Genomic DNA, 72,089 nt, shown 5'->3' with positions numbered 1-72,089 from the left:
TGTGCACATATATATGCACACATGTATACATACATACACATATACGTACATATATACAAACACATATCTACACATGCACAATACATATATACATATACACACATACATATATTTATAATTATTATTAACTGAGGGTAATTAAATAGGCTTATTTCTCTTGCTGGGATTAGAATGGGAAAACATAATTACTACTAAACTTTGACTTTCTTTCCTATGGTTTTTCACTTCAGTCATTTCCCTAGGACTTTTTGAGGTGTTTATGGGCTGAGGATTAACCAATAACTGTTTCCTCAACTCTGCAATACAGAGGTTACATTAGATGATCTCAAAGATGCTTTCTAGTTCTAAATCCCATTATCCTATGACTTCATGTCACAACACATCAAATCAAAATGCTTAAAGGTAATTTTAATATCAATATACTTACTCAAGTCATTTTCCTCTTATACTCCTTTACATGACAAATTGATTTTGATAAATCAAGTCCTGATTTGTAGCTTTTGCAGATTTTGGAAGTGTGAATACTCACACTAAGAATTTTTTTAAAAATTAGAGCAAGAATCAGCTTGGTTTAGGAAAACTGGATGAACTTGGAGTTAGGGGAGTTAGTTGCCCAACCACCCACTGCCTGTGTGACTTTGAACCATTTATTTAACCTCTCTGGGTTTCTGGTTCCTTATTTGTAAAAAGAGGAAGTTGGATTTGTAAGGTCCCTTCTAGCTTGAAGTCTGGGGATCCCATTCAAAATGTGGGAGCTATTGGTAATCAAGATTGACTCCTATTGAGAAATGATAGAGAAATCCTCATTCCTTTTATCTAGGATCAGTGATGGGCTGGTAAATGTTTTGTTATTCAATTGTGTCTGACTCTTCATGACCTTATTTGGGGTTTTCTTGGCAAAGGTACAGGAGTAGTTTGCCATTTATTTCTCCAGCTCACTTAACAGATGAGGAAAGTGAGGTAAACAGGGGTAAGTGACTTGCCCAGCATCACAGTTAATGTTTAACAACTGGCTACAGGTGGAGTGGGAATGGGGGAAAAGTACTACTTGTAAATTTAATTTGCATTATTAGCATTTTCTCCATCACTTTCTTTAAGTCTAGATAATAAACAAAACAATAAATCAAGTCCTGATTTGTAGCTTTTGCTGATTTTGGAAGTGTGAATACTCACACTAAGAATTTAACAACAGGCTCTCCTGAACCAGTACAAGCTGGCTTCAGCATATCACTGCATGATATAAACCTCTTTTAAGTGTTTTTAAAAGAATTTTACTACTATGCAATAGCAAAATATTAGATAATAATAGTAAATAGAATGGTAAAATAGTAAATAGAAAAATATTGGTGGGGAAAAGAGAGGTAATCTTGGGGTGGCTAGGTGGCGCAGTGAATAGAACATTGGCCCTGGAGCCAGGAGGACCTGAGTTCAAATTTGGCCTCAGACACTTAACACTTATTAGCCATGTGACCTTGGGCAAGTCACTTAACCCCAATTGCCCTCCCTTCCCCCCTCCAAAAAAAAAACCAAAGAAAAAAACAAAGAAGAGAGGTAGTCTCTAAGGAAAAGTGTTTTCATTGATGTAGGGAGCTCTCAAAGACTAAATGCCCTCCAGAATGCAGATTAGCAACTCTTCTTCAATGTAGGGTTTTAGAGAGTTGCCTCAGACACTTACTGGTTAAGTGATTTGCCCAAAGTCACACAGCCAGTATGAGTTAGAGACAAGACTTGAAGTCTTCATAACTCCAAAGTTGGCTCTTTGTCCCTTGCATTATCGGGGTAAGGAGCTGGGGAGAGAAATGAAGGTTATATTAATGAGCAAAAAAGAGATAACTAAGATTAGATTTCTTAGTTGTTAATCCTAGGCTTTCAAGGCAAACCTATAGAATGATAACAAAGAAAGGAGAGAATAAGGGACAGGAAAAGGAGGAGAAAGACAAGAAGGAGAAGGAGGAGGGAATAAGGAAGAAAAGAAAGTGAAAAAAGGATAATTAAAACGAAACTGTTGACCCCATTTTATAGATGAAGAAAATGAAGCTCAGAGAAAGGATTCCCTTTTGTTTATGGAAAGGGAACTGAGACCTTTGCTATGGTGGGGACTGGGAGGAATGTATAAGTGGCAAGAATGCAGGGCAAAAATCACTCAACCCTTCACTCCTACAATATTTCTTAAGGAAGCTTAAGTCCCATCTTCTACAAGAAGGCCTTTCCCAGTCCTCCTTCAGTGTCAATCCCCTGAAATAATCTCCAATATATTCTTTTGTACATAGTCATTTGTATGTTGTGTCTTTAAGTTGGACTGGTGAGTTCCTTGAGGCCACTTGTATTCCCACTACTTAGCACAATGCCTGGCATACAGCAGGTATTTAATAAATGTTTTTTGACTTAAAGGATTTCCCCAAACTTTTAGTGCTTACTTCTCAAAATTACTTTGAGTTTATTTTGTATATATTTTGCCCATAACTATATGGTGTTTCTGGTCCAGCAGTCAGGAAGATGAGTCTTCTGAGTTCAAATCCAGCCTCAGACACTTACTAGTCCTGTGATCTTGGCCAAGTGTAATGTCAAGCAAAGCAGTACTTTGCTGCTTGTTTCAGCTATTCAAGTGCAGTTAAGCCTAACCTTTGATTGTCAATGGGGTTAGAAACAGTATACATTTGTGTTGCCCTTAACAGGCCTAACCATGGAGCCCATGGTGGGAGGAGCTTGCCAAAAGAGCAGAACAGGAAGGGCGGAACAGGAAGGAGCAGAGCACATAAAAGCTTGAGCACAAGCTAGGACCAAACAGAACTGAGAGGGAGAATGTTTGTGACATCCAGCACTCTGTTTGTCTTTTTTGTCTGTGTTGATGTTACTTTGTCAGAACGAAGCATTCTGTCTGTTGAAAGAGGACTTTATCAGAAGCCCTGAAAGAGGACTTTACTGTTGTTTACAGAAGTTCTGGAAGAGGGCTTCACTGCTGTTTACAATAGTCCTGGGACTTTACTGTTGATTTGTATTTGATTTCTCAGACAGAAGCTTTGTCTGTTGATTAGTGTTACTCTGTCAGAGAGAAAGTGAATTGAGATGATAGTGCCAGCAATGTGTGTAAATATTGTAGTAGCTCTGTTAAGCCTAATGTGTGTAAATATTGCTGTAGCTCTGTTAAGCTTTGTCTTCCTAGAAACAGAAAACTGCAAAGGGCTTGGAGTGGAACAGTCCCCATGGGCCAAGATATAGAAGAGGAGCTTCTGTGAGAACTGCCTGTGTGTGAATCCAGGTAAGAGCTGGGAGTGTGGAAGAGAAGCCAGGGGATTTGGAAGTCAACCTCAAGTTAAAATGAAAGAAGACTTGACTTGGGTACTCAGTGTTGACTGATGATATTGTAACTTACTATGGGTGTGTGGTGTTTGTACTTTCTGCTACCCCTTAAGGATGACTGGCTTAAGGAAGATTATGAGCCAACTTGGAGTCAAGATGAAAGAAGGCTTGACTTGGGTACTCTATATTGACTGAGGAGATTGTGACTTACTGAATGATATTTTTTTTCTAATTTTTCATTTTTGTTGTTTTGCTTAGCTAATTCTTGGTTCCTCATAGAGTTATTTGTTTCCATTTGTTTAATTCTGGTTTTTAGCAAATCATTTTCCTTGGTTAATTTTTGAAGCTCCTTTTCCATATCATACACTTTTCTTTTTAAAGAGATGTTTTCCTCATTATAATGTTTTTCAAATTCTGCTATTATCATTTTGAGAGAATTATTCATTTTGTCTTCTATCTCTCATTTTGCTTTCAAAGTTCCTTTTGATCTCATCTAGGAGAGCCTTCTGTGCTTGGGATCCATTCCCTGTTGAAGTCTCAGCTGTGGGTGTGGAGTCTACATTGTCTCCCTCTGAGGTTGGTTCCTCCCTCTAAGGATAGTAGGACTCTAGAGTCTTTGTCTTTGTAGTCTGCTTTCTACCCATTTTGAGGCAGGGTCCTAACCACGCCCTTCCTCTAGGATCCCAAGCCTTTACTGTAGAGGGTTTTGCCCTGGACAATAGTTACTATATTTTCAGGGTCAGAGGGGGGGGTTTGGAGCAAGTGGGGTTCACTCTGTCATCTTTGTCTTTGGAGGTCCTGAAAGGGGCTTTTTTTTTAAAAAAAGATTTCTGGGCTATGAAGTGGTAGCCCCAGGAGTGTTTGCTGTCCAGTATAGGGGCCCCTGTATTTGCTTCTTACCTTGCTCTTTCCAGTCCCAGCCCTTTGGTGATAGGCCTGGTAGTGGACCTTGTGGTTGGTGGGAAGACTTGCCCTCCGAGTTGATCAGGCCCCTTCCTGGCCTGCATCTGCCACGCCACGCTGCGCCTCCTGAATGATATTTTTTAAGACTATGTGACCACCTTAGTCATGAGTTGTTATGTTATATTGTTGTGAATGTGGCCACCTTAGTAATAAGTTGCTATGTTTTATTGTTATGAATGTTGTACTTTAGTTTCTTGAATGTTTTGCTTTATTTATTGCTGAATAAATAGAGTTCACTATACTATGCAATTAGATCCTCAAAGTTATTCACAGTAGCAGTCCTCAGGAGAGCTGCTAGTGATTGACTTTATACCAAGTCACTTAACCCTGTTTGCCTCAGTTTCTTCATCTGTAAAATGAACTGGAGAAAGAAATGGCAAACCACTGCAGTATCTTTGCCAAGAAAACCTTAAATGGGTCATGAAGAGTCAGACATGACTGAAATGGCTGAACAACAATATATGCACATGTTCTCTGCCTCTGATAGATTGTTTATTTCATGTTTATCTCTACTTCTCAAGCAATTAGCACAATGCCAGTCACATAAAAGGTACTTAATAGATGCCCTTTGGTTGATTGAAAAAAGTGTATATATATATATATATACTTAGACTATACTAACAGAAATTCAATTACAGAAAAAGGAAAATTCTATTCCTTATGTATTCGTTTGACATGTGAACAGTCATATTCAGCTGTGGATAAACATTGACAAATTGGAGTGAATGAGTCCAAAGAAAGGCGACTAAGATAATAAGGGGCCAGAATCTCTGCCACTTGAGGATTGGTTGAAGGAATAAAGGATATTTTGATAGATGCAGCTAGATTGTACAATGGTGTAGGGGTAGGGAACTTGAGGCCTTGAGGTCACATGTAGTGGCCCTCTAGGTCCTCAGGTACGGCCCTTTGAATAAATCCAAACTTCACAGAACAAATCCCCTTAATAAAAGAATTTGTTCTGTAAAACAGACTGTCTAAAAGGCTGCACCCAAGGACCTAGGGGGCACATGTAGCCTTAAGGCCCCAGTCTCTCCACCCTTGGTAAGGGTAATGGGCCTGGAGTCAGGAAGACTTGAGTTAAAATTAGGCTCTGACACTTAATAGCTTTGTAACCTTGGGTTACACTTAACCTCATTCTGCCTTAGTTTCTTCATCTGTAAAATGGAAGTAGCACCTATCACCCAGAATTATTGTGAGAATAAAATGGAATAGTTGTAAAGCATTTTACAAATTTTAAGCACTCCCTAAATGTTAGGAATTAGGAGAAAACTTAGGGAAATACGATAGCTGTTTTTAAAGCATTTTAAGGACTATCATGCTAAAGAAGTATACAATTTATTTTGTTTAGCTTCAAAGGTCTCTGGTCAGGTCGTTTTTAGACTATTATGTTCAGTTCTGGGCAGGATATTTTAGAAAGGACATTTGACAAACTGGAGCATGTCCAGAGTACCACAAGCAGGATGGTAAGACAACTGGAGACCTTCAAGCCATACAAGGCTTGAAGGAATTCGGCGTGTTTATCCTTGAGGATACTCGGGGGGGGGGGGCGGGCATGACAGCAGCCTTCAAGTATGTGAATGGCTTATCATGTGGAACAGCAAGCAGTTCTCAATGGCCCCAGAGGGTGTAACCAGGAGCGTTTTGTGAAAGGCTAAAAGAAGCAGATTTTGGCTAAATAGAAGAAAAACTTTCCTAGTGATTACAGCTGTCCAAAAATAGAATGAGTGGAATGGATTTGTACTATGATAAATTCTATTCAACTAGAAGTCTTCGAGCAGAGGTGAAGATGACTGCTCGCTTACCAGTGAAGTTGTAGAAGGACTCCACTCCATTGAATGAAAAGACCTCTGGGGTTGGTTCCAACCAGATTCTATTATCACTTCTCACTTGGCAGTAACTTCCCTAACTTTCTTAGAGAAGTTGACGGTTTGAATTCCTGAAAGTTCTTTCTGCATTTTACCCCTGACCTATTACATCTTGTTCTGATTGGTTTGTCTAAATTAAATTTCCTAGCTAGACTATAATTGTTGGCCCCATCATGAGGTTGCCGCTTCTGCCTATTTATTGCCCTAGGCCCAAAACTGTGTTTTTTTCTCTCTTGAGGCTATCTGCCTCTTGGATCATACTGTCTAGGGTGCAATGTTCACCTCTCCTGAGTCTGCATCATAATGCTGTTCCCAAATGAACAATAGAAACATTTTTTAACTATATAATTTACCCACTAATCAGAATAAAGTCTGATACTTTGTTTCCTCATTTAGCTAATTTGGGGATTCCTGACTGGAATAAGGAGACAACAGTCATAAACTGAAAGACTCTTGTAATGAAACAGTGAAGGCCCCAAGTGTATAAAAACTACAAGAGTTTTGTCCTGTAGAAAATTTAGCTAGGTGTGTCAGAGAGGTCTCCAAAAATATTCAAAATAGACTAAAACTAGCTCAAGCTTTGTATAAAAATCAGTAAAAGGTTAATGCTAATTCTAATGGGTCTAGACATTTATTGTATAATATTTTTACTTATATAAATATATGAATTATATTTACAAATATAAATATATATGTAAAATACATTTATTGCACAATATTTATTGTAATCTTGCTCTAAATCAGGGGTTCTTAATTGTCTTTGTATCGTGAACTCTGTTAGTAGTCTGGTGAACTCTATGGACCACTTCTTGCAATGTTTTTAAATGCAAAAAAAATACAAAGAATTATTTTTAAAAAGTTAAACTGAAATACAGTTATCAAAATATATTTTTGAAAAACCCAAATTCATAGACCCTAAGAACCTCTACTATAAATTGTGTAAGCATAAAATACAGTACTAAAGGACAATTAATTTTAAGCTTGGGAGTTTTAATGAAAAGTTCTTCTTAAAGAAAAAATATAATTTGAATTTGTTACTTTAAGTTCAAACAAGATGACAAAGAAATCACAAAGGAAAAGCCTATATCTTCCATATTTTCCTACAAACACAACATTAGAAATACAAAAATGAAGTAAAACTACCAGAAGTTCTCAAAATATTGTTTTAAAAATACCCAAAGAAATGAGCAAATCAAAGAAGAGGGGAAAATATCATAGAATAAAAGATGGCAGAGAAAAAATATCACAGGAAAAATGTGCAGAAGCACCAACTGAAAAACCAGAATAAAGATCGGCTTTACTCAAGACACAATAAAATGAACAATAAATACAGGGAAGAAATTAAAAGAAATTATCAAAAATATCACAAAATGAAATATAGAAGGAGATGGGTGTGACTAAGGAGTCTTGGGACAAGATGATAATGAAATCTAATAGGTTAGAAACAGACATTAAAAATATAGACAAAATAATAGACTTGATGAAAAACAGAATTGTTTTATTGAAGGATACAGTAACAGAAAGAACAGGGAAAATGGGAAAATAAACCCTCAGAATTATTCGCCTGGAAAAAAAAATTTGGAAACAATGAAGACAAAAGTGAAAGATTTGGAGAAGAAAGAAAAGAAAATTTAAGAATGAATTGGATTACCAAATACTCTGAAAAAGAAAGAAATATGATGAAAGAAAGAAAATCTGATGATTCTGGGAAACTGTAGCAGAAAATTTCCAAGAAATATTGCAGACACGTGACTAATGTTAAAATATATTTAATAGGAATGTATATGTAGAGCCTATATTGGAATGCACATAGTCTTGGGGAGTAGGGAGGGGAGGGAAGGGGAAAAAATTTAAAACTTATGGAAGTGAATACTAATTAATTTAATTAATTAAATAAAAAACAATTATAAAGAGATATTGTAAACAAGAGGCATTTGAACATTGTCATTATCATGATCACCATCCTCTTCCTCCTCTTCTTCCTCTTCAAGCTTCCAGACTACAATGACAAGAAGATGGGGCCCTTGCTAGATCCCAGATCTGGGGGCAATTTCAAACCCAAGAGTTCCAGGTCTGGACTACAACTTCCCTTGTTTGCCACAGTCTGGGCTAATATAGTAAGAGCATGGGAGGTTAACCCACACCTTCCCAGATTCTGACTCAAAACACTCCTCTCGGTGACATCTAGATGTCAATACCTTAGGGAGCCAGGGTCACAAAAGTCAGCACAACAGATCACCTCCTCAAACTGACAACAAAGGGAAAGGGAGAGAAACAAGCATTTCATTAAGCACTGACTATGGGCAGGGAACTGTGCTAAGTGCTTTACAAATATTGTCCCATGTTACCCTCACAGCAACCCTGGGAGGTAGGTGCTATTATTATCCCCATCTTACAGATGAGGAAAACTGAGGCAGATAACAATTAAGTAACTTGTCCAGGGTCACCCAGGTAGGTGATATTATTATCCTCATTTTATAGATAAGGAAATTGAGGCAGACAGGGCTTAAATGATTTGCCCAGGGTCACACAGTGTCTGAGACGGATTTAAACTCGGGTCTTCCTGACTCCAGGCCAAGTGTTCTATCCACTGTACCATCTAGCTGCCTCAGTGCTAAGAAGACATCGTCATATAAACAAAAAAGGTCTACATGGCTCCACTCCCATTGTTAGGCCAGTAGTTGGCTAGGACTCATGCTGTTTCTGGACTTACAGCTGGGTCCTACATGGGGCACTTCTGGCAGACTCAGGCCACATGGAGCCTCAAGGCTGCTTCCAGCTCACCTGGCCCACACTGTACTCAGGCCCTGTCTGTGTCTTTCTAGGATCCATGGTATTATCCTGGAAAGAATAAGTACTTCAAGCTAGATTCCCACTGTCCTCTACCCTGTCTTGCTGCGGGCGACCTTTAAAGCTACTTCTTGAAGAATGGATGTCATTGCCAAGGGCATTGTCTCACTGCTGCTAACGGTGTCAGTGCCAGGCCAATACTGTTTTCTAATTATCCTGCTGCTACCACATGTTGTCACTGCTTCCTGAGCTATTACCCAGTGGGCCAGATCACTGCTGTTCCTGTCATCTTGCTGCTGCTAGCAGTGTCCAAATGTCACTGTCCTCATCACCGCCTGGGCTGCTACCCGAGGGTCAGGGAACTACTACTACTCCCTCACCTTCTATAGCTCTTTCTGAGATCAGCCATTACCTCAGCTATGATCCTTGCTGCCAGTTGTGGGGATCCACACCAAAGTATATGTGAGGAGCAGCAATTTTATGCCTCTGATATTGCAAGGCTGCTAATACCCTCACACCGTTACCATTGACCTTGGTCTTGCCAAGTCTGCTGATGCTAATTCACTAGATGCTGTTACACAGCTCCAGGAGAAGCCAATGGACTGCTTGGCTGTGGTCAGTCACACAATGCTTCTGGCTCAGCTGACACCCTAACCTAAGGTACAGCTATGAATTTTCTGAAAGAAATGGATCCCACCTCCTAGGACCAGGAGTCTTGGCTCAAAGACTACTACCCCTCAAGCAGGTTCCTGACTCCAACTATCAGACTCTAGACTCCTCTTACCAATTTGACTGAACTCTGCAGCTGGACTCCTGTTCTTTTTTAAGTTAATTTATTTATTTTTAGTTTTCAACATTCACTTACATAAGTTTTAAATTTTCTCTCCCTTCCCTCCTTTCCCCCCTCCTCAAAATGGCATGCAGTCTGACATAGGTCTATACATACATTCCCATTAAACATATTTTCATATTAGTCATGCTGTATAGAAGAATTAGGATGAATGGAAGGAACCATGAACAAGAAAAAAACAAAACAAGAAGATAATTGAATTCCTGTTCTACCAAATGCTACCATGTGCCTCTTAAGACATCACTGATGAAGGGGAAGAGAGAAATATTCTCCTCCCCTTGCTGTATTCTGCTAGAACTGCACCTAGAAACTGGCTTCTCAAATCTGTGGCTCTTTAGGCTTTTTTTTTTGGAGGGGGAAGGCAGCACAACTGGGGTTAAATGACTTGCCCAAGGTCACAAGGCTAGTAAGTGTTAAGTGTCTGAGGCCGAATTTGAACTCAGGTCCTTCTGACTCCAGGGCCAGTGCTCTATTCACTGCACCACCTAGCTGCCCCAGTATGGCTCTTTAGGTAGCAGGGTTGGCTCTGATGGTATGCTGGTAAATAAGTTAACAACTATCTCCCCATGAAATGTAAGCATAACAGACTTTTAAACTTAATCTTCATTATTAACACTTTTCTCAATCACTTTCATAAGTCTAGAAAATCAGTGCGTTCAATCCAGTCCAACTCTTCATGACTTCAATGGGGTTTTCATGGCAGAGATACTAGAGTGGTTTGCCATTTCCTTCTTTAGCTCCATTTTACAGATAAAGAAACTTAGGCAAATAGGGTTAAGTGACTTGCCCAGGGTCACACAGCTAGTAAGTGTCTGAGGCCATATTTGAACTCAGGAAGACAAGTCTTCCTGATATCAGGCCCAGCGCTCTGTGCACTATGGTGCCACCTACCTGCCCAATCAAGGAATCAATAAATTAGGCCCTGATTTTGTAGCTTACTGTTTCCCAAGGTATAAATAAATGCTCACACCAAATATTTGACACTTGGCTCTTGGGAGCTAATTCAAGCCTACTCCAGCCAACCTCTGGTGGCTGCCTAGATTTATAGTCAGCTTCTTCTTTTTATTATTCACACTAATAAAAGGAGTGGCTTGGTTTGAAGTGCAACAGAAATGATTTAGATTAGCTATCAAGAAGGATATGTCATGTATAGCCCATATCACATTGCATGCCATCTTGGGGAGAGGTGGAGAGGGAAGGGTAAAAATTTGGAATTCACAATCTTACAAAAGTGAATGCTGAAAACTAAAAAATATATATTAAAAAAAGTCAAAAGAAGAAGTAGAAGGAGGAGGAGGAGGAAGAAGAAGAGGAGGAGGAGATATCAGACAGCAAAACACCTCCTAAAAATCTCTGAACATCAAAAGGGGTCACACGGGAAGTTTTTGGAATTTCCTACCTGGGAGAACATGAGATGGAAAAATAACAGAAACACTCATCTATTGGCAGTGGGTTACATAAGTCCGTTTTTGCTGCTGACAACCAGACAAGATGATCCTCTCAAGTATTTCTGTGATTCTGCAGCTGCAAGATGATTTAAACAGATGGTCTGCATATAACCACACCAACAGAACTGGCCAGGCTCAGGAACATAAACTTAAGAGATTGATGAAGAGGTAAATAGCAGTATAGAGAAAGAACTTCTACCCTCTCTGCCCTCACAGTTTACATCTCTGTTATGGGCAATAACATTTCCTCTTTTAAAGATTTTGCAGCATCTAGAGTGGAAAACAACGGCTGCTTCCTTCAACTAACACTTCTTTCCAGCAACGGTTACAGCCAAATGTGGGCAAGGAGTGGGGCAATTAGAAAGAAACAAAATAAAAGTTTCATTATTCACTGCACTTGGCTGGTCACCTGAGATTTATTTTTAGGAAGTTGAAGACCAAATTATAACTTCATATAGGGTCACAGGCTCTAGAATTAGAAGACTTAGAGACATCTAGTCCAACCCACTAATTTTTGCAGTTGACAAAACTGAGGTACGGAGAGGAAAAATGATTTGCCTAAGAAAAGAACAGTAAACAAGAGATCAAGCATCAGACCTGGAACTGACCCCATGTAGTCAACAAGCACTTATCAAGTTCTTACTACTTGTAAGGCCCTAGAATACAAATACAAGCAAAAAGAAAGGCTGTCTCTACCCTCTAGGTGCTTACGTTCTAAAAGGCAAGGAGACACATCAAAGAAAGCTTTAAATAAAGGGGGCAGCTAGGTGGAGCAGTGGATAGAACATTGACCCTGGAGTCAGGAGGACCTGAGTTCAAATTTGGCCTCAGACACTTGATACTTACTAGCTGTGTGACCCTGGGCAAGTCACTTAACCCCAATTGCCAAAAACAAAAAATAAAAAGTCTATCTCCACTCTCTTTGCCTTTGCATATAACTGTAAATAACATAATTCTCACTTCCACCTCACAAAATCTTCAAAGCACTACTACTTAATCTTTCTACATAAATAGTAAACTTAAAAAAAAAAAACTGTCTAAGGGAGGTATGGAGATGCTAGACTTGCCAGGGAATGATGCAGAAATTCAGGAGAACTGCTGCCTGATAGAAAATGAAGAGATGGCTTGCTTGCACGCCCTCTTTAAAAGGAGGTTCTGGGAGGAAATCGTCCAGTGAGAGAGAGGGGGTTCAGTTGTGAGTTCCAGGGCTGCAATGATCTTCCAGGATAAAGAGGTTTCTGGGGCATGGTGGAGAATTCCCAGGGAGTGAAGCCTGGTGGGAAATGAGCAAAAGATCCATTGTTCTTTCTACTATGGCTTTCTATTATGTTTTCTAATTCTAGAGCCTGTGAACCTATATGAAGTTATAATTTGAGGAGTCTTGAGCTTTAAGGAGGGAAATATTAAAGAACAGATTCCTCAATTCCAAAGACTTTAACTTATTCCTCATTCTTCTTTACTTCCCTGTGATATTTAAGATTTTTGATCATTCCTTTCTTCTTTACCTTCTTTACTGACTCCTCTTCTTGACCCCTAACTACTGTCATTCTCCTCAACACTCCTCCCTTCTATATTCTTTCCTTTGGGAAAGATGCATTTTCAATTTCAACTAATCCCTCTAGGCTGATGATTCTTAAATTTATTTCTAGTCCTCAACTCCAGTCTTGAATTTGACTCTAGTCTTTACACAACACAACTATGGGCCAGGGTCAACACTAAATAGACAAAGGGGAAAAACACTTTGAATAGCTAAACATCTTGGGATTTGAGGTTCACAAATTCTCCTACTAAAGAAGTATTGCCTTAGCCCAGGGGGTGCTAAATTTATATTTCTAACTGCTACATGATATCTGTATTTGTGAATCCCAATTTTACCTTAATATCAATAGGTCTAAACCTGAAACTCATCATCTTCCCATCAAAACCAGTTCCTCCACGTTCAAAATTTCAAAGTCAATTGTATTAGTACATTTCTAATGAATTACTAAAGCTTGTTGGTTTTTTCCCCTTAGAAATAAATGTCTGTGACATTATCTTTTTCATAGGATCACAGACTTCTAGCTGGAAGGAATCTTCAAGGTCATGTAGTACATCCTCACTTGAAGAAATTAAGGCCTAGGAGATGAACTAATTTGCCTGATGTCATAGACAGAGAAAGGGCCAGAATCAGGATTTGAAACTAAAGCCTATGTCTTCAAATCCAATGCTCTAACACACCACAATGTCTCCCTTTTTTACCTCACTGCTACCACTGTAATCTAAATTCCCATTACCTTAGGCCTCGACTACTCTAATAACTTCATAAATGGCCTCCTTGGGTTACTGTCTCTTTACCATTCCAACCTTCTATGCCACAGTCAGATTCATCTTCTTAATGATTTCATGATGTTATCCACCCCCCAAAACTCAAAAGAAATACTATAGAGTTGAGAAGCACCTTAACATTATCTTGTGTAACTTGAAAAATGAATTTTGTCTCTAATACCCTGGGTTTCAACTAAGTCATCAAACCTCTGCTCAAGGTTCCTAAATGAGGGAAAATAGACATCTTGTTCAATTTTTGCTTAATTTAATTTCCTTTCACTTCAAAATTTATTTCTCTCCTCCTTACCTCTTTCCTCCAAATTAAAAAAAATGTAATATACATAGTTAAACAAAAAGAATTCCCACATTGTGTATGTCCATAAAGTATCTATCTCATTCTGTACCTGAGCCCATCACCTCTCTGTCAGGAAGCATAGAACATGTTTCATGATAGGTCTTCTGTGACCATGATTGGTTATACTGAAAGTTATGCTGATCCAATGATCTGTTGTTTGCAAACCAATCAGTGTTAGGGGGAGGCATCATCCAGTCTGAAGCTCTGTATTACCTGATATTTGTCAAGTAGTAAGTCACCCCCTACCTGCTTGTACCTGGAAATTGTCACATACTTGTTACCTTGGGGAGAAACTGCAAAAGCTCCTCTCTTCTTTTGCTGATGTGGACCTATCTGAATTATCTTTACCTCATTATAAAAGTTGTCAATAAACGCTAGCTTCATCTTGAAGCCATTGCTGATCCCCAGTGATAAGTCCATCAATGTGTTACCACTTTCATGTATTTAATAAACTCCTTTTAATTCTCTTTGTCTTGGGTTTTGCCTCATTAATGTGTATACTCCTTTCTTCGTGCTGTTAAGTGGTTTCAATTGTGTCTGAATCTTCATGCTCCCATTTGAGATTTTCTTGGCGAAGATACTGGAGTGTTTTGCCATTTCCTTCTTCAGCTCATGTTACAGATGAGGAAACTGAGGCAAATAGGGTTAAGTGACTCCCCCAGGACCACAGTTAGTAAGTATGTGAGGCAAGATTAGAACTCCGGAAGATAAGTCTTTCTGAGTCCAAGCAGAGCACTTTGAACTCAGGTCTTACTGATTCCAGGCCTGAGATCTATCCACTGTGCCACCTGGATGCCCCATATACTCCTTTCCATTCCCATTCAATAATCACCACCACACTCATATCCAACTTTTCAAAAATTTAATTATGACATTGCTGTCTCTTGTTCCTCCTATCTTATGTAACCTTTTGGTTCTTCTTTGCTGCATCATAATTCACATCATGATCCCTGAGGACATACCCAGTGGCTCTGTTGTTGACCTGCCAATCTATATAGCCAGCTGTAGTCTTTTTCCTGAGCGCCAGGCCTGCATCACCAGCTGCCTATTAAGCATTTCAAACTGGATGTCTTATAGTCATCTCAAATCCACCAGGTCCAAAATAGAGCTCATAATCTACCATTACCTCCCTGACAGCAAACATACCCCTCTTCTCAACTTCCCCATTTCTGATGAAGGCACCATCATCCTTCCATTCACTTACATTTATAATCATAATGTTATCCTCAACTCCTCATTCTCACTTACTTCATATACCCAATTTGTTACTGCAAAATCTTGTTTCTACCTGCTGAACTCTTGTCACATCCTTACCCTTTTCTCCACTCACACAGGAATCACCTTAGTTCAGGCCTTCATGTCTTCTCTTCTAGACTATTTCAATAACCTTCTAACTGGCCTCCTGCTTCGAGCTTTTCCTCTCTCCAATCAAATATTCAGACAGCTGCCAAAGTCATTTTTCTAAGATTTAAATCTAATCACATCATTCCCCTATTCAAAAAATTCCAAACCCTTGCTTCTACCTCTGGAATCAAGTATAATCCTTTCTCTGACTTTTAACTAATAAATATATCTTTTTCCAATTACATTTAAAAATTTTAAACATTTGGTTTTTTTAATTTTGAGTTTCAAATTCTCTCCCTTCCTCCTTGCTTCCCTTCCCCCTTCATCAAGAAGGCAAGCAATTTGATAATAGCTTATACATGTGCAGTCATGCAAAACGTATTTCCATATTAGTCATCATGAAAAAAAAATACAGCTTTGTCTGACCTTTAAAGCTCTTCATGACCTGTTCCCAATCTACTTTTTTATCCTCATTATCCATTACTATCCTTCATGCATACTACACTCTAGCCAAAGTGATCTTCTTGCTGTCCCTCATACATGGCCCTTCATCAACTGTGTCATGTCACTGGCTGTCTCCTCATGCTTGGAGTACACTCCTTCTTCACCTCTGTCTCTTAGAATTCCTTGTTTCCTTCAAGGCTCAGTTTAAGCAAAAGATTCTACATGAAGCCTTTCCTGATCTGTACAAAACCACTGATGTTTTTCCCACAAAATCACCTTTTATCTATGTTGCAACTACTTCTCTCTCTCTCTCCATATACATATATGTGTATATACATACATATACATATATACACATATATATGTGTGTGCGTATATATATATCTGATGTCTCCCTCAGCTATAAGTTCCTTGAGAGCAGGAAGTATTTTATTTTTATCTTTTTATTTCCAGCACCTAACACATGAGTGAGTAATAAATTATTTTGATTGATTGAGGCATTGAAAATAGCATAGATGGGAAAAGCAATAGACTCTCTTCTTCTGTGTACCCTTATTCCATGCTGGAGGGAGATTATTGTGAGAGTATTAAGAGATTAATTCCCACAATATTCAAAGAAGCAGCAGGTTAAGGCCTCTAGCTGAAGTCCTCTCTTCTGATTGCTGAGTCTGTGGCCTGGACCACCATTTTCTGAGGTGCAGACCATGCACACTCATTTCAGTCACAGGTCCACTTCTCCCTCTGTGGACTTGATCTCCTTACCACCAATCTTATATCTACACAGATATTTCTCTCCCTATCCTCAAATTGTTCAGCTGCCTTTTACGTTTTGTCTTCTTCCTTATTAGATTCTAAGCTCCTGGAGGGTAAGAACCTTCTTTTTCTTTGTTTTTGTATCTTTACCGCTTAGCACCGTGCCTTTCACATAGAAAAAGTCTAATTGATGCTTCGTCTATTAAACAGCAATAGGACAGTTGGTATTGGAACTCCTCCCTCAGACCTCTGACCACAGATTAGCAGAATGACCATCACTGGTCCAGGAGAACATCTTCTCATTTTGAATGTCCTATAAATTTTCTTCGTTAACTGTTAAATCTGTAGTGCTTTGTTTCATTCCAACTTGGGTCCTAACAACCAAGAAACCAATCTGATATCAGGAATATAAAGATAAAACATTCTTACATTCTACTTGGGGATACATTTGCACAGGTAATAGGTGTTTCCCCAACCCTATCTCTTCTTTTTCTGTTCTCTCTGGATCTAATTTGATCACATGGTGGCAGATTAGGGGCTCACCAAAGAATTAGAAACTGCTACAACCAACTCTTTCAGTGTTCTAACCCTGGCGCGTGGCTACTTTCATACCACTGTACACTATAGGTCCTGAGCAATGATGTTTTTGTAAATGTTTAACAACCAACTCTCTAGGGGAAAAAAGTACACTTTTAAGTTTTATTTGCCCTATCAAAATTTTCTCCATTACCTTAAGTCTATACAAACAACAAAATAATAAACCAAATCCTAATTTGTAATGTTTGCCAATTTCTGAAGTATAAATGCTCACACTGAAAATTTAACAATTGGCTTTCACAAACTGGTATGAGTTGGAACCAACATACTCCTGGTCCTGAGTCTGCATCAATAGTTTTCCCGGTAAATCAATCAGCCAGCTGATTCTATCAACTCTTAATCAAAACATTTATTAACTAGATGTCAAAGCAAGAATAATTACATTACCTTCTACCCATAAACCTTGGGAGTACTCTTTAATCCAAGGATACTGTGGGATAAACTTCGTACAAAGTTAAAGTCTTCCAGTAGTGAGGCAAATATATAGCAAACACATGCTTATTTCTGGAACTTTGGATCCTGCTGTCCTTTCCTTTCTTCAGGAGCAAATACATATGAAAATACACTGATGGCCAGGGTGTTGGTATTAGACAAGAGACTCCTTTGCTAACCTAAGTTGCCCTATGGCTGGACTACTCTACTGATAAGCTACCTTGCTTCTCTGCTGAGTTGAACTGTCTCTCTGTCGTGCTAGGCCACTCTTCTTTGCCACTGAGATAGTGCTGCATTCTTTTAGAAAATGGAGAAATCTTAGTCTGGAATCTGAAGAGGATTTGTTTTTTTTCCTAGTTCTGCTCCCTTTCTAGGTTCTGGGGAGTTTCTACCTCCCAGGCCACAGGTGACAGTGCAGAGATAGAGGTGAAGCCTCTCTTTCCTAACCAACAATTCTGGAAGCAAAAGAGCTAAAGCTCTCCACTCAGCAATATATAAAAAAAAAAAAAAAAAGAGTCTTTCACCAGACTTTAAGATCTTTTTCGTAGACCAACCTTCTAGATACAAATCTAGGCTTTTTCAGTGAAAGATTCCACTTCTGGCTCACAGTGAATAACAAAACTCTTCATCTCTGCCTCCCAAGACATAACTATGCAATGTACTCTAGCTCAACAATTACAAAAAATAATTCTGGGGTTCAGGATTTCCCAGTTATCAGTTTCAAAGTTCTCCTCTCAGTCATGTGCAGATTAGATGGTAGAAAACAGAACGTAATGGTAAAGGTTATCTTTACCTTTTACCCATCTGTTCTCTGTAAGCTGCTTTCATAGTGTTTAAAATTTTGCACATATATGTTTATATATATATATATATATATATACACACACACATAAATCAATGTATATATATATAAGAAATATTTATATATAAGAAATGTGTATATATAAGGAAAAAAAGTGTGTATTTCTTCTTTGCCTTTTCCAATGAGTAAAATTGTCAGATTTTGAGAGACCTTATAACATGCAGATCAGTATAAGTAAAAGATAATTTAAGGAAGGAAGGCAACTAGAGAGATCAGAAAAAGCATCCTGTAGGAGGTTAACACTAGAGCTGAACCTTGAAAGAAGATTGGATTCTAAGAAACAGAAGTGAGGAGGGCATGTGAGAATGCTAATGACTTAGGAAAGATAAAGAAAGTTAAGAGAGATAAAGTGAAAAATTTACAAGGTAATAATGACAGGAAAAAATATAGTATCATATTGTGACAATTATGTCTCCTAAACTTTTTAAACATCACATTAGGAAGCAGGATTTGTTTTGCTTAGTCCTACAGAGCAGAAGCAGAAGTAGGTAGAAGTTGCAAAGCAGTAAATACAGACTTAATATCAGAAAAAAAAAAACAACCCAAAACTTCCTAACATGTAAAGTGGTCCAGGTTTAGAATGAACTACCTTGGGACATGGTGAGTTCTCCTTGATTAGAGGTCAAGCAGAAGCTAATAATGCACTCGTAGAATATAATACAGTGAAGATTCCTTTTAGTTATTTTTTGGAGGAGATGCTCATTGAGGTTCTTTCCAGTTCTAAATGTAAGGTACAATTCAAGTTCCTATGGCATTTTTCATTTGGCATTTTGAGTGTGTGTGTGTGTGTGTAAACGTCACAAAAGTCCTACTCCTACATTTCACCGTGGTGTACAAGTGTTCTCAAGGTATTTGAAGACTACCAATGAAGCATACACCCTAATGAGTTCGGATAAGTTGGGGACTCTTCAAGTATGGTCACAATGTCCACAAGATCTACTGTCCAAAGACCAAAGTAGCTAATTATGGAGAGGCTCATCTCTAGGTGAAGTGAAATCTAGGTGATTTGACTATGACAATCCATGAAACAAAAAAAGATTGGTATTCTGTGATCTGCATCCTTTTAGAAAATACTTATACCAAGGAATCCCCAAACTCTCTAAATTCCAGGGCTTTCCCTCTTTTAATTATTTCCTATTTATCCTGTACATAGCTTGCTTCATATAGATTTGCTTGCGGGTTATTTCTCCCATTACACTGAGGTCAAGGACTGTCTTTTGCCTCTTTTTTTATACCCAGTACTTAGCCCAGTATCTGGCACATAGTAAGTCCTTGATAAACATCTATTGAATGAATGAATAAAAGGTGTTCAAGGATTAAAATATTAGAAGTATATATTTGATAGATATTCAAAATCACTCCTGTGTAAAAAGTTGTTACTATGTGGAGTAGCTCCCCAATGACAATATATGCATTATATATTATCCTCCCTGGTGTCTAGTCTACTAGACACATGTGATAAATGCTTATTTAGTTACATTTTAAACAAAAGTCACTAAGCACATTACACACATACACATGCAACAATTGCTCTCCCAGATATTATTTTTGTTTTTGTTACTGTTTTTTCCCTCTTCTCTTATGTTCATATATATGATATCCCAAAAATCTTAGTACAGTTTTAAGTTATTAAAGCGTAAATGTATTTGACTTAAGCTAGTGAAACTTAAAACTGCACTAAAACATTTGGGACATCCTATATTAGGATCTAGCCCCACAAACCAAATCTGTTTTAGCCTAAAACCCGATTCTACAAATTTAACCTTTGTGTTAACTGAGTTTTCCTTAATGTAAGGAAAGATTGCAAGGATGATTTTCTTCCTACCTTTCCAGTCTTCTTATACTTTACTCCCCTTCACATATATGGTACTGGAGTCATTGCTATTCCCCAAACAAGACATTCTATTTCCCAATTGTGCATTTTCATTGTCACCTATACCTGGAAGTCTCTCCTTCCTCATCTGTCTCCTGGCTTTTCTTACTTTCAAATCCCAGCTAAAATCCCATCTTCTGCTAGATGACTTTCCTTTACTAATTATCTCCAATTTATCCTGTATATATCTTAACTTGTACATAGCTGTTTTTATGTCTCCCCTACTAGATAGTGAGTTCCTTGAGGGAAGAGGCTTTTTTTTTGTTTCGTTTTGCCTAGCACTTAGTAGGTTGCCTGGCACAAAGTAGGAATTTAATAAATTCTTTTGACTTAATTTTTTAAAAGCTTTATGAAAAAATGAAATGATTCCGTATTGTATTTGTCCTGCTCTAGAATTCTTGGTGTTAAAATCAAAACTATTAAAAACTAATGCTCCAGAGCAGCACTGTCTTTTGAAAATTGTTAGAGATGCTTCTTGAAATTCCTGAGTTCCATGGGAAAAGGTTCTGAAACAATTTTTATGTTAATAAAACTTGTATTTGCCTTGAGGTTATGATTGCAGGCTCAAATGTCAATAAATGAATTCTCTTAAATGAGTTGTGAAAGATGACCCAGATATGAAATTATTACATACAAATTCAAAATAAAGAGCTTCTATCAACAGTTTGGCCCTGCTCTTCTTTTTCTTGAGTTTTTAGCTTACCCTCTACCTTTTCTTCTGAAAAGAATACATGTTTATGTAAACTACTTAATTGGTTCTACCCAAATCAAACACATTTTATTAATATAGTCCCTTGATACAGAAAAAAACAGGCTTCATCTCTATTTCACATACAAAAATGACATTGACTCTATTTTTTCCAAAATTCAAGATTGAAGTTCTAGTATTTAAAATATACAAGCCAATACACCACCACTCTTTTTTTTCACAGAATATGGAACTCTCAGTATCATGAGACCCAGTTCAGATGGCCAAAAATGATAACTGGGTGATGGTTCCCATGATATGGATTTTTTTAAAAAGGTACAAATTGAACTAAGATCTATAATTCTTGAGGTCTAAAACCTCCATAATTATTTCAAGTAAGCTACTTCATTTTATGAAAGTTTTAGTAGAAAGTTATTACTAAGGAATTAAAGTCCTTCATCCAAGTCTTCAATGTCCATTCTAGCCACTAATGATCGCTCTCTTCTATGAATTCCTATTGTATTTTTTGTTTTTAGGTTTTTTTTAATTACTTCAGGAAATCATAGCAAAACCTAGAGTTGGCTTTATTTTCCCCTTTGAATCAGTAGCATTTTCTTCTGTAAGATTTAACATACTAGGGGGGGGCTAGGTGGCACAGTGAGTAGGAGTGCAGGCCCCAGAGTCGGGAGAACCCAGGATCAGTTCTGGCCTCAGATACTTAACACCCACACAAAAAAACTGGCCATGTAACCTTGAGCAAATTACTTAACCCCAATTGCTTTAAAAGAAAAAAAAAGATTCAACATACTATATTCATTCATTCATTCACTCACTCAACACTCTTACTACCTACCCATTTTATTAGTGGCTATCTAGAGTCTAAAAGAGAGAATACGACAACTATAGGAACTATCATATGAGATAGGATAGAATATGTCATAAGAAAGATATAAAGTTCCAAATGCTCAATGGAATCTCCAGAGAAGATTCAAGGCCAATAAAAGGGACAGAAAGTTTCCTTAACTGCACCCACTGAACTAGAAAGATGGTCAGAGAATTTGGTCATCATCAGACACCAGGGCTAAAAAATAATTTAACTCAATACACATTTATTAAGTGCCTTCTTAGGCTAAGAAGTAGAACACAGTGCTAAGGGAGGAAAATTAATTTTATGTTGCATTATTTAATAACTAATAACCCAATTTCTCCAAATTCAACCAAACCCTCCATTTCTCACTCTTGCTTAAAAGAAGCTCTCTCAGAGCTATAGGTTTGGTTGAATAATCAATCACTCCTAGCCCCTGGGGTACCTCTTTGCTAACCTGAGTCCCTCAGTTCTGAGCCAGTTTGGGTTTGGTCCTGACTCTCCTATTAAGGATGATTAGGTATCCAATGGAGAAGGCCAAAGGTGGGGGGGGGGGGGATCCTGATTGGGATGGTTTTGATTTTCTAGCCAAGATTGCTAGAGGCAGTTGATGCCCATGAATCAATTAATATTCTTTAACTGCCAGAAGGGGGGGGAGGTGGCAGAGAGAGGGGAGATAATCAGCTACACCTGAAGGTCAACTCCCCAGCCTCAAACTAGTCCTATTTGAGGGTAATCAAGGGCCTTAAACCCATTGGTGAGTTGGGGGGGGGGGGTGTCTACTCCAAGCATTTGAGAACTTCCCTGGCAAATGGGCAGATATGAACATTCTGTTTCAGTGGGCCATGAAGGCAGCAGAAGCAAGCACTGTGGAGCACTTAAATCTTAGTCAGGCACCAAATATGCCAAGGTCACTCACTGCATCCATCCACCAACAGTTGTCTTGATTTTTGTCTTGCCACTGAGTTCCAATGACTTTGGAAGAGAGAGTGAGGCTATTGACTTCATGCAACTCTGTCTCACTTAAATCCAGTTCCTAAGCAAGTCAAAAGGGTTCACTCATGCCATTTTACTATTTCATTATTTTGTTACTTTACTATTAACAATTTTTACAATTTCATAATTTTATTATTTTACTTTTCAACTATTTTCTCAAAAGAAATATGAGATACACAAATTTAGAGACCTCTCCCTCCTAAATGGTCATATGGACTATTTATACCTGATGTGGTAGAGCTTTCTGAGCTCACGATCAGCTACAGACAGACACACTATACATTGACCCCAACATTGTGATGTCATTTTGGTCCTCTTTGAGCACAAAGGATAAGCAACAACAATCCTATCACCTGAGGATTATTATCATCTTCCAAAGAAGTAATATGGAGGTGCCTCACTTTTCTCTTCTAGTTGGGATTGTCTTACCTTTACCAGAGGAGGTCCAAATGATGTGCTATAAAGTGAATCAGACGTAAGACATGCCTAGGTTTAAAACACCTGTCAGTCTTCACTTGAGTCTGGTCATTGAGAGAGGTCATTGACCCAATTTACTAGCTACTGCTAGCCTAACTAACAAACTGATATGCTCAGGTCCCTGGCTTTTTGGCTGAGATGGCCAAGGTAACCAACTTACTAACTAAGTTTGTTTACGAGTCACTGCTAATAAACTTTTATCTTTCCCTGGAAAAAAAACTGTGTCTCAGCCTGCCTTGTTAGAATTTTACTTGCCACACTAGGTATTGCTGACACAAAGATAAAGTAAAACGGATTCTGCTCTTTTGGAGCTAATGCTTGAGTAAAAGGGATAGGACACCTACAGAAATATGTTGACATAAGACAGCAAGGATCTTAGATTAGACAAAGTACCCAATCTAATAAGATAAAATTTAACAGGGGTAAATTAATTCACTTAACAATCCTATTACATACCTTCCATGTATAAGGTAACATCCTTGCTATGAGGAGTACAAGATTTTCAAAAATAGTCCTCTATGTTCTTCTGAAAGGAAGCAACTTGTACCAAGATGATAAAATACAAAATACACACAAATAATTTCCAGAGGGTCCAAGCAGCTGAGGGGGAGGGGAGGAATCAGGATAGGTTTCCTATAAGAGATGGCACTTGAGCTTACCTTGAAGGAAGTTAGGCATTCTAGAAGGCTGAAGGGAGGAGGAAAGGGGGCTGGGGTGGGGTCAGGGATGGTGCATTATAGGTATAGGAGGTCAGCTTATGCAAAGGCACAGAGGTGGTAGGACACCCTGCACATGGACAGCAAACAAGCTGATTCAGTTAGAATGTAGACTTCTTTCGATCCCGGGCGGAAACACTTGCCTCTTTCGGGGCGGCCAGGTAGCACAGCGAGTAAGAGCACCGGCTCCAGTGTTGAGAAGACCTGGAGATCGAATCCCAGGCTCAGACACTTAGCATCCACCCAGAAACACATGGCCATGTAACCTTGAGCAAGTTACTTAACCCCAATTGCTTAGGGGTGGCCAGGTGGCTCAGCGAGTAAGAGCACCGGCTCCAGTGTCGGGATGACCTGGATCAAATCCGGGCTCAGATACTCAGCACCACACCCAGAAATAACTGACCGTGTAACCTTGAGCAAGTTACTTAACCCCTATTGCTTTAAAAAAAAAAAAAAAAGAATGTAGACTTCTGTGTAATAAACCAGGAAAGTTAGGTGGGAGCCAGATTTGAAGGTCTTTAGAAGCCAACTGGAGTTTGTATTAGATCTTAGACACAAGAGTGACCTACAAGAGCTTCTTAAGCAATGGCTAGAGCTGTGCTTTAGGACTATCAATTGTGCAGGACTGTGGAGAATAGACTGGAAAGAAGAGAGATCACAGCTGGGGTTATTGCAACATCCTAGATGACAGATTAAGAAGGTCTGACTAGGATGGTAGCTGTGTGAGTGAAAGTGGGGTGGGGGAGGGGAGAGGTGTATTTATGTCAGCTATGTTGTGGAAATAGGATCAACAAGACTTAGCAACTGGTTGGATTAGGGAGAGGGAAGAATCAAGGATGGCTATAAAGCTGAGAATGAATGGTTAAAATGGCCCTTAACAAAAATAAAGAACCTAGAAAGGGAAGATGAGTTCTAGTTTAGATTCGCTGTAGGACATCCAGTTTGAGATGTTTAATAGTAAGTTAGTGATGTCCAAGTTGTTTAGAGAGTACCTAGGAATGGATATACAGATTTGCATAGAAGTAATGATGGAAATCATGAGAGTTGATGAAACCACCACAAAAGAGAGTGAATAAAATGTAATTTTACTAAGTCACACTTAGACTCATAAAAATCAACAATTTCAAGAAAAGAGAGGCATGGCTAGACAACACTTGGTGTTAAAAAGATGTGAGATGTCAACATACTGATTCACACTTCAAAATGAATCAGCAGTGTGACATCGCAGCCAAGAAAATAAGAATTTTGTATCTGATCTAATTAAATCTTTATTCAATCCAAGACTGAATTAAATGAGGCAAATCATACAGAATAAAGGAGTTAATAGTTCTGTTGTATTTTGCTCTGGTTGGCGCAGTACAGAGAGTATTGTGTTCAGTTCTGTGCACCTTTTAGGAAGGTCATTGGCAAGCTGGAATATGTTCAATAAGACTGTAAAACTAGGATAATGAGGGAAGTGGAGGACCATACCATATAAGGCCTGACTGAAGGAACTGGGCACACTTAGTTTAAAGATGACTCAGGGATAACATAACAGCAGTCTTCAAGTGTTCAAAGGCCTGTCATATGAAAAAGGGATTAGACTTATTCTGTTTAGTTCTAGAAAACAGAACTTATATCCAGTTCCTAAGCAAGTCAAAAGGGATCACCCATACCAAAGAGGCAGATACACCCAATGCAAGGGAAAGCTTCCCCAAAATTATAATTGTTTAAAAATGGAACTGCCTTGGGAGTGGTTTCTTGGTTTGTTTGACTAATGGAAGCTTTAGGGTCACTTGTCAACTACATTGTGGCAAAGAAAGTAACTCAAAAAGGGTTAACAATCTTAATTTAATTAAACATATATCATTTACCTAGTTCAAGGGAAAAAGTCAGCAACCTGAACTTCAGATAATACAAACAGAAGTTACAAGCAGACAAAAAAATACAGAGAAAATAACAATTAAACAGACAGGGCTTCTAGCTGTCTGACCATTACATACATACAGTTAGTTACCAGAGGGAGATGCACCAACATCTGGGTTTTCAAAGACAGGGGGCTCAACAGCTGCCTAGAGTCTCATCTGACCAAATCACACAACTCTTTCCAAAGTGAGTCCCAAAGCAAAACCTCACCTCAGAGGTATATATAGCCTTCTCCAGGGTCAGAGGACATCACAACCCTCCTCACCCACTGTCTAATTACAAAGTAACAACATGTGGGCCTTCCTGAAAAACAAGCCTCCCCTAAGTAAGCTTCTCCAGTTGGGCTCTGCTCCACCCTTCAGCAAACTGCTCCCACCACAGGCTCCATGGGACCACATTCAGCTTATTAGGGGGCAGAGTATATTTTCAAATTAGGGAAGGTCCTCAGATTTACTTAGGCTTATTAAAGGGCAGGGAAGATCTTCAAATTCCCTTACCATTACAAGCAGTGAAAGGTAGAGGTCAACAGTTTAAGGATAAAGGGAAACATCAGTGGATGTGAGTAGAAAACCTAATTGTGTTATAAGCCAGTGGGAAAGAATTAGCACAAAAAGGGAAATAGAAACTACATAAAGGATGATTGATGGAACTAGGCCAATCCCTTCACTTGTGCCCTTAATCCATCCACTCCTATAGTTTCTAATCAATCCGTCAACCAATAAGCATTTATTAAGAGCCTACAATGTGCCTTGTTCTTTTTTCTTTCTAATTTTAACTGTTTTTATCTACCAATTCCTTCCCTGATACCAATAAAAATGTTCAGGTCTCTTGTATCATTAAAAAAATAATCCTCCCCTCACCCTACCATCGAAAATTTTATTTCCCTTCCCTTTCACATCCAAGTCATCTACACTAGTTGACTCCTCTTCCTGTCTTCCTACTCAGTTCTCAACCCATTCCAAAATGGTTTCCAACCTCACCATTCAACTGAAATTTTTCCAGATTGCCAATCATTTCAAATGCTTGATTTGATGGTGTCTCAGTTCTCATTGTTCTTGACTTCTCTGCACTATTCCATATCGTTAATCACTCTCTTCTCCCAAAGTATTCATGACATTGCTCTGGTTCTTTCACCTGCTTGACTCTGCCTACTCAATCTACATTGGATCAAGTATTCCTCAAGGAGCTATCTTCTTTTCTCTCTACACTGTCTCTTTTGATGACTGAACTCATTGGAACTGAAAAGATCATCTCTATTTCCATGACTCCTAGATGTATACAGTCCTAATCTCTCCCCTGAGCTCTAGTGCCAAATCGAACTTTCTATTGGGCAACTCCAACTGGATATCCCATAGGCCTTTATCTCAAACATAACTTGTTTGAAATTGAAAATCAATTACACTTCTCTGCCCTTTTCCCATATGTGAGGGACAATATGATCTTTCTAATCACCTAGAATCATGTCATATCATCACATTGTAATCATGCTTGAGCCTTCCCTCTCTCTCATGTAATCATACTCAATTTCTTGAGAAGTTTTAATGATTCAATCTTTTTTTATCTTTGACATCTATCCCCTTTCTCCATTCATATGGACATGAACCTAATTCAGTCCCCCATTACCTCTCGTGGATTACAACATTTTCCTAATTAGTGAGCTGTTAATATTTCCTTTCTCCTTCTTTATACAGCTGCCAAAATAATCTCCCTAATGCACCAGACAGAAGATATTACTTGCCTATTCAATAGCCATCAATGGCTCCTTATTACTTCTAAGATAAAATCATCACTGACCTTGGCTTTCAAATCCTTTCACAATCTGGCTCTGTTATCATATAGGTAAGAGCTAAATTGGTCTGTTTTCTATTTCTCCCTACCTCTGCTTTCTATCAATACATCTTTGAACAGATCTGCAGGAATATACTTCCTTCTCAACTGTCTCCATAATCCTGACTTTCCCTCAAGGTTCTGTTCATGTGCCACTGCCTATGGAAAGTTTTTCCTCATCCTCCTAGCTATTCTCTCTCTCTTCTCAAATAATCATGTATATATTTAGGTTGTATTCCTCCAGGATGTTTCCTGAGGCTGGTATTTTCCATTCATTTTTGTTTCCATGTCAGCAGTAATACACATATAACAGGTGCTCACTAAATGTTTGGTTGGAATGGTAAGGTAAAGGACCAAGAGACTGGAAAGTGTTAAAGTATATTATTGAAATGCCCACTGGGTCAAAAATGACAAAAGAGAAAAATTAATAAAACAAGGAGAGCCTAAATTAAGGCAACAAAGGTTAAAATGATAACGAAAAACATGTTTGGGAAAAGTAACTTGGAAAAAATGGAAACATAGGAAATAGAGAAAATTTAGGTGTTCAAGTTCTTGGATATAGGGCAGTTTTCAGTGATGAGGTCTAAAAATATGATAACCCTGAGAGGTGGATGAAACTGAGAAGAGATTAAAGTATGTAAGAACCAAGAACTAGAAGGATTATTAATATAGATACGGAAGTCTGAAGAGTGTAAGAGTGGAGAAAAAGTACTAGGATGCTAAAGGCAGGAGAGTGTTCTATAGGTCATATGACAACAGCAAGGATGAGGAAGTCTGACATCATGAACCGAGAATGAAACGAATGAAATGAGAGACTAAATGATGGTAATATGTACAAGTGCTATCATTTGTGAACGCTGGAGGTGACCTGGTGAGCCAGGTATAATTCTTATTTAAGCTGCTAGGACACCTTACCAATTGCAGCTCCAGCTTGTCTTTTAGTGTAGTTTACCTAGTTAGCTAAGTGATTGCCTAATTATGAGTGGAGAAACCCTAAACCTGCCACTCAGGAGACTTCCCAATTCAACTCATTCACTTCCTCTTGGCCAATTTAGTTGTCTCCTCCAAAATAAGGAGAGGAGAGTAGAAAAAGGATTGCCAACAAGAATGTTAAAACTCAGGGGAAGCTGGGTCTCGATTAAATGTCAGAGATGAAAGGAACGAGACTGAAGGAGGGGATCCAGAGGATGAGCAGGTAAAATTATGTATATATGGGTTATCTCCAGTCTCTTGGTTCAGGAATATTCCAATTCACCTGAGGAATTTCTCAAAGACAGGTAGATTTTTGGTGGAAAAATACATATCCTATTTCCTTTAGGAAATACATCCTATAGATCTGTTTCTTTTTTCATCAAATAGTCACTGCTAAATAATAGAGCATGTATGTTTTTCAACTTCAATTACTAAAAACTTTTAGTCTTGCTCAACGACTTAAAATGCAGAACACTAGTAATCAATTCTTCATCACATCATTAGGCAACCTTCTCCATCTTTTTCTTCCACTCCCTCCCACACTGTAATCAGAAAGGATGAAGCTGGAGTTAGTAGCTTCTGAATAAGAAATCAAATTACCTATATGTAACTGAGTGTCTGATGGCTCTGAATTTTGCATTACTTAGTTTGTTATTATACTTTGTGAGAGGCTTCATGCTCCTTTACAAAATTCTCATTTCCAAAGTGAATTCTTCAATTCAGATTAAGCCCAGAGCTCCAGAACAATGACTTTCTGACCCAATGTATGGTGACTCAAACTGCCCCTTCCAAACCTTATTCTTGGATTTTCTTTGTGTTCATAGCTCTTAGCACTGTGCCTGTTCCCTAGTAAATGCTTAACAAATATGTGATTAATATCTATTTTGTATTCAATGGGTATATCTATTTTGTATTCCATGGGTATAATAAATGTTGTTGGGAGTTTTTTGCTGTTGATGGACACAAACAATTCATATGTGTTGCAGGACATGAAGAAAATCCAAAAGAATAAAAAGATGTACATCAAATTCATTTTATTAAATCGTTCCTATCCAATAACATCTGAATTTTGCTACTTTAAAAAGAACACAAAAGTACAAAACTGTAAAACTCTAAAAATTACATTTTTAAAAAAGCATTTTAAAAAAATCAGTTCTTTAGGTTTCATTGAGAGATGTAGCATAAGAAAAAATAACATGCAAAAAAGGTGGAAAATGTGCATTGATAAAAACAAGTTATTCACTATCAGCTATCAGCTACATGAAATACAGAGAAACTGTTATCTCTTGACTAATACAGTCCTCACCAACATTTTTGTGGAGTATTAGAACTAAAAGGGAAAAAAATACATATATGTATTTACATACACATATAAAAATCAACTTGTCAAGTTATCTAAACAAATTCTAAATTTTGACTTGAATATGTTGTAAGCTTCAATTAAAAAGAATTTTTTTTAAAATAACCAGGAATATTGCACCTTTGTCTTTAGGGAAAAGTCAAACTACCATATCAAGAAATAAAAAGGAAGATGAATAAATGAGTATAGTAATGCACTGCAATTACTTTTACCCAATTCAAACATTCAAATACTGATTAGTTTTCTATCACACCATAAAATTTCAACAAATTTTGAAAACTGCATATAAAGCTAAGTGAATTTTCAAAAGTATACATCATATGTGAATATGCCATTACTATCATAACAAAACTGTGGGCATGTTGTAGAACTATTCTATCTTTAGCTTCCCCTTTGCCTCTTTTCTTCCATATAACAAAGCTAAAAAAATAATTACAAATAAGCACCTCATTTGGCAATTCTAAAAGTCAAAAGAAATGTGCTTATGTTCAATGCCTAATGTGATTTACATAATAAACTGATGACTTTTCAATAGTGGCAAATGTTTTCTCAGATTGTTTTGGTGAAGCATCCTTACATTAGCTTCTCTAAATTTACTGTTTGTTTTTTGATGGACCTGTGCATAAATTCTAATTTAAGTAGATATAAAGATGACATGAACAAAACTAAACTGATCAGTGCCAAATAACTTAACTCCTGTGTACTCCTTGTAGAGTCTGAAATATGCTACAGATAGAAATTTTAGTCTGGCCAGCACTAGAAAACCAGGGTTGAGAGAACTTTAATTGCCAAAGTTCCTTGCCACTATCATGTTAGTGTCACTATCATGTTAAGTCCTTGATCACATTATCAGATAGGTGATAGGCAGTAGTGAGGTAAAGATCTCAGTCCCTTAAGACAGCAACTTTAGGGGACAGCTAGGTGGTGCAGTAAACAGAACACCTGCCCTGGAGTCAGGAGGACCTGAGTTCAGATATGTCCTCAGACACTTTACACACTTACTAGCCTGTGATTTTGGGCAGGTCACTTAACCCCAATTGCCCTCCAAAAAAAACAGGTAACTTTATTGGCAAAGTGGAGGCTGGAACAGAAGTAACATAGAAAAGAAAAGTATGAAAAAGTCTACGCTGCAATAACTAAGTTGAGAGATTTTAGGAACTAAATTGTGAGGTGTCAGTAAGAAATGACTGCTAACAGTTCTAAATTCACGTCTCTGTAAATCAGAAATTGAATTTCATTTGTACTACTCTACTTACTAAAGATGATAGGTGCATTCAAATTCATCTTATCTTCACTAAATCCTCTGTGGTCTTAAGACCAAAAACCCCCTAAATTACCGTTTTAAAGTACTTCTTGAAAAGATGGCAGAGATTTATTTAAGCATACAATAAAACCTCACCATATGTTGTCTAAAGTGGGGCTGGCTCAGTTCAACATTATAAAAAGTTTTGAGTTATGGAACTTAAGTTATGAAATAACATTTTTCTATAAGTACATGCAGAACTACAACCCCTTTTTAGATAATTTTTGGTATAATAAACAGGTAAGAATAATTCGCAACTAGGACATTCACATTTACAAGCACATACTACTACTAAAATAGTTTTATGAGCAAGTTCTGCCTTTTTCCTCCTTTATGTCCTTATCAATTTTTGTAGAAAACACTTTCCCCCATAATTAGTGCAAAAACAAAACAAAATGCCTCCACCTAGCATGAAGAAAATATAACAAATTCCAATTTAATAAGGTTTTACTGTCCACATAAAAGATATTTACTAGCTCCCCCAGTAACCTATTCCTTGGTTCATTACTACATTAATGAAAAATCATCTTCCATAGCAAGCATATAAAACACAAATGCATATTCACTTTGAAACATCTCAGTATCTAATGATGCAGAGCTTTCCTTAAAACGTATTTATGTTTAAAAAGGCTGGGGGAGGGACAAAAAGTATACATTTTTACTTTCTTTTATATACTTAAAGGGTAAATGAACACAGAAGCAAAGGAAGAAACCAGTTAACAGGAATAAACAAATTAAGATTCATGAGGCAAACTTGGCCCATACAACATGAGGTCATACATACAAGTTTATAAAGTTTTTCACAACTACATCTAGGATAGTGACTGAAAAAAATCTGCCAAATGTCCAACAGCTTATGATGAATACGTTAAGTTTCAATACCAGCATGTTACACTTACCACAAACCACCTTTTCTTCTTTCTGACAGTAAGAAAACTGCTTTCTTAACTTTTCTTCCCTATCTACTGGTGCTGGAGACCAAATTGAAAGTAAAAACATACTTTCCCCAATAATTTTCCCACACTTTTAACTAGTTTGCACCAGTCTACATGTACTGTAAAACAGAGAACTGATCCACATGTCAGGTTGCACCTTATTTCCAAATCTGTTCAACAACTCATTTCCCAATCACCTTTGGACACCTATTTTCACATCTATAAAACTGGAGTGTTGTGAAGAGTCTATAAACTATTTGGAGTTTCTAAATGCCTGAATGTCACTACAAAGAACTGAATAAATGGTGACTCAAAAAGGGAGATTATCTTTATGCAAATAGCTCATATTTTGAAAGTCAACTATTCTAAGTTTGTCTTTACAAAGACAGCCTGCATTCGTGTTTAAATCAAACTGTAAATGTGTAAAATTTTAAGAGGCAATTACTAATTTATTATATAATTATATTATGTATTATATATTATAATCAATAAAAGACCCATTACCAATTTGCACATGACAATTTTTCTAATATGCTAGAACATATTTATGTTTGAGGAATGGTTAAAAATTAAAACTAACTAGTTAAAATTTCATTTTTCTAGGTCTAGATAATGAGTGGTGAAAAGTTAATTTATCTTCAGACAGCAGCATCCAAATACAAAGGTATTCATAGTTATAATTGAGAGTTTGGTACCACAGGATATTAAGAGTTTTCATTCACTTAATTTTAGCCATGAATAATTCTATCATAGGGAGAAAGAAACATGAAGTTTCATTTTTCTTTACTTCCATATATTTTATTTTCAATCACCAGATCCCTATATGAAGTAAAAGAAAATTATAGGTAATTTAAGCAATTTTAAATCCTTGTACAGCTAATTTTGAATTTCATAAAAGACTTTTCAAGCTAAAGTCTATTCTAGATGAGACTGCCTAACTAATGAAATTACTCAGCTTCTTACAAATTGTTTTGTATACTCAAAATTTGCTTAAACATATTCTGTCTTGTGTTTTGAAGAGCTAGAAATCTTCATATAAATGAAGTCCCTGACATTGGAAAACTAGTGGTTTCAAATTTAAATAGTAGATTAAAACAGAAGAAAAATAGAACCAGCACAAGACCCAAGATACAGAGTCTATCTTACTAAAGATGCCAGGTCTCAATCTTTATAAAAGTCTCTCTCATCAGATCTCTAGGATACTGATCACCTAAGATACTGAGAATCTTTTCCTTTAATTTCCAACACTCATTTTGTTCCTTTTTATGATTTTATAATCCAATCTCTTGCTACCCTTTTACAATTCTTACTTAGGTTAAAATCTTGAGAGGTGGAATCTTCATACCAGGAACAAATAACATGTAAAATTTTAGTTGTAAAATGAATGTTGTATCAACATTCACATAGTATGAACAAATTAGAAAAAAATATTACAGCAATTTACTTTCTCCAAAAGAGACATCAATAAATCAAGTACACACCCAGATCAAAAATACCTCATAATTTGAGTTATGGAATTGATTCCATTTTAATTAGCTACAAAAAAGTCCAGGAACAATTAAATAATTCACTGTCATAGGGACTTAAAGGGCTGAGACAATTACAAAGTGCTATCCTGCACTATAGTGTTATTTGACTTTCTCAGTCTAATAAATCCCTAACATATTAACTTGCAATTATCTATGCTAATAGAAAATAGTATTAGCAGTGATATTGCAAAACTGTGTCAGACCCAAATTTTTCACTGAATCTCTTAGATAGGTAGCAAGATAAATAGTAAAGACAGGACAATAGAAGTAGTCTTCCAAAAGAATGCACAAGCTGATAATGCTGAATTCACACTTTATGCCTCCCTTTTGATAAGCTTCCTTTCAAAAGACCACTTTTCAAATCCTAATCTTATGCAAATAAACAAAATAAAAAGATAGGCATTCCAACATCTTACAAAAAAGTTTTTGCATAGAATAAGGCTAGGTCCTTATATCAACAGAGAAGAGTTTAGAAAATAATCACTTCTCTACCCTCTTCATGCCTGAGTCTAGGAACAAAGGAGGGGAAAGGAAAACAACAACAAAAAAAAGGCTTTTGTACAGACCAATCTAGGAAGCCTGGAAGAGTAAAAGTGGCCAATGAGAAAATTGGGCAGCATGCAGATGACGTACATCAGAAATAAGAGTTAACAGTACTTGATGCTTAATTACGAAGAATTCCAAATTGTCTCAAATAAAACAAATCACATTTTTCAGGCTTATGAAAAGTTACCGAGTCACATAAAGGGAAAACAAATATTAATTTTATTAGAATTTGAACATGTAATGTAACAAAACCAAATTATAACATGGAAATATGGTGTATCACACAAACAAAAAATGTTACTGGAGATATTTGTGACAACAGAGATATGATGAGACAGAAAATGTACCTTGGGAATCTACATCAACACCAGAGGTTTATGACCATAAAATCAACAGTCTATATTCGTACCATGACAAAAATCAAAGGGAAATTAAGGGTTCTGTTATCCTAACTATATACACTTTCTTTTCCACATCTGCAATATTTTATATAGCAGAATTTTGTTATCTGTTATTTTCATTTCTGATTTCTCATGAAAACTTACTATTTGCTCATGCAACTCAGCATCTCACATATGACAAATCAGGTATAGGCAATGAGAAATGAGTGTGTAGTTATGCTACTTAAAATGACTGGCAAAGAAAGAGTTGACTGTTCTTCAGTTGTATGATATTTTCAACTGCAATAAGGGCCCAATTCAGCAAAAACAATTCTTAACTGTTGCAGAACTCCTCTCCAGTGGCCAAGGAATGCTTCTGCCCAGCCTGATTGCCATACATGGAAATAAAGAACTTAGTAATAATATAGCACACTCAGGATCTGACATAGGAAAGGAGATGAAAAGACACATTAGTGCTTCAGAATTTATAGGTATAAAGATGGCAAATTACTGCTATTACAAGATACCAAGTGCCAGAAATTATTCATGACCCCTGCCCTGAAAATTTGGAGTAAATGTGTCACAATCTTTCCAGTTAAATATTCTCGAATGCTGATCCATTCATTCTCATTCTAAATAGTGGCATTAGTCATCAACCTTATCAGGTCAATAACAGTCCACAGAAAGCTGAAAACTATAATGAAATCTTCAGGATATATTCCTAACACTACTTGGTTTCTATCCAAAAATATTATACTCGTTTCCCGTTATGGTAGTCTGTATAGAAACTATCTGGTAGTGTTTTCAAAGAAGGGTGAGAATGGCTTAAGATGCATTTATGTAATTAATGGGCTGTCATCTTATGAAGACAATATACTGTTTACTGATATTTTAAGATGCCCCTTAGAACATACAGTGGCATTTTTTAACCAAAGTAAAAAAAGTAAGGCCTGTAAGATATGTATGAATTAAGCCCTTTGAATATTTAAAATCTGTGCATCCGATATTCCTAATTCACAAATCTAAAATGAGGTATATGTTCCCCACCTGTCTTCACTTGATCTTAGCCCAAATAGGCTGAGAAGCAATATACCCACCTCTCTTAAAACCCTATCAAACATCTAGCAAAATAATGTCATGAACATATCTGAGTTAAAGTAAACATGTAAAAATTTTTAAGCATTTATCTTTTGTGATTTTACCTTAACTTGTTAACTATAACATACTTCCATTGAGTTTGGTGTTAGCTATAACAAAAATAGGTAGAAATAGTTTTGCTTTCTGGGTGACTCTTACAAATACACAAAAGTAATTAATTAACCTTTGGGTATTTTAAAGAAACAATAAATGTTTCAATCACACTGCTTAACATCTCTCTAAACTATACATTCTAGGTCACCTATGTGTCAACAATTGTAAAAAGAAAGTACTAAGAACAAGAATGCCGCAGAGTTTTTATGGCAGTACTAAAATAGCTTCGTTATTTTAAAATCTAAAATATGTATTGCAAACTTAATTGTTTCAGTTTTTGAATGCAAAGGGTCACACCTTGCAGAAAACAAGTACAAAATCATTTGGTCAGGATCTTGTTAGTGTATTAAACTCAAAAAACTTGTGATCTGAAATGTGCACACATTAAAAATACTAATTCTAAATATCTAGTCAACAAAAATATGACCAACATAAGTTAGAAAAAACTATCCTGTCCAGCAAGTTTCAAAAGTTTCAAACATTAAGGCAAATTGTTTCTTCCAATTAAATTGTACTTATTTTATAAAAAATAAATGTCACTTTAAAACATTATATACATAGTGACAAGATTTTGCTAGACATTATCTTTAGTACATTAATAAAGTGTCACATATTACACAGAGGTGATAGTAGGTGTGATTGTATGTGCGCAAAAGGAGTAATTATCATTTAAAGTACAGGTTTCAAGACTGAGCGTAGTGATCGTCCTTCTTTAGTGAGTTCCCGTGTTACACACATACATGGTAATGGAATAGCTTCTTCCCTTCTCTCTACAATATTGTAACTGCATTTCTTCAAGTGGTCGGCCATGCTAAGGACGTCAGCAAATTTCCACTCATTCACAGAACAAAATGCAGTACTGAATCGCCATACCTGAAAGAAAACTGGACTTCAGATTCAATTTGATTATAAGGACTCATAATACATTTACCACCCTAACATACATGTTTCTAATTTGATGGAGAAACCATTAAAGATCTTGAAATTTATGACATCCCCCCCCCAAAAAAAAAACAAACTAAGCTTGTCTTTTGAACTTAATACTAATTCATAATCACTGCTGGGTGACTCTACTAGGATGCAAACTTTTTGACTGAAGTGTTTACATCTTATATAAACTTAATTATCTACCCAAGCAACTAAAGGCACTATTAAACACTAAAATAAAACTAAGCACAAACTAGCTGCTTGTTAAATAATTTGTTTATGGTATTAGATCATTTAGTAAGCTATATCACTTCATGGCTAGAAATTAATATCAGATAGCTCATATAAATGCTGAACCAATGCCAATATGATTTCTCAGTAAGAAATATGGGTTTCAATTCTGTCTGACACAATAACTATATAACCCTGTGTATGGCACTTGACCACTCTAAGCCTATTTCATCATCTTTAAAATGGTGATACTACATATTTACCTCCAAGTTTTTGTCAACCTTCAAAAAGTTCTGTATTATGTCAGCAAGGTAGTTTTTCTTTTTAGCTCCCTACTATACTATAATAATACCAACTAGTATTATTACCTCTTTAAATATGCTTTGGCAATTTAGGATTTGTGAATTTTTCCAGGATTTTCTCATTATTTTATTAAGCATAAATTCATTCATCCTACACTGATGTCTCATTATTGCTATAAAGTAAGCCGAGCTCTCACATTATAACATGCTCTGGCATGTTTAGAACTGGAAAGTCTTCCACTTATGGGTCTGACAATGACCTCTACATCTACTAACCTTTAAGAAACTAAGCTAAAAGAAGCTCATCACTAAAAAATTAATGCCAAATGATGCAGTGATTTGGCCACTACAACTTATGAAATCATTTAAGGCATAAAGGGTTGTAATCTAAATGGGTAGAGTTCTCAAATGATGAAAATAGGGCTATTTCAAATACTTTAAGAAGGCATATGATATAATTCATACCTCACCTGAAAATGTTAATCTATGGAAGCTATTTTCCTGTACATGTATTTAGAACAAGAGGAAATAATTTTAAGATTACTATTCAATAATACACACGTGATTATTTACACAAGCGTTGAATTCCTAAAAAGTTGTGGGAAAAAGTGAAGTTATAAAAATTATTTCCACATCAATACTCCCTTCACCTTCCATTATACAAGTAGACATATTTTTACACAAAAACACTAACTTAGTATCATTGCCTATTTGTTTCCCAACATGATACACAACGTGAGCAATATCAAAGGCATTGCTTTGCAGAGCACTACTCCCCACTCCCATCCCCCATCTTACTCAAATGTTCTTGCCCAAGTCGGGAGGCATAAGTATTATCCTCCTCTGACTGCTGAATAAAGAAAGTATTTTCTTTACCATGATTCAAAACCATGCTTCTTTGTAGATGAGAAACTGAGGCATAAAAGAAAGTACAGAGTAAGATATATATCCAGGAGTTAGACATTTGAGTTTACCATGTGTAGAGACAGTGCTAAGGCTAAACAAGAGTCAATCATCTAATAGCTAAACAGTATATGCTTGATAAACAGACAATACTATATAAAGTAGTGACAGCTTTGAGGGTAGTTCCCCAGCTTACTACTATTTATCAAAAGTGGAATGGAGAAGAATCATGATATCTGTTGGTATTCTAGTGGCGTCTAGGGTCCCATCCCCTTCTCTTGGAAAAGGAGACATTCTATTCTCTGTTGCTATGAAAAGTAGCAATCTCTTCTCTGCTTAAAGAAAGCTAGGCATAGAGAATCCTCTGGGGATGTGACCATATTGCTAGCCATGCTGCCATTCCCCAATAAGAGGGATATTCTGGGGTCTCTGGCTTATGGAATTCTACTCATCTCGTTACTTCTATCTTCCCCAAACCAGCAAAAAGTATCCCCTATTATCAATGATGTCAACTATGACTTCTTAGGATCAGTTAACTGCAAAGGGTTCCATAACAGAAGTCTCTCTCAGTGGATCCAATTAGCTTGGCTAAATAATGAAAAAAAAATATTGATTTGTTATTGCTATTGATTGATTGATTGCTACTAAGCAATGACAGAACTAGAAGATCCAAGTAAGAGGTTAGAGGTAGGAGGAAAAGGGACTAGAGCTGTGGGTGAAACAATCCAAAATGGAACTCATAAGCAAGGGAACTTCTGAAATAGTTTTAAAAAGAGGTTTTCCTTCTACTGTGATCTCTTATTTATGACAAACCAATAAAAGCAGATATGCCTCCTGCATGTTAATTTCTTTTTTACATGCAATAAGGCTCTTCAATCCCTATATTGACATGAATTTTTAAAAAATATTAAACTGAACTATGACTTTTTCTCTGAAAAAGTAGAAAACAGTGCCACTCTGATAATTTCTGTTTTATTTCTGTATAGCGAAGAGTAAAAGAATTTATTAAAATTCCAAATGAAATCCCACTAATCTTTCAAGGCACAACCTTATCCCACTCTCATTTTAACCTTTTACACCAAATCTAACTCTTAACTTCCATGTACTTACAGGGCAACAACCTAACAGAGAGTCCCATATGCCTTTACTTAACTCCATCCCCAAATATACATTCTCATGGCAATCTAATTAGCAAGAATACCTATATTACTATGAAAAGCTGCATCTCTGTATACCTTCCTTCTCCTACCCAGGCTACATCTTAATTAACCCCTTGAGATTAACATATGGAAACCTATTTTAAGTAGAAGAAATTTTTCACCTAGCTTCCTAAAAAAAATACCAAATCATGCCTGCACTGATTTAAATGGAACCAAGACTAGAGAGAGAATGAAAAAGTGATATAGTAATAATCATAAGTAGTTAGTTGTAATGAACTAATGAAGAGGTATGGAAGTGCTCACAGAAACAGAAAGCAATTCTAAGAAATCTGATGTAAATCTGTGATTGTGGAAAATAACTACCTTCATAAACTCATCTCTTGTGATTGTCACATTTGTTATTTCAAAGAAATTCTAATGTCACTTTACCATTAGCAGATATGAGAAGTGAATGGTCATCCTGGATGAAAACATTAACTTTACTGAGGGTTGTGGTGGGGAGAAGAGTCAAACTTAAGCAATGAATAAAACTAACCTTTTCTCGTATCTGCCATGATGAATGTCCATCAGGGTACTTCCTTTTTTCCCACAGAAGTATAACCATTCCACGGGACTGAAGTAGACTGCCACACACATCCCTCATTAGCCTTGATACACATGAAAATTGGCACAAGCTAAAACCATCTAAGAATCCAGCAATATGTTGTAGGACCTCAAAAGGAAGACTACTTAGATGGTCACTATGTAAGCCAAGCAAACAGTTTCTAGCAGGCTCTACTAATACTGTAGATACACATGGCTGAACCCCAAATGATCTCAAATGGCGATCATGTATAATCTTTGCCCCTTGTGTTGAAGGACAAAACCTACGCTGAGAATATGTACACCCATAATATGCTAAAGGACACCTCTGTTCCATCCAGCCATTGAGTCCAGCATGAATATCACCATGAACATTCTTAAAATGAGAAGAAAATTCTTTTCTTCTAAATAATTGTCCACAAACAAATGTAAACATTGAACGCTGCTTGATTTGGTATCTTGCCACACATTCCAATACTAAATCCAGTCCAAGTGTCTGAAAAGGACTTGGATTTGAGAGCTGTGGGTTGGCATGATCACAAGCTGAAGCAGAAGCTATTTCCCCAACCATTGTATTTGTGGCTAAAATTGCAGAAGGAAGTGAAAAAGTTTGAGTCCCAAAGTCAACATGACAGACATCAACAAAACGACTATCAGATATACCTCTTCCACCAGGAGAATCTCCTAGACAAAACAGCAAAGCAGCTGTGATTAGATCTATTCCCTGAAGGCCCATGGGGTCCTCAGTAACTTCCAAGTCTGCAGTATCTACTGCTTTATCTTCCTTTGCTTTGAACCAACAGGAACCAGAAAAGAATTTAAATGACTGGGGCCGAATTAAAGAAAGGACATCCACATTCCTCAATCCTTCCTGTTCTGCATTATTTTCTAGTATTTCCCCTCCATTGATGTCATCTGGTAAGAGGACATGCTGAAGTGTTCCATTTGTCAAAGCACTACTTTGTATTCCTTCTCCAAGTTGTGCTGTTACTGCAAGTGAATCTGTAGGCAAAGTTTCATCAGAAGGTACACATTCGCCATTTGTTAAATTACATAGATCTGATTCACTACTAAAATCCTCATTGTGGTCCATCACCTCTGTATGCGTATTATCCCAATGAAAACCATTACAGAATGCAGAAGTGCTATCAAAACTATCATTTGAGTCACAGCAGAAATCATTTGAGCCATTTTGTTCACACTGGGCATTCTGACCAGAGACATTATGGTCAAATCCACCAACTGCTCCCATCTCATCTTCATCTTTTGAGTCCTTAATCTTCAAGCTTTCTGCAGAATTTTGTTCTTTATCAGTATCGCTTGGAGAAGCACATAGTCTTGTATTCAACATACTAATATCTCGTGTAGCAGTGTTCAGGATATCCAATGCAGCAGCCAAACTTCTAGTTGTTTCTACAGTAGCTTGGTATAGTGCACCATAAGACTCTCCATCAACAGACACCAAACCATTAGTGTGCGGTACATCAGGGACACTTGATTTAACTGGAATTTGTTCTTTGGATTCTGATATTTTATCAGTTGCTTTTGACATCATAGTGGCAACTTTGAGAGATTCCAAGAGCATCCTTTGGTCCTGAAGGGCCAATGCCATGTCTAGTTGTTCTACTTCATCAACATCTCTGCTTAGATTTTCATAAGATTTTCGATCTGCATAACTAACTGGCCATCTATTCCACTCCATAGTACAGCATACCACACTTGCAGGACATATTTCTAGATGTTCAGCAATTTTACTTCGGGTAATTGTAAAAGGACACCCAAAGCCACTATTTAAACAAGGCACTCGTTCAAGTGGACACAATACTCGATGTTCATCAGCTTTGCATGAGTGGAAAACTGCTCCACAAACCAATGGACAGCCAATCAAATCACAGGAAATCCCAGTTTCTGGTCTAGCCATGCATCGTCTACTGACACAATTCACACAGTGTGAATGCTGCTTCTGCTGCTCCTCTTCCATCATGGCAAATCAGGCTCTATTTGTAGAAATGAATCAAGATAAAAAATAAAGTTAACTGGTCAGTTTATGAATATTTTAAAAGCTTTATGAAATAGTTTATAATACAAATTACAAATTTTTTGGAGATGAAATACATTGGCAGGTATGAAAATAAAATATAATAAGGAAACATATGCCAGAAACAAATAATCAACACATCCAGGTCCTGATGAGAGTAATAATGAATAGTGTGAATAATGAATCCCTGAAATGGTCACATTATTTAAATTTGCAAAGCATTTTTTCATTGGGCTAGAATCAATGAACATATTTTACAAATTTATAGCAACAAATAGTACAAATTCAAATACATACAACCCCTTCAGGGGTTTCATCAGTCATACTAATCAGGACCTAAATGTATTTTTTTTTAAAGACTTTGAGATTCAGACTCATAGTCTCAAAGCACATGAGAGATGGCAGGGACCTTAAAAATCATTCAATTAGCTAAAAAACAATTGGTATTTTCATGATGTCCTTCTGGATCTCTAAGGTATCCCACAACCAAGTCAATAGTTCTTCCCAGTTAGAATTCCATTACTTTGAGTACTGCCATCAGTTAACTGATGGAGCTAAATTAAGTTACTCTAAGGCATGAATTAACTGTTAATAATATACCTGCATTTTAAGAGTTGGGTAACCCAAATTTCAAGATATTTTTAAAGAAAGCAGACTTCTTGTGATCCTTCCCTATTCCCAGCTACCATTTTCCTTGTGCAGTGGTTCCAATCTCCCTTACTTAGTCTGAAAGGAAGTAAAATGCATTTTCTGCAATGTAATCTCAAACACAGAGCAGGGTCTTATCTTAAGGTCCATAAACTTAAAAAAATCTTGATAACTTTATTTTAGTCTGATTTCTTTGTTATCCTAAATATTTTATTGCAGTAAAATTATCATATTATTATTTTGAGGTGGGCCTCTAGGCTTCACCAGACGGTTATAAAAAAGTTCAACCCCCCACCCTAGAGATTTCTCTCTGGTCCTCCCACCCAACATATAATCACCTCTACAATGAGGTTAATTAAAACAAAGAGTTATAGTTTAGGGGTTACAACAATGCCTGGAAGAAAATAGAAAGAACAGTATTGATATATCAGAAACCAAGAATTCTGAATCCCCAAATGAAGATGGTTTTCTCTAAACAAAACTAAATCTAATCTACAGCAGAAATACGGAATGGATAAACATGGAATACCAAAATTGATTTTTGAAAGAACACTCTTTGTGAATAAAATATAAATGCAACCTAATTTGCCAAAATAAGCCCTACCAATGTATACAATTTGCTGTTGCTATACAACTTAGGCAATTCAATACTTGCCTGTAATGAACTTTAGAACTACTGATCTTCAAAAACTGTCTATAATCATTCCACCATATAAAAATAAAATCAAGTTTAGTCAAAAATAAAGGGATGACAAGTCTATAATAATGACTGTGGCTTTCAGTGGAGCCATATGTTAACTGAGACCATGTTAAGATTACATAGTCCTCGGGGCGGCTAGGTGGGGACCCCAGAGTCAGGAAGACCAGAGTTCGGTTCTGGCCTCAGACACTTAACACCCACACAAAAAAACCAGCCGTGTAACCTTGGACAAGTTACTTAACCCCAATTGCCCTCCAAAAGCCAAAAGCCAAAAAAAAAAAAAGGTTACATTGTCCAACAGACACTTAAAAGACTTGGTAGCGGATTAGTTGGGCTGATCTTAAAAGTTCTATACTTTGAAGAACTTTAATACAAAGATAACTAGGACTGTCTAGGTCAAGGAGCAGAAAACTGCACAAAACTTTATTTAAAAACTATTCTTAGCTCTCAGGTGTACAAAAATAAGTAGTGGGCTGGATTTGACACATGGTCTTTAGTTTGCCAACTCCCAGCATAGGCTTTTGAAAACACCTCAGAAGTTTCTATTTTAGAATGTTCAAAGATTAATACAGCCCTTAGATTTAAGAATTATGCCCTAAGTATCAATGTTCATGACAAAAATATTTATGGTATCTATATAAAAACCTTAAAAATATTATCATATTAAGCAGCATTTTATATGTGCTAAATATGAAACCCAGTGAAGATTATACCCTCTTCCCACATGTACCTTAACATGTATGTGATAATATTGAGAGAATTTCTTATAAAATGTCACATCTTTCAGGGGAAGCTAGGTGGTGCAGTGACTAGAGCACTGGCCCTGGAGTCAGGAGGTCCTGAGTTCAAATCCGGCCTCAGACTTAACACGCACTACCTGTGTGACCTTGGGCAAGTCACTTAACCCCAATTGTCCTGTCTTCCCCCCTCCAAAAAGACAAAAAAAAATTAAATGATACATTTTTTTTCTGGTTATTTTGCAATGAATTTCCACTAAAAGATATAATGAATGTTCATCCAGACATTCATCAACCACTGTACTTGAACACTCAACAGATCAAGAATTAAAAAATAAACAAGTCTTATGTCATAAATAAATTATAGAAGATAAAGTTAAAGAGTCAACATTTAAATCAAGACAGTCTATCTTAAAAGGTTGTGATATAGTGGAAAGAACACTGAAATGAGAGTTAGGTGACTTGGGTTCTAATTTCATTTCTAACTAGCAAGTTACGTGAACCCTGACAAATAATTTTCTTCTCTATATCTTTTTTACCTATTAAATTAGATGATCACAGCATTTTATACTGAGAGTAAGCTGTAAAGACCAACTAGTTCAAACCCCTAATTTTACAAATGAAGAAACTGAAGTCTGATGAAGTGACCTGACAAAACAAAACAAATTTGCAATTTGGTTCTCTCATTTCAGATCAGTGCTCTCTCTTAATATATCAAACTGCTTCTCTAGTCTAAATCATATCTAAGTCCTTTCTAGCTTCCAAATTCCAAAATTCTGAGTAAATAAAAATTGAACAGGAAAAAAATGAGATGAGAGTAGGAACTTAAAGATAAACTATTTTCTAGTTTGCAAAATACTGGCCTACTAATACTTTTTCATTTACCATATATTTATTCAATATCTAGGGTACAAATGAGAACATGTTGTTGTTCAGTTATGTCTTCGCCACCCCACATGGGATTTTCTTGGCAAAGATACTATACTACAGTCGTTTGCCATTTCCTTCTCCAGCTCATTTTACAGATGAGGAAACTGAGACAAATAGGGTTAAGTGACTTGTCCAGGGTCACACAGCCAGCAAAAGTATAGGAGGCAAGATTTGAACTCAGGAAAATGAGTCTTCCTGACTCCAGGTCCAGAGCTCTATCTGCTGCACCACCTCAGAATATACACAAAAGTGCTTTATAAAACTTCATCATAATACACACATACATTATTAATGTTACTCTGTGCTTCTTGAGGCCTTGGATCACAAATGTATTGTTTTTCAGAATCTTGCACATCAGCAGTGTGTAATTTTTTCGTAATAAGTAGTAATAAATTACCATTAAATAATAAATTATACTGCAGCAACAAATGTAAAAACAAGTTTCTGAACAAAAAGCTATTTCTCCCTTTTAGGTGGCTCAGTGGATAGAGCTCTGAGCCTGGAGTCAGGAAGGTTTTAACAACACAGTGACTAGAGGAACTTAAGAAATGCTTGTTCCATTCTCCTTGCTTCCCCCCTCGCCTTTTGGATCCTGATGTACATAAAACGTACAATTCTCCCAAGCCTTTGTTATTAAAGAACATTTCAGTTCCAGACAGCAAGCTAAAACTTTTCAGAGCAATCCATTTTTGCAAAAAAAAATCAATGACATTAATTCTTATAATTGTTTACAATGCACTTTCCATATCTCTTTATCTCTTATATGCCTAAAAACAACCCTTTGATATAAGTATTATTACTCCTTTTTAATTCTCAGGAAAGTAAGGCTCAGAAAGAAAAAGTTATTTGCCTTGGGTCACAGTACTAGAAAGTATCAGAAGAGGATTTGAATTTGGGTATTGCTTAAAGTACCATTTTCTTATACTACCTTCAAAAGCAGTACCCTAATTATCAGTCAAGATTGGATTTTTCTCATGCAAAAATTTTCATCTAAAATAAAACTGGCACAGCTTGACTGGTTCAGTAGTACAATTCTCATATGATATTTATGGTATTCAATGTTGCCAGGGAAATGACAAGAGCTTAAATTTAACATTGAAGTAATATTAACAACTGAATAAGTAAATTATAGTAGGCAGAATATATACACACAACTTGGCTAATGAGCACAGTAAGCTAGGAAGTTAAGTAGTTTTATATAAATTATAGTATATTTTGTAAACTTTTAAAGATAAAAAACAGAACATGTATAATGACGAGATTGCTGAGTTAAAGATTATACAACAGATTAAAAACAAAACATAAGCTTTAAGAAGATACTTAAATGAAAACTTCAGTAAAAAAAAAAAAGAAAAACTACATGACACCAAGAAAACAGCTGTAAGCATTGTTTTAAAATGTCAACAAGGCTGAGTTCATTTGACATGCTGAAGTTTTATAAGCTTGACTGTTACTAAGAAAGAAACCTAAAAATACATTCAGTTCCAAAGAGGTGACCATTGCTCCTAGTTTGTAGGGACATACGATGTTATTGTACACACTTGTCAGCTGACCAAGCTAGCCAGAACACAACATAAAAACTTAAAATTCAAAAGGTTTAAAATTAGTAGCTATTCCAAACAACTCTGCCTTACAGCTGTTATAAAAAGTTTGTTTAAAAAAAATGGGAAAGTGAACATATCTCGAACTTCAAATCAAAATTTCTAGTACCACTTAATTCCCCCTTTGAAAAATACTAAAGACATGAGGAAGTAATAATTTCTGTGCAGATACACAGTAAATAATTGACAATATTAATTATTTCTTTACTTCAGTACAAAAGTTTACCTATAAGTGAGCAGTGCTATATTAACTAATTATCCAATTTTAAGATTAGTAGGAAATTCCACAACTTTCCTCTGCATCCTAATCCCAATGTTTAATCACCCTTATATTAAAAAATATATATATTTATTTGGATACAGCACTAGATGTGGAATTAGAAAGACCTTAAATTACATGCAACCTTAGACACTTACTAGCTGTGTGACCCTGGGCAAATCACTTAACGTCAGTTTCCTCATTTGTAAAATGAGATAATAAATCATAGCACCTACCTGTCCTGAAGGTTGTTGGAGAAAATCAAATAAGAAAATAACTGTAAAGTGCTTTGCAAATCTTAAAGCAGCAGCTATTAAACACACAAATACTATAAAACAATTTAAAATAATGTTCATGTATAGTACTTTCACTCTAAATCTAAAACATTCAAGAAACTGAAGTCTCCTAATTCTCAGCAAAGTTAAACACAGTGGATAGACAGCAAGTTCTTACTGCATTTGACAGCTGAAAATACTAAGGAAGGAGGCGGCCAGGTTGCGCAGTGAGTAATAGCACCGGCCCCAGAGTCAGAGTCGGGAGACTTGGGATCAAGTCCGGGCTCAGATACTTAGCACTCACCCAGAAACACCTGGCCCTGTAACCTTGAGCAAGTTACTTAACCCCAATTGCTTTAAAAATAAAAAATACTAAAGAAGGAGAAAGTAAAAATAATGACAAAAAATGGACTCCAACCTTCCAAACTCCATCAGTGAACCATTTTCCATTTAGGCAAGACTGATAGTATCAAATTAACATGTATTTCTAATAAAATATAAAACGTACAACTGCTTGCAAATCATGTAAAACAAGATTAAAGGCCGTTTAATTAAAGGCCATTTAATAAATAGTGAGCATACAAACTAAAAGAGAGGCTCCCTTCAACTTAAGTTAACAAAAATTCATCAATATCAACCTTAAGTCCTAGTTACTCATTGGACTACTATACTATACTAGGTTGATCCATGAAAATTCTTTAGAGCACAACACACCTGCTTTTATAAGTTTCAATCTACTTCTAACAAAAAAAGCCTATAAGCTAATACTGTGTCTGAAAATCACTGTAGAAAATAGTTCTAAGGTAAGATATTTGGAGAATTCTATGAACTTCTCATTTTTACCCTTTAACATTGGCACTATTATATCCAGAAAAAAAGATTAATCCAAAATTTAACAAGCTATCACTAATAAATCAAGCTATTTTAAAAATATAAGGAAAAAAAAATCTGTAATAAGTGACATTGACGACAAAAATCTGCCCTGTCAAGTCTGAGCTATTTCAGTCACATCCAACTCTTTGTGACCCCATTTTGGGGTCTTCTTGGCAAAGATACTGGAGTGGTTTGCCATTTCCTTCTTTGGCTCCATTTTACAGATGAAGAAACTGAGGCAAACAGGATTAAGTGACTTGCCCAGGTCACACAGTTAGTAAGTTTTTTAGGTCAAATTTGAACACAGGAAGATGAGTCTTCCTGACTCAATGCCTGTCACTCTATGTTCACTATGCCACTTAGCTGCCTCAAAATTTGCCCTACATGCTACCAAAAGTTACTTTAAACATCTAAAGGGAAAAAAGGTATAAGCAACAAGATGGAATCAAGCACCATTTTTTCTGTTCCAGTGTCATGAAAACAATATACCCTGGAAAACTTGATGCTACTTTGAAATTATTCTTCTTATACTTAAATAAATCTAACTGAACAAAAACATAAGATCTTTGCTCACTTAACTCTAAAGTGAACCTAAAAAGGTAAGGGGAAAGACATTTTCAATTCCAACTTTTCACTATTGCCAAATATCTAACACAGATTATAAACAACAAATTATAAATGTGTAATTAATATAGTACTCATACTACCTTAAAATTCCAAACATTTTCAGATGGTGAACCACCAAATCCAGATGCAAATTCTGTTTAAGAATTTAGCACCATTAGTAAAAAAACAAAACAAAACATTTCTATCTAAGGAAACATTAAGGGAAATCTGTCATACATTCTTAGTTCCTGCTATTCTTTCAAAGAGAAATCCACAATCTATTCGAAGTCTATCTTGGCAGTACATTAGGAGTTGCTACAGGATGACAAATTTCTCAAGTTGTTCAATCGCAAAAACACATTACTTTAAGCAGTGTCACTGAAATCAAGTAAACTATAGTGAAATCTCAGTGAAGCAATCTTTACTGTTTGCCTTGTTAAAGAACCTGTGAAATTATGGTATACATATTCAAATAATGATCATTTCAGGTCATCACCTTCAGGACTCCTACCTAGGTCCCCCGACTAGCCCAGTACTGCACAAAATTTTATCAAGAGAAATTCCAACAATATTAAATTAGTAATATATAAGTAATGTTCATTTCTAGTAAATACTGTGTTCTTTTAAGAGAAATTCTAACAAATAGCAACAAAATCAAATTCAGAAAACACTAGCATATTTTAACCTAAAGAGCTACTTCAAGTTAATTCATTTTACTCATTAGAAAACAAGATTCAAAAGTTATATAATTCCCTAGTGGTACACAGTAGCAGATCCAGGTCTGGAACTTAAAATTCCTTAACTACTCCAGTGCTCTTTCCAATACACCACCATTTTTTAGTGTCACTAAATATAAATGCAAGATGAGATTTTTAAAAGTCTACTACGAATAATGAGAATCCTCATAGTTTGGAGGAGGGGGAGATGGGGGAGAAGGAAGATAGGTAAAAATTTAGGAAGAGAAGCAATCTTGTGTAGTGGAAAGACCATTCAAATTGGAGTCGTGGAGTCCCAAGTCAAAGCTCTACAGAGCTGGAAGAGAACTGAGATCATCTAGTCCAGGAGAGTTTTTAATCTTGAGTCTATTTTTTTTAATATTCTAATACCTGTATTTCAACATGATAGAATTCCTTGTAATTCTGTGTATTTCATCCCATGCATTTAAAAACATTATTCTGAGAAGAGTTTCACTAGGCTGCCTTCACTTTGATATAAAAAAAAAAAAATTAAGAACCCCTGATTAAACCTAACTCCCTCATTTTACAGATGAGTTATTCTGAGGCCCAGAGGGATGATGTGACTTAAGTCCAAGTTAGAAAGTTGACTAGCAAAGTCAAGACTAGAATTCAAATCTCCCAACTTTCTGTCCAGTGGTGTTTTCCCAACATCAAAACTGCAAAATCTGGGGAAAAAAAAACAACCCCCAAAAACCACATACCACAAAAATACCTGCCATAAGTTTCTCTAAGAACTCCAATGTTTCACTTTTAAAAGACTCTGAGTACAAACAATATTTAAAATTTTATCTTTAATGCAGAGTTTGAGAATCCTATGAAGTTGTATGTGACATTCACTTAATCTTTCTTTAATAAGATTTCATACTCTATGATCTGGTTAAATTAGAAATTTTTAATCTTTTAAAATTTTTAAAAATTTTTGACTTTTTTCATGTGATGAACCCCCTTTGGCAGGCTGGTAAAGTTTAAGGAACTCTTCTGAGAATGTTTTTAAATTCATAAAATATATAGGATTTTAAAAGAAACCAATGATACTTCAATAGTTATCAAAATACTAATTTCTAAGTTCACAGACATCTTCTCCCAACCCTCTCCAAAGTCTGTGGACACCATTTACCTTAAGAACTACTGCTCAGGAGAATAGCCTATAAACTCCTTGGGAGCAGAGAATTTCATTTTTGCCTTTGCATGTCTAATGCCTAGCACTCAATGGGTGCCCACTGACTGGCATACAGTAACATGCAATAGAAATAAAAACAAGATAAGTTTAAAACAGGGTAATTTCAATGAGTAGAAGAAGGATTAGCAATTAAGAGAGATCCGCAAAGACCTCACTTCTAAAGCGATACATGGGTTTTGTTTTTTGAAGGAAGCAAGGATTCTAAGCAATGAAGTAAAGGAAGGAATGTATTCCAGTCACAGGGGACAGCCTATGTGAGGCAGATGTAGGAGACAGAAAGCCTTGTGTAAAGAATGTCAAAATGACCAGCTTGCCTAGAAAGGAGTTCATGAAAGTGAGGGAGTTTTAGTAGAGAAATTACGGTTGGATATATAGATATTTGAGTCCATAGATAGATATGTTAAATATGAATGATAATATGAATTTTAGATAATAATAGTTAACATTAATATGGTGTTTACCATGTGTCAGACACTGGGCTAAGCACTTTATAATTAACCTCATTTGATCCTCATAACAACCCTGAGAGGCAGGTGCTATTACTATCCTCATTTTACAGATGAAGAAACTGCAAACAGCAGTTAAGTGACTTGCACAGTGTCACACAACTTATCAAGTTATCAGAGGTCAGATTTAAACTCAGGTCTTCCTGACTGCAGGCTTGGTACTCTATCTACTACTCCATCTAGCTACCCACAGAATATGCAGTTCAAAATGATGTAGGAATAGATCTCAGAAACAAGTTGAGGACTGAATATATAGCTATGAAAGAAGATGTAGTGTTTATACAGAGAAGAAGAGGGCCAGGAAAGAGCTTAAAGTACTGCCCAAGTACCTTATATACAATATGTGTGTGTATGTATGTGTGCATGTGTAATATATATGTGTGTGTGTATATATATATGTATATGTATATATACATGTGTGTGTGTATACATATATACATAAATACAGAGAAGTGTCAAAGACACCTATTACTTCAATTTCACTACCCACATTCTAACCTTTGGTAGTATGACTTACATTCTACACCATTCTACTGAATTTGGTCCAGATGCTAGGCCTAGTTCCACGAATATTTAGCCACTAACTTATTCGTAACCTCCAAGTCTCAGTTTGCTTATCAGTAAAATAAAGGGATCGAATTAGGTGACCCCTTCTATAAAGTTCTTTTCACTTCTAAAAGCTCTATTATATTTTACTGGGCAGGGAAGGGGTAATGAAGGGAAGAACTGAATCTAAGGTGAAAGACACACTAAAAACCAAGGGCTGCAAGAAATTAAGAAGTTTTAATGTTGTCTGGAGTAGAGTGCCTCTTTTGTAGGTATCAAGTTCCTCAAGTGGCCAAAGGATTAGGAATTAGGAAGGTGAAATGTCAGATTCAAGAAAAAAAGTATATATTCGTTTAGGGAAAAGAGAGGATATAGGAGAGAAAAAAAATTCAATAAAGGCTAGATAATCACTCCTCCAAATGCATCCAATAGGAGCTGACACTTCACTAAAAGGACACCAACTCATATAAAGGCCAACTTATTAAAATTGGGGAGTGGAGGAGGGGAGAATCTTTGCCACAGGCACCCTATTATCTTTTTTTTTTTTTTTGCTTTTTTTGGAGGGCAATTGGGGTTAAGTGACTTTTCCAGGGTCACATGGCTAGTTTTTGTGTTAACGGGCACCCTATTATAATACAGCAAGTATTCACATACATTTCCCACCTTAGATATGTCTTCATTATAAAAATTATAAATGGAATACCAGCTAAAAAGATAATGTGAATTCATTATAATAAATGTCAAATTAAAATTTTGTGAATCTGTTACAACAGTAATGTTCCTGCAAGCTGTTCTACAAATCCATAAAGCTTTCACATTGTCTTGATTACTATTTTACTAATAAAAGTGGAATTCTAGATTGTAAGCTCCTAGAAGGCAAGGAACATTTCTTTCTTTCTTCCTTCCAACACTGCATGGGGAGGCAATAGGAGAAGCACTTAATAAATGTTCATAGGATCCCAGATTTATAAGTTGAAACTCTGCATTCAACAGACAAAATAAGGAAAAAATTATTGCTATAATAATAGGTTGATTATAAGATTACAAATGTGCAGGCTTGTCTGACCCCAATGACAATAACATGGGCAAGTTTGCAATTTCAAACCTTATAATGAACAGCTATTTGTAAACTCCCTAAGGTCAGTCATTTTCTTTCTATGTACCACAGACATTAAGGCATTGATACACAGGATATAAAAATCTGTTGAAGAAATAGTTAATGAACCTTAATTCCCTGTTAGATAGCTTGAAAACGTGTGATTTTAGTCACAAATACGACTGGACATACTTATACTAAGAAATTTCAAAATAACATCAAAAATCTAAAAAGCATATTATCAGTATAAATGTTTAAGATGGCAGCAAACTACAGCTTTGTAAATTGCAACAGAATAACCTAATTATGCAAAAGAAATTCAAAATGTTCTTCCCTCCTATAATTATGATCAGAAGGTTATTCTATATCTGCAATGCAAAAAAGTAATGACTATTTGTAAGTTTCAACTAGGAGTAAAGAATATTATTGTAGATTCATTAAGATCACAGATACAGAGCTGAAATGAAACTCAGAGGCTATCAAAAGTCCAACCCCTTTGGGCAAGTCACTTAACCCCAATTGTCCTACCATCCCCCCTCCAAAAAAATAAAAAAAGCCCAACCCCTTTATTTGACAAAAGAAGAAATTGAAGCCCAGAGAAGTTAAGAAACTTGCCCATGTCACAGAGATGCAAGTGGCAAAATCAGAATTTGAACCCAGGCCCTCCAACGCCAAATCTAACACTATCATTTCCTACCAGAAGCATTAAAAAGTAATACATACAAGTGAAGCCTCAGGGTCACAACCTCTGCTTCAAATTCAGCTCTTAACACATACTTGACTTCAGGAAAGTCACTTAATCTCTTAGTGCCTCTAGTCAATTTTCAAACTATAAATTGCTCAACTTCAGATTTTAATTGGTACAAAGCATTCCTTAATGAGAGTTCCCCAAACCAACTAAATCACAAATCTGGACCCAAAACAATTTCCAGTAAGAAATAGGAGAAAACTTCTAATCAGATGTTAAAATAGAAATAGTTGACTAACAAAAGCTTAGGTCATTAAAACATATCAATTCTTTGAATACCAGGTGTTATTCAAAGAAAAAAATGAATGATAAAACAAATTATCTACAACTCACTTAATAAAGTTTCCCAAAGAGAAGTACAACAATTTACATAAATTTTAATTGTAAAACTAGGAAGGAAACCCGCTATTTAAAGGAATTCTGCTACAAAGCAAATAATCAACTTTTAATTTATCCTTCCATTAAAAAGTCCAAATTTTTATATCCTATTACTTAAGAGGAAAATGCCTGAGACAGTAGAAACTGCCGTATTTGGAGTAAGAGTATGAGCGGATTTTAATCCATCTTCTGTCACTTACTGCCTCCTAAGACTTTGGGGGTCAGTCATTTAACCATTCTGGGCCTCAGTTTTTCATCCATAAACATGATGGAATTTGACAGAAAGAGAATCAATGATACTATGAAATGCACCTGGTAGGTATGCTTTTATCTTAAAATTCATAATAATAATCTAGTTCTAAATATGATCTAACAGCTTCACCTGATTTTTTTTACAAACTTATTTCAAAACTAAGTAACACTTTATGAATAGCATGCTTAATAAAAAAAGTTGTGTTTGCAAGGAGGGTGACACAAAGACTTGTTAGGAAGTCCAAAATTCTTACACATAGCCTAAAGGCAACTTTTCCTACCTCACCACCAAAGCCAGTCCATATTGCCTTCAGGCAACTGTTAACCTCAAATTGCCTCTAGGCAATTCTTAACCCCAAAGTGCCTCCCAGAAAACACTTTTAGACAGGGTTAAGTGGAGAGACCTTCCCCTTAGAAGTTTCTTAAGTCAATAAAAATGCTCATCTGATTAAAAAAAAAATCACATAATTCACTAAGAGGATCACCTGATGAACACTTCAAACACCTTGCAATTTTTAAAACATTTTATTACAATCAGCCATTATTATTTGTAAAATACTGCCTATTTAATTCATTCAATAAATTCAAGGACTGAAATGGTAAATTGGTATTGGGATACAAAGAAAGTCACTGCATTTAAGATTATTAACAATCAAATGGGGCAATAAAAGTACCTCAGAGCAAATACCAAGAATATGCAAAAAAAAAAACAACAACAACAACAGTAAATTGGGTGGCCAGGGAAATCTCAGATCCCTAATAACAGGAAATCAGGAAAGACTTTCTCTAGAAAGTGACAACAGAGCTGAACCTTGAAGAAAGCTAGGGAATTACAGAAGCTTGTAGGTAAGGAAGTTAAGAGGGCAGACTACAGGCATGCAACTTAAGAAGAATTACAATGAGGTTAACCTTTAGAGTCAAGAAAAGCATTACAAAAAACAAACACCTCTGAAAAAAGGAGAATCACTATGCTGTACTTACACACATAACAAAAATTTGTAGGGGAAAAAAGTTAAGTATTGCTAAAGAAAATCATCATAGTCTAACAAGCAAAATGCAAGTACCCAAACAAAACTGACCTCACCAATGTCATGGATCAGGTGAAAAGAATAACTGACACAAATCAATGCTTCAAGTACCAGATTAGAACCAATATTTTGTGGGAGAAAGAAAAAAACTAACAAAACATTCAATGGTCACCAAGTAAATTCCTGTTCTAAACATTAAGAAACAGTGACTAAGCTTAAAGTGACTCAGCTAAAATAAGGTTGAAAATTCACCACCCTTTTACAAATCTAAAATTTTTTTACCACTTAACCACTAACTTGTTGATTTTCATTTTTGCAGTGTCATTAACCATGCAGAGTCATTAATTAATCTTAGAAAACCACGTGATTAAAGATCCGTGTTTATTTCCCTAACCTGTATTTCTGAAAACTGACTGCATCTTTAAATTGGGGGTGGGAGGGAATCTAAAATTGAAAAAAGTTTTGGTTCTAATCTATGCATTTATAATCTTACTACAGTAGTCAGATATTCCCAATACAAATGCCATAAACAACTTCATTTTCAACATCTAGAGCTGTGTTAACATAAGAAACCAATCTCAACTATGGTGTTTGGGGAGTTTTAAAATAGAACATTCTAACTAGATAAAAAGCTTACTTAAAAAGTTTCATTACAAACAAAGACATTTAGCATAGACTAGAAACATGGCAGAAAAAAAGATTCTAGCTGGCATACACCCCGTTCCATGTGTGTATGTATACATTTACACAAAGAAGGGGATACCTTTTAACTCCACTCATTTAGCCCTCAAAGTAATAATGCGAACACGAAAAACAGTGCAAGAAGTAACTTGGGAAAAGAAAAGTAGAGAAAATAAAAGCCATGTCCTTTTCTGGGTCATGAGAATCTCTCGATATCAGACTGAACCAAAGAACCAGAGTCCTTCACTACCACCGGTGGAAACAGTTACCCATTTAGGTTAAGTGATGTCCTGAACTCTCTCCTTCCCCCCAGTATCTTCAAAGGAATGAAGAGTCTTATCCTAGAGCTTACAATATACCTTTACCCCCGCCAAAAAAATTCCGGGGGGGGGAGGGGGCCGAAGGGGAGGAGGAGGGGAAGTTAGTCTCCCGGGGTTCGGGTCGCCATTTGGTGCCTGAGTCAGCGTCCAGAACAGCTGGTGCAGCGAGTGGCGATCAGTAGAAAGCGTGAAAGATGGAGAGGACAGCTTTCCCGGGGAGGGCCCAGGGGCTGGGGATCCCTGAAGCGCGACCCGCGGATGCCACTCCCACCCCCCCACATAGACACTTGTACAGAACTAACACAAGCCTCCGTTGGAGAGCCCCCCGCCGGGCCCCGGAGGGAGAGGCCGGCCAAGGTGGAGCGGGGCGGCCGGTGTTTACATCGCCGATTTGGGCTGGAGCCGAGCGAGCGCCCGGGGAGGCGGCACTCCTCGTGCTCTTGCTGGCTCTCTCTTTCTCTCTCACACACTCACACACACACCCCAGGAGTCCCGGCAGCTGGGGTGGGTGACACACACGCACCTAGCGTCCAGAGGGTGGGACACACACAGCTCGACCCCCACAGCCCAGGAGTCCCGGCAGCCGGGGTGGGTGACACACAGACACACGCGCGCGCGCGCGCCCCGGAACGGAGAGCACGAAAGGCTGAGTTCTCCATTGTCCGGCGGGCTCACAGAGCCCCGCTCCCTTCCGGACTTTGACCGGCACTGACCTCGGTCACTACCAGTCCCCGGCACCCTCCCCCGGCCCGGCCGACCTTGCTTTTCCCTCCTCCCCCGGGGCCTGGGGTGGCCTCCCCGGCTCCCGCCCAACACGTCCCGGCCCTCTCCTCACACCCCCCTCGGGAACTCACCGTCGGGCGCTGCCGCGGCTGCGGGCCCCGCGCCCCTCTGCCTCGGCCCGCTCGCCCCTGCCTGCCCCAGCCGAGGTGCCCCGGCTCCGCCGGCGCCCGCACACACCCCTCCTCCTCTTCCTTCCCTCACTCAGTCCCTCAGAAACCACTGCCGCCACCGCCTCCACCTCTCTTTCTCTCCGCCCCCTCCTCCGCCTCCTTCCCCTCCCCTTATCTCTCCCTCCCACTGGCTGCTGGGGAGGTGGCGGCGGCGCCAAACGCAGCCGGGGACGCACGCGCGCGCGCACGCACGCACGTCCCCTGCCTCCATCACGTAAAGAGGCGGGGAAGGGGCCAAGGAGCCGGAGCTCGGGCGCGCGCTCCATGGGACTGGTGGTGTACCTAGGCTGACTTTCCGATTGCAAACCTAAAAGCAGCCAACTTAACGTTTATTTATTAAGTACCACCATTACCGTCATATTACCGTGCAGGTCCCTTCATGTCTCATTTCTAAGCCATGGTCAGTAAATAGCGGTGGCAGGAGCATGGTGATCTGGAGTCAGAAGCCCTGGGTTCTAAGCGATAAAAGCCCCATGCCCATTTTGGTTGTGTCTTTAGGCAGGTCCCTTTTTGCCATTTGGTAATTTAGCTGAGACGCTTGGGGACTCGTGGCCTTATCTATAAACGAAGGGCTCGGACTTCAGGATTACCTACCAGAGCCATAACTAGCAATTCTGGCTTCCCGGGCAAATTCAACGTGCCTTCCAACCAACTTGAGACTGCTGCGGGTTCCACCTGCTGCAGGAGTCCAAGTGTCCATCCGTATCCTAGCTCAAAGTCCTCTTGTCCTAGTCGGTTAAGAGGCTGATCATCTCCTTCCTTTCAGCTTTCAACACTAAATCACTTCATCTGGACTAACAGAGATCAATATTTTACTATCTGTCTCACGTTGATAGCTGAAGATAGCTAAGAAGTCATCGGTTCTCTGTGTTTGTTTCTCTCTGGTTGAAGAAACTAAGGTACAGGGAGATTAAATGGTTTAGCCAAGGTCACTTGGGCAGTATTAGAGGTAGTATTTAAATCCAGGCCCTTTGCCTCTAGAGCCTGTGATCTTTCCACTGTGCCATACTTTAAATTGTAAGCCCCTGAGGGCAGGGACTGCCTTTTTTAAAAGTCAGTGGTATCCCCTGTGCATAGCACATAGTAGGCTCTTTATAATGTTTATTGGATTGGATACTACTTAGGGTTGTTGGGAGAGGGGAGTGTGAAGAAAATTCCAATGAGTACAGAATAAAGTCCTAAACATTCAAGGTATGGTTCAAGGCTCTCTTATTTGGGCACTGCCCCTACTTTCCTAATAATGCTGAAAGAACCCTTCAAGTCAATCAGGCCAGCTTTCTTGCTGTCCCTTAAATATATCCTGCTTATTCCCAAATCCATGCCTTTCCTCATGATACTGTCCCCCAGTACTGTCCACCTTTTAGAATCTTACTTCTCCAAAGCTTAGTTCAAATTCAATCTTCTCTGAGGCTTTTCTAGACCACTACTCCTGCTCAGCTGCTACAATGTAAATGGTAAGACTGTTGGACTTGGGCCACAAGAGGAAGAGAATTTAGAGATCTAGTTCAAGACTCTCATTTTATACATGAGGAAAATGGAGGCTAAAGATGTCTCTGGCACAGAGGTGGTAAAATAGGGCAGGAGGCCTGGAGTCAGGAAGACTCAGTTCAAATCTGGCCTCAGATACTTATTAGCTGTGTGACCCTGTTTGCCTCAATTTCCTCATCAGTAAAATGGGCTGGAGAAAGAAATGGCAACTCCAACACCAAATGCCTACAGCTTACTGTCAGATATACATTTTGGCAGGGTTTTTTTTTTTCCTTAAATAGCAGGAAGAAATCTTTGTTTGATTCTAAAGCTCTATCTAAACCCCAGTTTTGATACTTCATATTTGCATAACTTTGAACAAATCATGTAGATTTACAACTGATTTCAACTTAGTGGTCATCAACTAATTCAACTCAATTCAACAAAGGACTATTAAGCCCTAAGGTGTTTTATATATATATATATACATATATGAAACATACATATACATATATACATGCAAACACATATATATACATATGTATCTGTGTGTGTATATATCTATATCTATCTATTTATATATATGTATATATACATATATGTCTACTACCTCAGTTTTCTTCTCTGAAAAAGGAAGGGCCAGATAAAATTCTCTCTAAAGCTCAACTATAACTACTATAAGTCTTCCACATTTTCTTTTCTATTCCCTTTTCCACCCTTCATGGCACATGAACATATTAGGATTCAATGAGATAATTTGTAAATGCAGCATTATCAACATAATACACACTTAACATGTAAAGTGCTTTGCAAACTTTAAAGAGTTATCTAAACACCAGCTATGATGATGATGGCTTATGTTCTAATATTTGCTAAATGGGTGTTTTGATCCTGACTTTTCTCCTTTCTCTCTTTGATCCATTCTTTGAAGCCCACTTTTCAGGGTGTCCCAGCCTCTCAGGGTCCCTGTTCTCCACTTTCAAGAGTGTGGAGAAGAGTAAATCCAGAGGAAGCTGAGTCTCAGGATCCTGTCACTTGTCAAAACAATCCCAATATTGAATACAATTTCTCAATTAAACAAAGAGACAGGAGTATCCTCAGAGATCAGAAACCTAATATTAGTAATGGCCATTCATAAAAGCCTAATGCCACACATCAAAACAGCCTGTGATAATTCTTATCAATGTAAATGTAAATAGCTTTGAGTTCAACTGCTGAAAAGAGCAAATTCAGAAAAGACCTGAGGACCATATCCATGTAGGTAAGTGTAGCCTCCTAACTTTAATAAATCAATAACAAGTCTCCTTGTACAAGTATGCTGTTTTCTGAAACAAACCTGGGCCTGCAGTAACAAATATGTCAGAACCAAAATTTCTGAAGTTTGCTGATGAAGAAGGTGAAAAGTATTGACGACCAGAAGCAACGGTGACTGGGTAAAAGGTAATTTACAGCTATAAGGTACAGGACAGTTAGAGAATTAACCGATTGGGACTGCAGTAGAAAGTCCCATTCCCCTTTCTGATGTGCTTCTAAGGAATGGCAAGATAATAAAGGAGGGAAAATCATGATTTGAAGAATTTGCAGAGTCTAAGGGTTGGCAGCTCTAAATTTTCCATAAGCCAGAATTGCTTTACAACTGTCTAATGAAGGGATCAAGAAGACCAAAATGGAATTATAACACAAACTAAAAATGGAGATTAACTTGAGAAGGGAGCTTACTAAGGATAATGGTCACAAGATCAAGCCAGTTTTGCAACTGCATACAAAAAGTTAGAAGCTCCACCACGGGCGCCTCGGGGCCAAAGAGGGTCTGGCCTCAGTCTACCAGTGATGCACGATACATTGATGTTTGTGCTTCAGTTTCCTCGGGTGTTGTTCAAAGCTTCTAGAAAGGTTTGGGGTTGCTAGGCAGCTTGATGTAGTGGAAAGAATACTGGATCAGGAAAACAGACCGGTATTCTAGTCCTAGCTCTGTCATTAAAAGGAACATGACCCTTCTGCGTCTCTCTGGACCTCAGACTTGTACACTCCATTACCTCTAAGATACATTGCAACTCTGAGTCCTATAAATTCAAATATATCTGTGAGTTCATCAGTGAGTCTATGTTCCAGGCACCTTGCTATCCTCAGCATATGCACTCACACTAGGCTGCTAGCTTCTCTGTGCCCAACCTTACGTGATTTTTGTCCACATTCTCAAATAATTTGACAAATGACTCCACCCTTTGTATTCCTTTAATTATCCTGACATCCCAACGGTGTCAGTGGAGCATATGGCCAGCTGGTTATGACTCCTTTGTGATAAATGACTAGGTCGTCTTCTTTTTTGGGTAATATACTTCTTTGTACCATACTTTATACCACTTCTCCTTTGTCATTCTTTATTTGAAATGTGTTACAACCTGCCCATGCATGTCATTCACCTCTCAGTGGCCCTTTGGGTGATTCTCAACTTCAGTTCTTGGGAGATGTCATGTTCTAAGATGTGCAATCACACAGTATGTCCAGAAGAACACTGTTATTAAAAAGGCGTGTCTTTGTATCAAGGAAAACCATGGAGTCAGTTAAAAAAAAAAAACCCACCTTTGTAATTTCCCCAAGGCAATCAATCCACCTAGCTTTCCTCCTCTAGTTTAATTCTTAGTCTTGCTAATTTTCTATTTGTTGTGTCTTTCTAAGATAGGGGAGGGGGAGGAATTTATATAGATTTATTTATGTACATTTATATAAATATACATTAAAAATTTTTTTAGATAGATGTATATGCTTTTTGACACTTGCCCAGACAGACAGACACTATGGGTTGTCCAACCAACCACATATCATAGTCTAGAACATTAGTGTTAAACTCAAATTGAAAATGATATATTCCTCTGGGCTCTATTGACTTAAAAAATATAAATGAACATTATCTATGTTTCATTGTGTGAGGGGCAGCTAGGTAGAAAAATGGATAGAATGCCAGGCCTGGAGTCAGAAAGACTTACTGAGTTCAAATTTGGCCTCAGATGCTAGCTGTGTGATCCTGGGAAGGTCACTTAACCCTGTTTGCCTCAGTTTCCTCATCTGAAAAAAAGACCCGGAGAAGGAAATGGCAAATCACTCCAGTATCTTTGCCAGGAAACCCCAAATATGGGATCAGGAAGAAGATACAATAACTAAATGTTTTATTGTGTTTTTTATTTATTTTGCTAAATATTTCTCAATTATATCTTCTTTTTTGGGGGGGTGGGGGCAGCAGTCAGAGTTAAGTGAATTGCCCAGGGTCACATAACTAATTCGAGTCTGGATAAAGTTGAACTTAGGTCCTCCTGACCACATATTAACAATTATGTTTTATTGTAATTTTACTTATTTTGTTAACTTTCTCAATTACATTTTAATCTGGTTCGGCTAGTATTTCTGGTGATGTGCTTAACACCTCTGGTGGAGACCGAAGACATTCTTCATCCATTTGCTTTTTTCCTTTAAAAAAAAAAACTTTTCAAATTGCTTTTAAAAAAAAATCATAAGAATTTATTTCCTCTTCCTTCTGCCCCTCACTCCATGGGAGGAAAAAAGAAAAAAAAAATCCTTGTAACAAATATGCATAATCAAGCAAAACAAATTCCTCCATTGGTTGTGTTCAAAACAAATCTCTCTTTCTACTCTTAAGTCCTTCTCTTTGTCAGAAGGTGAATAGTGTGGCAGGAATCAGGGATCATCATTGTGTTGATTAGAGTTCTGGTAGCTTCCAAAGTTGTTTTCCAATGTGGAGGTTATTATATAAATTATTCTGGTTTTGCTCATTTCAGTTTTTATCACTTCATATAAATTTCTGCATGTCTCTAGGAAATCATCACATTACCCTCTTGTTCTGATAAGTTTAAGCAATCTTCTTTTCTTTGATATCTAGATTCTTTCTTGTTCATGGATTTCAGGTATTTAAATGAGATATTTTACATTTTTCTCTATTTGTTCAGTCTTTGATTTTGTTTTAATATTTTTTGTTGTCTCAGAATTACTAATTTCTATTTGGTCTATTCTATTTTTAGGTAGTTTATTACCAGGGTAAGGTTTATCTTGTGTTAAGCTGTTGAATTTTTGGTGGTGGTCATTGTGTTCTGAGTCTCTCCTCCATACCACTCATTTATTTTATAATATCATATTTTCCCTCTTCTTTGAATTCCTGTACCATTTCTTCTAGGAATTCTAATTAGTCTTGTGAGATAGCTGTCTTTTTTTCTTTGATGTATTGATTATAGGTGTTTTTGAATGATTCTCTTCCTTTGGGTTTGTGCTTTTTTCCTTGGTTTTTCCTATGTGGCTAGTTAGGTCAAACTCTTATGTGATTATTTCTCTCATTCAGAAGTTTCTTCACTACTCCTAGGTTTGATTCAAACAGCATAATAATAATCTGCAAATGGTAGGATCTGTAGTACCTCACTTTCTACATGGAATTTTTCTTGGACTTGTATGCTGTGCATGACCTCCATATGCTACTTAAGTCTGTTGGGGCACTGTGCTTTCCCTCTGGCTAATATCAGGTTTTTTATATTTATGGCCACACAGGCTCTATGGAGAAGTAGCATGATATAACACACAGAATGCTGGACCCGGAGTCATGAAGATCTGGGTCTCAGTCCTCCTTCAGACACTTACTGTGATCCTGTGTAAATCACTTAACCTCAATCTGCCTCAATTTCTCCAGCTGTAAAATGAGAACAATAACAGTACATACCTCACAGGGTAAGAGGTAAGAATCAAATAAAGATAATATTTATAAAGTGATTATCACAGTGCTGGCCATGTAGTAGGTACTTTATAAAGGCTTATTCCTGCTAAGACTCGGTTTCCTAATCTGTAAAAGAAGATAATGGTAGTACCTACCTCACAGGCTTATTGCAAGACCCAAACAAGAAAATGTCTATAAAGTGATTTGCAAAATCTAAAAGTACTGTATAAATGTTAGCTCTAATTGGTAGATGCTAATGGTATTTCAGGGCAACTAGGTGTATAGAGGATGGAGCCTGGAGTCAGGAAGATTCATCTGTGTGAGTTCATTCAAATCTGACCTTAGACACTTACCAGCTCTGTGACCCTGGGGAAGTCACTTAACCCTGTTTGCCTCAATTCCTCAGCTCTAAAATGAGCTGGAGAGGGAAATGACAAACCACTCCAGTCCCTTTGCCAAGAAAACCCCAAATGGGTCATGAAGAGTCAAACATAATTGAAATGATTGAACAATGATGTTTCATATTTGTATCTTACACTAAAAAGTATTTTCTTTGCACAATCCTGTGAGATAAGGTGCTCAATATTATTATTTTACATAGGAGGATACTGAGGTTAAGAGAGTCTAAATAATCTTTTCAAGGTCACGCATCTTGTAAATAGTAGTAGCAGGTTCAAATCCTCAGAATCCCTGGGTTCCTTCAAGCCTTGGCTACCTTCTATGGGAAGCCTTACTCAATCTCCATGGTGATTAGTATTTTCTCTCTTCTCAAAGTATCTTATATACACTTATTTGTGTATTTGGGTATCTGCAGTCTGACATCTCCATGTTGGTTCTTCAGTTTGACAAACATTTATTATTCATCTTTTGCAGACTTTTTTTTTTTTTACCAAACTGTGCTTCTTCCACAAGAGAGCAGAAAACTAAAAAAAAGAAAATTGCCCAAATTATTGGACTTTTAAATCCAACTCCTGCTTAAATACATCCACACTTTCAAAGATAAAAAGGGTCAACTGAAAGTCAACAACAGTGAGACTATCACTATGAATTTGACCCCATTAACAGTGAATACAGCCCAGCAACAATTTAATGTTCCATGCACAAAGGTCAAATGTAAGTCTGTGCATACTGTATCTCTAGGAACAGTTAAGATTGGGGTCAAGATGTTCCCAGGGGAAGGTGTCCTTTTCATTCTTTTGTTTCTTAGTGCCATAGGGTACAGAGCTGCCTCTACTTGACCTACTTTTTTTGATGTTAACTATCCCTGAAATATAGGCCAGAATGGGTCTTATATCACCCTTATGAAGTAGATAGAAAGTGCAGCAATCCCCATTTTCTTACCCAAAGCTAGAGAATTTGCCCATATTAATTTTGTTGTTGTTCAGTAGTGTCCAACACTCCCATGCCCCCATTTGGGGTTTTCTTGGTAATATACTGGAGTGGTTCACCATTTTCTTCTCTAGCTCATTTTACAGATCAGGAAACTGAGGCAAATAGGGTTAAGTGACTTGCCCAGGGTCACAGAGCAGTAAGTGTTTGAGGCCAGATTTGAACTCAGGAGGATGAGTCTTCCTGACTCCAGGCCTGGCGCTCTATCCACTGTGTCATATAGCTACATAAGTTAATAAAGAAGGTTAATCTCAGAGATGGGGAGAGCCTAGAATTCCTACATCTTAAAACATACATTCTAACATACATGAAGATAAAAAAAATGAAGTGAAAGGCAAAGTAATATAATAAAGATATAGTCAGGCTTAGAATCCCTGAAAGACCTGGGTTCAAACCCTGACTCTGATACATACCAGCTACATGACTATGGACTTGGCCTTTCAATGCCCTGAAGAACTCTTAAAGACTATAAATAAAAAATTAGCTGGCCATCTCAGTACAAAAAGGAGTGTTCACTCTGGGAGCTCCCCACAGCCATAAAATCCTAAATCTGGATCAATTCATTTCCCCTCTACACCCCCGCCTTGAAAATTTTTTTCTGGACAAAAAAGTATAAAATTAAATATTTTTTTAAAATAACTTTTCCATACACAGCTTTCAAGTATTCTATAGACTTAACAGTTTGTTTATTGATTGCTACTAACTTTGTCAGCATGATTTGAGTTTGAGGCTTAGCGCCCCAGGTAATAACCACCACCCCACCCAACCCTGCCTCAAACGCTACCCTGAACATTTTGTCATATATTTCTAGTATAGGATAAAAGATCAAAGATAAGGCCACAGAGGTTATTTTGTTGTTGTTTGTTTTTGGAAGGGGGAAGGCAAGTCAATTGGGGTTAAGTGACTTGGCCAAGGTCACACACCTTGTGGGTCAAGTGTCTGAGGTTGGTCCTCCTGACTCCAGGGCTGGTGCTCTATTTACTGTCCCACCTATCTACCCCAGCAGAGATTATTTTAAAAAAACTTATGCCATCAAAATCCTTAGTCTTCTTTGTCTGCTATAACTTTCATGGTACTTTATTCAATGTTCTAGAGTTGACTAGGCAGGTAACATCACCCCTCTGCCTGCTCTCCTACAGACTATATTTTATGAAGAAAATGGCTATCAACAACTTGCGCTTCAAATTTTATTCCTTTTTTATGAAGGTCATACATAAATATTTCTTTTAGACACAGCATAGGTTGAGAATAGCACAAAAATGAGTTACTTTCCATATTTCTTAGATGAAACAAATATTTATGAAATGGGGGGGGGGGGGTGTAAAAAGCCATCAAATATTATCTTACAGAACTGGCCTTAAGGTAAAGTGAGTTGAGGCAAATGACTCAGATCCATGTTTTGCAAGAATATACAGTCAAACAAATCATTAACATTTCTGTATGTTGCCAACAAAATTTAGCAGGAAGAGATATAAAGAGAAATCCCATTTAAAATAACTACAAACAGTATAAAAAGCTTGGGAGTCTACTGGCCAAGACATACACAGGAACTATATGAATATAATTACAAAACACTCTAAACAAATAAAGACATCTAAAATCAGAGAAATTTTGATCGCTAGTGTGTAGGCTTAGTTAATATAATAAAAATGATAATGTTATCCAAATTAATTTACTTACTCAATGCCAAACCAATTAAACTACCAAAGAATTATTTTATAGAGTTAGAAAAAAGTAATAAAATTCATCTGAAGGAATAAAAGGTGAAGGATATCAAGGGAATTCATGAAAAAAGAAGGAAGAGGGCCTAGCAGTACCAGATCTCAAATTATACTACAAAGCTATAATCACAAAAATAATTTACTACTGGTTAAGAAATAGAGAACTTTATCAGTGGAACAGACATAGCTATATAGATGTAACAGATATGTGGATATATCTATATAACTATATATTGATCATGTTAAACATTATATTTATATAACATTAATATATATGTATACACACATATATTGAGCACAATAGTTCTAGTGTCTGATGAATCCCAAGATCCCAGCAATTGGGGTAAGACTTTACTATGTGACAAAAACTGTTGGCCAAACTAAAAAGAAGTCAGGCAGAAACTAGGTACAAACCAACATCTCACACCATACACCCACATGAGCTCCAAGGTTGCATAATTTAGACATAAAGTGTGGCATCATAAACAAACTAGATAAGCATGGAAGAAGTTACCTGTCAGAACAATGGATAGGAAAATTCATGACCAAACAAGAAATAGCGAGGTTCACTTGAGGTAAAATAGAAAATTTTGATTATATAAAATTTAAAAGTTTTGGGGCGGCCAGGTAGCACAGCGAATAAGAGTACCAGCTCCAGTGTCAGGATTGACCTGGAGATCGAATCCCGGGCTCAGACACTTAGCACCCACCCAGAAACACCTGGCCGTGTAACCTTGAGCAAGTTACTTAACCCCAATTGCTTAGGGGCGGCCAGGTGGCTCAGCGAGTAAGAGCACCGGCTCCAGTGTTGGGACGACCTGGAGATCAAATCCCGGGCTCAGACACTCAGCACCACACCCAGAAATAACTGGCCGTGTAACCTTGAACAAGTTACTTAACCCCGATTGCTAAAAAAAAAATAATAATAATAAAATAAAATTTAAAAGTTTGTATATAAGCAAAATAAATTTAGCTATAAAGTTAGAAAATTAGGGAAAATCTTTGCAGCAAATTTCTCTCATAAAGATTTCATTTCTGAGATATACAGGGACTTGAAGGCAAATTTATAACAATAAAAACCATTCCATAACTGATAAATGATCAAGGGATATAAATAAACATTTTCGGAGGAAGAAATCCAAACTATCGACAACCACATGAAAAAAATGCTCTAAATCACTAACAATTAGAGAAATTCAAATTACAATAACTTTGAGGTTCTGTTTCATACTTGTCAGATTGACAAAGATTACCAAAAAAAGAAAATGACAAATACTGGAAAGACTAAGGGAAAACAGATATATTAATGCACAGTTGATGGAACTGTGAATTAGTCTAGCCATTCTGGAAAGCAATTTGGAACTATTCCCAGAAAGCTATTAAACTGTATATTCCCTTTGTCCCAGCGATACCACTATTAGGTCTCTATGCCAAAGAGATCAAAGAAATAAGAAAGGGACCCACATGTAAAAAAATATTTAGATTAGCTCTTTTTGTGTTAGCAAAGAAATGGAAACTGAGGGGGTGCCTATCAATTGGGAAATAGTAAAAAAGTTAAGGCATATAAATACCTTATATAAATACTATGTATAAATATGCATATTTAAAATATGTGTTAAAAATCATCTGCATAGAGATGACAACTGAAACCATGGGAACTGATGAGCTCACCAAATGTGATAGTATAGAAAGAGAAGGCAGTCCAGGATATACTCTTGAGAAATACCCGTGGTTAGTGGGCATGACCTTAGTGATCAAACATGGTTCTTCTTGGAGAAGAACCAGTAGAGAACAGAATCTCAAAATACAGAAGAGAGATTACCTACCAATTCATATTAGCAGCTTTTCTGCAATTTATGGTTAAGTATTGCTTCAGTTTGGGGGATATATAAGAGGGACCTAGATGGATCTCAGGTCCTGGAGTAAAAGTAGTGACCCATACCTGCTGTCAGAGCTGAAAGGGACACTGAGTGGGGAGTCCTCTCCCACAGGAGTAGAAATTGTGACGCTAAGGGACAAGAAAAGATTAGATTGTATCAACTCACTAAAAAAAATTTAACATCTTCCCCTCTCCTGTTCTCATCTGCTGCCCAGAAATATGGGGTTCTGGAAGCCTTACTCTGATCCTGGTAATACTGTCACTCCTGATCAATGCTGTTACTTGTAAATCAGTTTGGAGAAAAATAAAGACAGTATTATTAAACAAATACTTTAAGATAATTTGTGTAAAACTCATAATTTTTAAAAAATTTCTTCACATTTATTATATCATTTTATCCTTACAACAACCCTATGAGGTAGGTAGGTCAGGTACTATTATTCCCAAGTAGAAAACAAAAAGAGATCTGCCTAAGGTTACATAGCTAGTTAAGGAGAGAGCTGGAAATAGAAGTGAGGTCTCCTGATTCTCCACCTTGCAGTTCTTTGATGAGCCACTGTCAGCCAGGAGAGCAACAAATTAACTAGCTATGTGAACTTGAATAAGTCACTGTACTACTCTCTCCCTGGAAAGGATCACAGAAGCCATCCAGTTCAAAGTTTTCAGTTTACAGAGGAAGAAGCTGAGGATTAGAGATGAAATAGGAATAGCTAGGTGGCACAGTGGATAGAGCAATGGTTCTGGAGTCAGGAGGATATGAGGTCAAATCCAGTCTCAGATACTTATTAGCTGTGTGACCCTGGGCAAGTCACTTAACCCTGATTGCCTCAAACAGAGAGAGGAGAGAAAGAGAGAGACAGAGACAGAGACAGAGAGAGATGAAATGATGTGCCTGAAGTCACTCAGGTAGCAAGTGTGTCAGAGATAGCATTTAAATTGATATCCTCTGACTCTAGAGGAAATGTTACTTCCACTGTACCATGTGTAAATTAAAGGAGTTGGACTAGATAATTACTAAGGTATTCTTGTCTAAAATCCAGAGATTCTAAGTTAGTAATATGCTTCCTTTGGAATAAAAGCTTAAGTTCATTTTATTTCCAGATGGAATTGAGACGGTACCTTTTTTTTTGGTAAGAATAAACCACTATATATTTATTTATATATTATATATTTATGTGCTTGTATTTTTCTAATTAATCATCAATAGACAAGCAATCTAGTGAACTGCATACCTTTAAACATTAGTGGAATTTTCTAAAGTTTGGTGGAAGACAGAAAAATCCCTAAAGTATCTTCCCTATGTAATGGAAATGTAAATTTTAAAGATCTTCCCTGCCCCTAGGCAAAAGTGCACCTGGAGCCTGGGGTGGGAGGCTTGTTTCTCAGTTGATACTTTTTGATGGGCCAGTGGGTCCAAAAGGTTGTTACATTCTCTGAGCCAGGAGAAGACTATATAAGCCCTGATGTGTAGCTTTGTTTTGGGGCTCACTTTGAGAAGTGTTCTGTGATTTGATATGGATTCTGGGAAGCCATTGTCCGGATTCCCCCCTCCCCCCCTTTGAAAAAACCCAGATGTTGAAACCCAGATGTTGACTGAGTATGGATGTAATGGTTGGACAGTTTGAAATCTGTCTACTAGATCTGTTTCTGTCTTGATAATTCTGTCTGTGTACTTTGAAGTTCGGGGTGCTGACCTTTTCCCCTGAACAAGGTAAAGGATATATGTTTGACTGATTAAAGTAAGCTTGTTAACCCATTTTGAGTTGCTTTCCTTTAACAAAGCAGATCTAAGAACCTGTATTGGCAGCAAACCCTGAGGATGCTTGGGGTGCTTGCTGCTACAAAATGGCATCACGAACAGGATCTGCAGAGTAAAAGGAAAGTATGGGGGCTGGGATAATTGTTTGTTTCCCAGTTGTGGTAGCTGTGATTCTGTGGAGCCATGGAACAGGAGAGAAGAATGGCCTGCATGCGGACTTCGCTGAGCTGAGAGCAGGAATGGTGAGCTGCCTGCATCCGGACCTGGGCAGAAGCCAGGAGCGGCTGCCACCTGCAGGAGGAGAAGGAACCCAGGAGGTCGGAATTCAGCCACAGGAAAAGATAAGAACTGAGCAGCAAAGCAGGGGCACTGAATGTGTTTCCTGGCTGCATCCCACAGTTTGGGACCCAGGGGGAGGATGGACTTGTGACTATGGTGGGTGGGACGAAGTGTCGTGAACCCCCAAGGACCCCACCTTGTTGGTTTTGTTGCCCAGCCCCCTCTCTGTGCTTGGAGGCAGGGGCTGGAGCTGTGTGAGGGGAAGGACACTCCCCTCCCCCCAGAAATTTATTTGCCCTCTTGTTTTGAAGTGATAATGCTATGTACTTTGTGTTTGTTTAAGGGCCAGTAGCCACTTTGGTAACTTCAGTTCTGTATCTTGAAAATGTGACCTAAGAGATGTTTAATGCTAATTCAAAAGTAAATTGACTATGCTATGGGCATGAAAGATCTTGGGGCCGAATGTAATGGAAATGTAAATTTTAAAGATCTTCCCTGCCCCTAGGCTAAAGTGCACCTGGAGCCTGGGGTGGGAGGCTTGTTTCTCAGTTGATACTTTTTGATGGGCCAGTGGGTCCAAAAGGTTGTTACATTCTCTGAGCCAGGAGAAGGCTATATAAGCCCTGATGTGTAGCTTTGTTTTGGGGCTCACTTTGAGAAGTGTTCTGTGATTTGATATGGATTCTGGGAAGCCATTGTCCGGAGCCCCCCCTTTGAAAAAACCCAGATGTTGACTGGGTATGGATGTAATGGTTGGACAGTTTGAAATCTGTCTACTAGATCTGTTTCTGTCTTGATAATTCTGTCTGTGTACTTTGAAGTTCGGGGTGCTGACCTTTTCCCCTGAACAAGGTCAAGGATATATGTCTGACTGATTAAAGTAAGCTTGTTAACCCATTTTGAGTTGCTTTCCTTTAACAAAGCAGATCTAAGAACCTGTATTGGCAGCAAACCCTGAGGACGCTTGGGGTGCTTGCCCACTACACCCTATTAAAGGAATAGAGGACTAGCCCATTATAGTGAACTACAACTATAAGCAGGTATGCTTTTCAGTACTGTGGAATAAAAATATGTTTGCTATAAATATATTTCTTTGATTCATATTTTCTGTCATGTGACCCTCTAGGCCCACAAATTATTTATATTACACTGTTATGTTACCATATAACATTTTGCTGTATTATATTATGTTATATTATTGTAATTTTTTTGTTAGTAAATAAGGCAACATTAGGGGGCAGGTCTTGGAGTGAGACCCAAGTTCAAATCCTACCTCTGACAATTATTATTTATATGACCATGGACAAGTCACAACCTCCCATTGCTAAGGCAGTTAAAAAAAATTTAGTATTTTTATTTTTTCCAATTAGAAAGCATTTTAAAAAGTTAATTTGTCCCTCCTATTACTTCTGCCCCCATCCTTACAAAAAATAAAACCCTTGGTATATAGCTACACAACCTGGAAAAACAAATTCTTGGGTTAGCTATGTCCAAAAATGTTTGTCTCTCTATCTGCATTTTAAATTCATTAGTTTTCTGCCAGAAGTTGAGTGGTGATTTCATCTTTATTCTTTTGGACTTATAGTTTAATTATTTTGTTGATCAGAGTTTAAAATTTTTTCAAAGTTGTATTTTACTTTGTTCTGCATCAGTATATAAAAATCTCAGTTTCCTGTGAAATTGTCATTTCATCTTTTCTTATAGTACAAAAAATATTCTACTACATTCATACATCATAGTTTGTCTATTCTTCA

At 37.2% G+C, this 72,089-nt stretch overlaps 2 protein-coding genes across 2 annotated transcripts in view; one reads left to right on the top strand and one right to left on the bottom strand.

Moving 5' to 3' along the window:
* LOC138147314 (cyclin-Q-like) overlaps positions 1-4,562 on the top strand; it is a 47,094-nt gene extending 42,532 nt beyond the window's left edge. The window contains exon 4 of the transcript XR_011164776.1: positions 3,164-4,562. The gene's annotated coding sequence lies outside the window, so the exon portion shown is untranslated. The remainder of the gene's footprint in view (positions 1-3,163) is intronic.
* A 25,083-nt stretch (positions 4,563-29,645) lies between these two features.
* On the bottom strand, positions 29,646-57,172 carry FBXO30 (F-box protein 30). The gene is made up of 3 exons (XM_069069733.1): positions 57,029-57,172; positions 39,989-42,032; positions 29,646-36,803 (listed from the first exon to the last, which is right to left on the bottom strand). The coding sequence occupies exons 2-3, from the start codon at positions 42,017-42,019 to the stop codon at positions 36,600-36,602; spliced, it is 2,235 nt and encodes a 744-aa protein (XP_068925834.1). The 5' UTR covers positions 42,020-42,032; positions 57,029-57,172; the 3' UTR covers positions 29,646-36,599.
* Between the last annotated feature and the right edge of the window lie 14,917 nt (positions 57,173-72,089).

Source organism: Petaurus breviceps, unplaced genomic scaffold (assembly GCF_028583685.1).
Source record: "Petaurus breviceps papuanus isolate PSGF00001 unplaced genomic scaffold, PetGlider_PUasm1.0 90784, whole genome shotgun sequence".
Taxonomy (NCBI): domain Eukaryota; kingdom Metazoa; phylum Chordata; class Mammalia; order Diprotodontia; family Petauridae; genus Petaurus; species Petaurus breviceps.
This window is presented reverse-complemented; position numbering and strand designations above follow the sequence as displayed.

Excerpts from the sequence above, each read along its gene's own strand:
- FBXO30 (XM_069069733.1), bottom strand. The coding sequence starts at position 42,019 with ATGATGGAAGAGGAGCAGCAGAAGCAGCATTCACACTGTGTGAATTGT. Across the intron at positions 36,804-39,988 it reads CATGGCAGATACGAGAAAAG|GTATGGCGATTCAGTACTGC; the intron begins GTTAGTTTTATT and ends GTTTTCTTTCAG.